The following is a 72089-nucleotide window of genomic DNA, read 5'->3' as shown; positions in this document are numbered from 1 at the left end:
TCTGACTTTCCTGTATACTGAGTCTGTCCTTCCGCCAATCCTATCTTTTTCGATCTCTTCACATTTTTCCTGCAGCCATTTCGTCTTAGCTTCCCTGCACTTCATATTTAATTCATTCCTCAGCGACTTCTATTTCTGTATTCCTGATTTTCCCGGAACATGTTTGTACTTCCCCCTTTCATCAATCAACTGAAGTATTTCTTCTGTTACGCATGGTTTCTTCGCAGCTACCTTCTTTGTATCTATGTTTTCCTTCCCAACTTCTGTGATGGCCCTTTTTAGAGATGTCCATTCCTCTTCAACTGTACTGCCTACTGCGCTATTCCTTATTGCTGCATCTATAGCGTTAGAGAACTTCAAACGTATCCCGTCATTCCTTAGTACTTCCGTATCCCACTTCTTTGCGTATTGATTCTTCCTGACTAATGTCTTTAACTTCAGTCTACTCCTCATGACTACTATATTGGGACCCGAGTCTATATCTGCTCCTGGGTACGCCTTACAATCCAGTATCTGATTTCGGAATCTCTGTCTGACCATGATGTAATCTAATTGAAATCTTCCCGTATCTCCCGGCCTTTTCCAAGTATACCTCCTCCTCTTGTGATTCTTGAACAGGGTGTTTGCTATTACTAGCTGAAACTTGTTACAGAACTCAATTAGTCTTTCTCCTCTTTCATTCCTCGTCCGAAGCCCATATTCTCCTGTAACCTTCTCTTCTTCTCCATCCCCTACAACTGCATTCCAGTCGCCCTTGATTATTAGATTTTCGTCCCCCTTTACATACTGCATTACTCTTTCAATATCCTCATACATTTTCTGTATCTGTTCACCTTCAGCTTGCGACGTCGGCATGTATACCTGAACTATCGTTGTCGGTGTTGGTCTGCTGTCGATTCTGATTAGAACAACCCAGTCACTGAACTGTTCACAGTAACACACCCTCTGCTCTACCTTCCTATTCATAACGAATCCTACACCTGTTATACCATTTTCTGCTGCTGTTGATATTACCCGATACTCATCTGACCAGAAATCCTTGTCTTCCTACCACTTCACTTCGCTGACCCCTACTATATCTAGATTGAGCCTTTGCATTTCCCTTTTCAGATTTTCTAGTTTCCCTACCACGTTCAAGCTTCTGACATCCACGCTCCGACTCGTAGAACGTTACCCTTTCAGTGATTATTCAATCTTTTTCTCATGGTAACCTCCCCCTTCGCAGTCCCCTCCCGGAGATCCGAATGGGGGACTATTCCGGAATCTTTTGCCAATGGAGAGATCATCATGACACTTCTTCAATTACAGGCCACATGTCCTGTGGATACACGTTACGTGTCTTTAATGCAGTGGTTTCCATTGCCTTCTGCATCCTCATGTCATTGATCATTGCCGATTTTTACGCCTTTAGGGGCAATTTCCCACCCCTAGGACAAGAGAGTGCCCTGAACCTCTATCCGCTCCTCCGCCCTCTTTGACAAGGCCGTTGGCAGAATGAGGGTGACTTCTTATGCCGGAAGTCTTCGGCCACCAATGCTGATTATTTATCAAAATTTAGGCAGTGGCGGGGATTGAACCCGGGACCGAAGACGTTTTGATTATGAATCAAAGACGCTACCCCTAGACCACGAGTCTTCCTGTAGCCACGATAATAATGGATCTTTTCGCTCCCAATATCCAGTGCGGTAGCCAGTCCGTTTTGGAGGATCGTCATGTACTCTCTTGGTTGTAGCTCCCTGACAACACACGGATCGCACTGCTGATACCTCCCTATTTATGCCAAGGAGTAGATGGCCATCCTATTGGGGCAACAAGATTCTCAGCAATGGCCATTGTGCCAGGTGACCTTTGCTCTGACTGGATGGCACTTGTGGGGAGAGCCTCTGGTCAGAGTGAGCATCAGGGCAGATGATCCACTATGAAGTGGACCAAGTCTTTATTTGCTAGTGGCCGAATGGCTCCAGCAGTCTCTGTGAAAGAAAGGCTAAATTTCATTGCTGAGAAGCATGACTCCAAATCGTATGACTCCAAACATGGTACAGGGGATTATTTTTCATTGAGATCTCCTATTTCAGTCCAACGACGAGCAGCACACCAATTTGGAAAACGGAGTGTTCGCTTTGTCTGTCGCGTCCATGGGGAACCAGACGATAATTGGTACTAGTGCCTTCATCTTGGCCTTTGGGGGTGATTCGTTACCTGGAAAGGTCAAAGCTATCCATAGCAATGTGACATCAAACCATATGCCCTCCCCCGGTGCAGTGTTTTAAGTACTGAAAATTGGGGCAGATGGTTCAAAATGGCTCTGAGCACTATGGGACTTAACATCTAAGGTCATCAGTCCCTGAACTTAGAACCACTTGGTCCTAACTAACCTAAGGACATCACACATATCCATGCCCGAGGCAGGATTCGAACCTGCGACCGTTGCGGTCGCGCGGTTCCAAACTGAAGAGCCTAGAGCCGCTTGGCCACACCGGCCGGCTTGGGGCACATGTCTTACCAGTGCACTTCTAGCGCCACGCATAGAGATTGTGAACGTCCATTGCATCCGATTATTCCATGTGCCCGTCCTCCGACCTGTATCACCTGTAGAGAGCACAGCTCCCCCTGCTCGACAGACTGCACAGTTCTTCAAAAAGAGAGGAAAATTATAGAATACATGTCCTGCACAGGCTCATTTACCAAGACACTGAAAAGAAATATGATCAGTTAAACCCCATTTGATAGATATCTTCTTGTGCTGAAGCTACAATAGCACCGCCCTCGCTGGTGATGGTAGAAATGGTAGAACCTTCGTCTACGCCTCCTATAGTTGGTCTTCTGGTCTACCGGACTATATCCTGGACCCCCCCCCCCCCACCCCCCAACCACCACCTGATGATTTGTGGCACTTCTTCTTCTGTTGCTCCCAAAGCAACTACTTTGGGAGCAATCCGCCCCAAACGCTAGTGCTTTGGTTCTACCCTGAATTGCCCTCTCTTTTTATTGATTGTATAGCCACTGAATTGCTATTTATTTATTAAATGGGATAATAACAATTACTAAAAGGTGGCAATTTTATTTAAGCACTGATTTTACTCTTTCGATTGTTGCGAGTCAACTATAGTGCAATGCTGCTCGCTTTGGAGAATACACATTTTATAAGAATTATTTGGTCCAGGAAACACTTTTGCGATCACGGTTGCGATTTAGACGGTTCGATTAAAGCTGTGTGCACTTTTGCGCGTATAATGAAAATATTCATAAGACGTGGCCTAATAAAAAGAAATATGCGAATCACAACCGTGATCAAATGAATAAAATATATGATAACATAAATGTTCTTCGCTGTTATTCAGGACAGGCTCAGATTAGACCTTGCAATTTTTAGTTATAGGAAATCACAAGACGTTACACTTTAGAGATATTTGTTTTGAATAACTTGTATTTACCTTCTCTCTCTCTCCTTTTTACAGCCTTTATACCTTCACATCGAGTAAGGAACTTTTCCTTCGCTACCGACCAGTACGAGAGCAAAATTCAGACTCCACAAAATGTCTTACATCAAATTATTACATGCTTAACCCTTAACAATCAAACATAGTTTCGTAGTACAAACAATGCTAATTTATTCCGTGCACTAGAAAGTCTTTGATACACTGAGCCCAAAAATGAAAATAATAAAATTATAATTACATTTTTAATATCATGAATACTTCTTTAAATCATGAAAATAAGGTTTGACGTCGTCGTAATATTAATTTTCATCGTTGTAGCACTACAAGCCCCCCCCCCCCCCCACAGCCACATAGCCTCCTGAGGCTCCTCTCACGTAGAATGCGTCCCTTGGGGCTCTACCTTCCAAGGTCTCCACCCATGCCAAAGAGAACACCAGCCAGTGGCTGAAGGAGCAACGAGCTGCTGATCAAAGGGCTTCATGCTCTTCATCTATCTCTGAAATTTATTCAGAGAAGCCCTCTCATCAAGTCCCTAAAGAGCAGCGAGAAGACAAACAGACAAAGATGGGAGACTCAGGTGACCCCCCCCCCCCCCCCCACATCACCTCTCTCTACGGGTTCTGTGGGTGAGGATGAGGTGGAAATTCTAATGTACCCCAAGGACCACAATCTGGTCGATGCCTCCAAAGCAATGGTAATGGATACACACACACACAACTGGGGGCCATATATAACGCTTAAGCGTAAACTGCCTCCTTGGTCCCTTTCTGACACAACCCTGAGCCAGACCGAATCCATCACCGAATGATTAAACATCTGTCAGCAGCTTACCAACGCCACTTCCTTGCCCTCTTCAACCGCATCCGGAGCGACGGCGAATTCCCATTGCAGTGACGAGAATGTATCATCGTTTTGCTCTAAAACCTGGTAAGATCCCTCTAGGTATAGATAGCTTTCCTCCTGCTAGCCTCACAAACGTTCTGTGCAAACTTCTCGAATGAATGGTGAGCTGGCAGGTTTTGGCTTTTTTAGTCTCGAGGCCATCTAGCTCCGCATTTGCATCATGTAACAAGAATATATATGGACATGACCTTTTGGACAAGATTCTGTGTGTTTTTAGCGGTGACGAACATTTATAATGTGGACTTCACGCACATCTTCTCATGAGGCCAGAGTAAAATGAACATGAGTTACTACAAAAAAAATTCAGACCCGAAGATCACAACTAAGACCGTTGAAACCGATATCTTGAATAAAAATTAAACAGATCCCCCTTCAATACTCTTATAATGAGAATATTTCCTTTTGCTCATCTACTATTGTTGTGGCTGAACGTTGACTGCAGGGAGCCATGTGAAATGAGCAGTCATGGACCCTCATCCACAGCTTTCAGTTCCCAGCCTCCAAGACTTACGTCATGCAAATCTCTCACAGTCGTACAGTTTACCTACATCCACAACTCTATCATAATTACAATCTTGTTAACGTAGTGGACTCTTATTGCTATTTAGGACCAGTTTTCGAGACCCACTTAACTTGGCTGCCTCGTCTTCATCAGTTTAAGCAACAGTACTTGCAGTGTCTCATTCTTTGTTGTCTGGGTCACACCGACTGGGGTGCAGATGACCCTACACTGATGCTGTTGTAAAAAGTCCTTGTACAGTTCCGTCGTGCATGTGGGAGCTTGGCATATAGTTCGGCATCGCCCTCAGCATTTCAGATGCTGGACGCTATACACGGCCGTGGAGATCGACTTGCAACGGGAGCTTTCCGAACAACTCCTTTGAACAGCTTTGGGGAATCTAGGGTTTCTCCTTTGCGGATCCGGCGACAACAACTGCTTGCCAATTATACCACACACATTCACAGCTCGCCTAAACATTCAAATCACCGTCTCCTTTTCCCTAACATGGTGATTTATCTCCCACAATGGAGACCCAGATCGGGGATTACAGTTGGTGTCCATGTCTTGTCCCTTCTCACTGAACTCGAGTATTTCTCTCTACATTGTGTTCACTGCAGAGCTGGTAACCATCTCTCTCACTCTTGGGCATATACGTTCCTGCACCAGGAAGTGCCTCATTTATAGCAACTCCTTCAGCGCCTTAGAAGATCCCGATCAGTAATGGTCATCAAAGAATCCGTTTATGTCCTCAGACAAGATGGACAGTCAGAGATATTCATATGGGCCCCAAAACATGACGGAGTCCCGGGAAATGAACTTGGCGACAAGCTATCCAAAGAGGCTACACAAAAACCGAGTCTGGATATGTGCGTCCGGAATCTGATCTGCGATCGGTAATGCTCCGTGAAGTTTTTGGGCTCTGGAATGCAGAATGGCCCTCCCTAACTTTACCGAATAAATCAGGTGATAGAGGTGACTAAGAACGTGTTGTCGTCCTCCATGTGAGCCTCTCGCAAGATCTTCATTGTTCTTTGTCGGCTTTGCATCAGCGATACTTCGCTATCTCACGGTCACCTTCTACGTGGCGAGGACCCACCTCAGTGTCACTGTGATTCACGTTTAACAGTGGTCCACAGCTTGTTGAGCTGTCCAAATCTAGCCGTCCTGAAGTGGGCTTTTAATCTCTGACGCGTCTCGTTCCATTTTAGATGACAATGCCTCAATGGCTAACATAGATTTAAGTTTTATCCGTGAAGGGGTTTTTATCATTCTGTTTAAGGGTACCTGGACGTGAAATGACTGAAATTTTCGAAAACATTTTTTGTCACCATCTGAAAGACAATTCCATCCCGTTCCAAAAATGTATTTCTTACCTACTTTTCTGTTCTCTATTTGGTCTTAAATGCTTTTTTAACACATGTCTGCAAACCTGCCACGCTCATGCGACAGGCAAGGAATATCATCATAAACATTTCTTGCCTGCCACAGTCATGGAAACAATAAAGCCAATATACAGGGACCTTGCAGACACAAAATTACTCAGTAAATGTCTACGTGGCCGTACACAAAACCCTAGTGAGAATTTCAACAGTTGCGTATGGGAACGAGTACCAAAAACAGTGTTTGTTGGACGGATACTAGTAAAATGGGTGTGATGGATGCTGTCGCATGTTTCAGTGATGATGTAATCAGCTGGACAAAAGTAATTGACAAATTAGGCATTCAGCCAGGAAATATTATGATAGCTGCTTTGACTGCCATAGATAGTCAACGATTAGTTGAAGCTGAAAGGGTTATGGAAGCCACCACTAAAGAGTCCAGATTAGGGAAAAGGCTCCTGAAGAAGTCTACAGAGGATAAAGAAGCAGCTGGCCAGCAAGATTATGCTGCTGGAATGTTCTAAAAATGGCATACGGTGAGTCAAAAACACTATTAACATTATTTTCGTATTTTCTCGAAACTACATTTTCAGAACATTAGGTACATATAACTTCACAATGTTTTTACCCATGTTCACCAAATTTCTCTCAAGTGACGAATGGGAGAGTATCTTTGTATTACAGGTAATACATCGCAGAAATGATCTATGTTTGTCATTCTGTATATAATTTTAGCGGTATTTTTTAGAGAAAATAATAATGTGGTATAGTAAGGTTTTTCTATTTCCTCAGATATACTCCAAACTACAAAACGAGAGGCATAATGTGTTCCTACGAATGTTGACAGCATTCTGCAACAGTCTGAATGCTACTAGACTGATGATGGACCAGAAAATTATACCAGAATGGGAACATGTATTATAAAAAAGCCTATTAGGCAAAATACTGTAATTCTTAATCTATAACAGGTATTTCAATAAATTTCCTTTTACAGGTTGAGTTATTGTCATTCATTGTTGGTATAAAACCACAATTTCCTCCTCATTACATATCAAGAGTAGTGTGGACTGAGATCGATGTGTAAAAATGCAACTCGTTTACCTCCAGGTCCGCTTAGCCTCACCTTTCAGACCCTCACCCTACCTGCATTTTACCTCGTCCTCTCTCCTCCTGGAGCTGTCGGTTCGACTTAGTGTTCATCTTTTCACCATATGTGTATCTTGCCTTGTGTTTTTAGGCTTAGATTTCAGTGTGTTTGAGAGTGGCTCGCTCATCTATTTTTATTCTAGTTGTCAGCCAACCAAGTCCGCCTACTATATTGCTTTAACTCCCACCATTTTTTCCCCTTTAGTTAATGTTCTGAATTTTACTTTCATGCCATCGTTTTTTACTTCAGTGTGGTTACATACATAGTTTTACGTATTTTGTTCCTTCCCCCATTTCAGACATTAGGATTCTTTTGGGGTATGGTTTTAATCCGTGATCTCTGTGGCTATGGAAAAAAGAGACTGATATTCTTACAGCTTAGTTCCTTCAATCCACAAATCAACCAACTATCCAGCACGTAACATCTATATGGGCAATGTGTAAAAACGATGGACCAGTCAGTGTGGCTCTCTCTCAGTCAGCATGGCTCGGGTCGTCTATTGGAGGTTCTGATGCCGGTCTCTAAGGTCCCTCCTGTGTCGGTGGCGTACATCGCGAGACAGCTCACGCACGTATCGACATTCTGTCTCGAATACAGCATCTGATATCGGGTCTCCATGCAACACCCGAGCTGAAGGCAAAAGATTTTTATACTACCCCTTCGTGGGTGGTTCCATGTAACATCGTAGAAACCAATAACCAAACTGTCCATTGGCCACGAATGTGGGAAATCATACACAACCACTTCGTGCCCACCACTGTGCGCGTGACATGGAATCAAGTCATCAACAAGAAATATATGACGAGACGCAGACTCCGCGGTATTCGATTAACGTACTCCCCCCTTACCCTGACTGTCGCCTCGTGGATACCTAAGTACGTCGCTACTCGTGTGTGTCTTTCTCCAGCATTTGGCGACTGACGCAAAAGATTTTGCTTGTTACCTTCATGTCACATCTCACGTGACTGAACCATAGAACCTCCTCTGTCCAGACGACTAATACTTACCCCACCAAAATACCATGCGGTTACATTGTTCAAGGGAACATCCATTGACTATATCTTCGGTGGATTGGACAAAGCGGAGCTTGGTTACTGGTGGTACCCACAAAACGATCACAACGCTCTCCAGTGCACACCAAGGTACAGTACGCTCTTCGCAAATTATTTAATCAGTGTTTCCGCTAACACCCGCTCTAGTTCGGGGGGGAGGGGGGGGGGCAGGCTCAGTCCGACGTTCTAAGCAGCATCACATTATCACATTTAATAGAGAATGTCATGATTTGGAAGCAGTGAGGAATAAGAGATTGCTTGTTTCATTCATTTACTGAGGCAGTAGCGAAGCAGACTGGTGTGTAGTAGCTATTTTTACATGGCATTGCTGAAGTGGGAAAATGCCAGCGGCAGTGCACAAGAAGAATCCAGTTGCACCATTTTCTTTTAGCTGAAGTAGTACAGATAATATACGCATTTTACTTTTGCTGATCCTTGAATAACTCTTTTGTAACGCTACAATTTATACGATTTTCACTTGTATACGTGCACTAATTATAATCATGTAAGCAAATCAGAGAACCTTGCATTCTATCACTTTGAGAGAATTCTTGGAAACAGTTAGGTGTAACGCGTGAAGAGGAATAGTTCATTTTTAATGGTAGAGTAGTTTCGATTTTTGATCAATTTTTTGAGTATTCAACGGACAAAAACAAAAACAAATAAAAATCATCAAAAGTGGTGACCGCAGGCTTTAGGCATAAGAAATCACCCTTCTTCTGCCAGCGGTCTCGTCAAAGATGGGGGGAGGAGCGGACAGAATTTTTTGACGATCTCTTGCCATTGGGGGTGGGATAATGAAGGTGGAAAAATCAACAATGTTCAAGGCATGAAAATGAAGAAGGGAATGGAAACCACTGCATTAAAACCAGAGGACATTTAACCTGTACTTGAAGAAGTGTTAAGACGATCTCTTCATTGGCAAAAGATTCTGGGCTAGTCACCAGTTCGGATCTCTGGAAGAGGTCTGCCAAGAACAGAGTAATCACAAGAAAAAAATAATCAATCAAAGGGTAACATTCTTCAAATGAGAGCTAGGAATGTTAGAAGTTTGAACATAATAGCAAAGCTAGAAAATCTGGAAAGGGCAATAAAAGGCGCTATCTCGATATATTGGAGGTCAGTAATGTGAAACGGAAAGATGAAAAGGATTTCTGATAATAAAAGTATAGGGTAATACCAAGAGCAGCAGGAAACATTTTAATGGGAGTATGACTCGTTGTGAATAGCAAGGTAGGTCAGAAAGGGTGACTGCAATGCGGTTGTAGGGGAAGGAGTAGAAAAATGTGGGACGGGAGAAGATAGGCTCCTTAGCATAACTGAGAGAAGAGAAAGGCTAATTGAGTGCTGCAATACGTTTCAGTGAATAATAGCGAATTCTCTGATCATAGATCACAAGAGAAGGTGGTATACTTGGAAAGGCCGGGAGATACCCGAAGATTCCAGTGAGATTGCATCATGGTCAGACAGACATTCTGAAAACAGATATTGGAATAAAAGTCGTAACCAGGAGCAGATATAGACACACATCACAATTTACTACTGATGAAGAGTGGACTAAAGTTTAACAGATTAGTCAGGAAGAATTATTGAGCAAAGAAGATGGATGTGGAAGTGCTAAGGAATGAAAAGATAAGCTTGAAGTTGAAGACATAAATAGGAAGTGCAGAGAAGCTAAGGTGAAGTGGCTAAATGAAAAACGTGAAGAAACCGAGCAAGAAGGGACTGTCAGAAGGACTAACTCGGCATACAGAAAAATCAGAATAATCTTCGGTGAAATTAAAGGCAAGGGTCGTAACATTAAGAGTGCAATGGGAATTCCCCATACAGAGGAGAGAGTGGATAGGTGGATAGAGTACTTGAAGGCCTCTGTGAGGGGGAAGAGTTGTCTGACAATGTCATAAAGAAGAAACAGGAGTCGACAGGAAACAGGTCGGGGGCCCAGCATCACAATTTGAAAAAGCTTTGGGCGACTTAAGATGAAGTCACTGAGGGAAGTGGCAACAAAACAGCTACACCTGGGTGTAAAGCTGCTGACAAGTGTAATAAGCAGAAGACGGGAAAAATGAACTGACGACTATGTTAGAGAATGCTAAATTTGGCTCTAGGAAACATAAAGGTAACATAGCGGCAGTTCTGGCGTTGTGGCTGATACTGCTAGCAAGTCCGAAGTAATACCAAGACGAAACTTCCTGGAAGATTAAAACTGTGTGCCCGACCGAGACTCAAACTCGGGACCTTTGCCTTTCGCGGGCAAGTGCTCTACCATCTGAACTACCGAAGCACGACTCACGCCCGGTACTCACAGCTTTACTTCCGCCAGTATCTCGTCTCCTACCTTCCTAACTTTACAGAAGCTCTCCTCCAAAACTTGCAGAACTAGCACTCCTGAAAGAAAGGATAATGCGGAGACATGGCTTAGCTGAGGTGGTTCTCCGCAGAATCGGCGAGAGAAGGAATACATGAAAACACCGAAAAGAGGAAGGGAAAGGATGACAGGACATTTGTTATGATAACAGGGAGCAACTTACTTGGTTCTAGAGGGAGCTGCAGAAGTAAAAGCTCTAGAGAAAGGCAGAGACTGGAACAAGTCCGACAAATAACGCAGGATGTAAGTTGTAGGTACTACTCTGAGATGAAAAGGTTGACACGGTGGCGGACCGCATCAAAAAGACTACGCACTTTTGTTTTTCTGGCTACCAAAATCTCGTCACACTGTGCCGTGACTTTATGTAGCTTCTGTTCTACAACAAGACATTAAATTTATTATACGACTGTATGTTACTTTCTGTAGAAAAGAAAGTTTACATTGCGTTACAAAACAAATATTAAAAAACATTTCGAATGGAATAAGCAAAGAGTGAATCCAGTTCTGTAAAGTAAGCAGCTAATTTAGAGGTTGATTCCTCAAGGAGACAAATAGTCAAAATGACAGAACTATATCGCATCAACAATGTTGCATGTTACTCTTGAAACTGGAAGATATGGTTGATCAGTGATACAATAAATTTCAGCAGGTAAATCTGGTGTTCCGCACACGTTATTTAAATGTTGATGACACACCACCTCGACTTCTAACTGATGACTGTAGTCGCTACTTCTGAACATGGCACTACTGATTTATGTACTTCGGCTACATTCCTATCAGATACCTCATAACTGCAAGTACATTTCTTTCCGAACCCGTCTAGCTATTGTCTTTTTCGATTAACTCCTGTTTTCATCTGATTCAGTCACTTGATGGTTGCTGCTTCAGAAATGAGCGAGGTGGCACTGTGGTTAAGGCACGGGTCACGTGTTCAGAAGGAGTATAGGCTATTGTTGGACTAGGTAACATTAACAAGTGGCATTGTGGCATTGTGAACTTTGGATATTCACTCCAGTACACAGACTGTCTAACACGGAACATTAAGTCCTAGTGTCCGCCTGAGGTAATAGTTATCGTAAGGTGCTACAGACGACGTCTAACAGAAAATTACATGGTGGAAACATAGCACTTCCTTAATCCAACCTTGTGTTCCGGCTTTAATAAGGTCGTTGTCGATGAGACGTTAAATACTAACCCCCTGCTACTTCGTCGAAAACTGAAATTGTGGGACCGTGGTTGTATAGAAAATAGAGGATCGCTCTCGCAAGGAAGTCAACAGAAAATAGCAATTATTGATAACGCTCTTTGTTTACACAGACCGTTACCGGTTTCGAACCGACACGTTCATCTTCAGACAGCTGTTCAGGATACACATTTTTTTAAAATTTAAGTCATTTTTCGCTCTTTATTCCGCGATACTGAGAAATATCCTTGGAATAGTGGTGTCCTGCAGTAAAACACAATATCACAAACGATCTGTTTAAGCATATCTATCTCCAACAACGATCGAACTCAGTGTAAACAAATATTAAATATTGAGATGTTTTAGTTATGTCTTACTTACATCGAAAATTCTCAGTCCCTTGGTTGCAATGTTGTTTTTCCGTGTTCATGAAAGTAGATGTAGAGTGTAAGTAAAGGTAATGAAACATTTATTTGATTTACATATAAACATGTCATAAAACACGAGGCACACTCTAAAAAGTTTTTGTCACATGGGAAAATATATACAAAGAGACCGATATCACTAATAGAACAGTGTCAAAGAAATTCGCTCTCAGAGTTATAGAATATGCACATTGACTTTATAGTAGAAAGTTACATTGTTTAAACTATACAGCACCACCATCCCAAGAATCTTTCAGCACATGGTGGAATAAAGAGTCAAAATCTTTTGTAAACTTCGGGACATGTATATTTATACGTGACCAAGTGTCTGAAAATGAATTTGTCGGTTAGAATCCTGTAACGGATCTTCTGTTGCAAACAAATAACATTATCAGTAGGGGCTGGCTGCAGTAGTCTTTTTTGCAAAATGAGCTTGTATTAAATAATCTTCCTTTCTATTTATAGATGTGCTTGCTACATAAACTACAAAATTGTGAAATACAATAACATTATCTTTGAGATATTAACATCAAAGATAGGAAAAGGTAAAATTACACAAATTAAATAGGCAATGAAGAAAATTTTAGTGCCCAAATTCTGTACAGTGTGAAAATAGCAAAATTAGTGGTGCCGTTAGGTGAGAGTAAGGTTTAGCGTGCTAGGGGATCCATAAGGTTTACCAATAAGTTTTTAGAAAGCGATGTTTTCTGACTGGAATGACTAACAAACCAACTAATTATTTTAGTAGAAGTTGTGACGCTGCTACAACAAATATTACCTGTGTTCATCTATGAAAAAGGACTCGATAAGCTACCTGAGCTATCAGTAAACGTAATCTGTCCGGCATAACACTGTGTGCGTGTTGTGTGAGTGTTAGTTTCACTGTCATTTACGCCCTCAACAAAGCGTTACATGAAAAACTTAAACCTCACATTTGGATAAGCTATCTGACTGTGTATTTGAATATAAAAAGCTACAGGAACAAACGAACATGTAACAATGTTAACCTAAATGACTGCGTTTTTGAACCATAATTTACAAGCGATACAGAATCTGACTTGTGCAACGGAATTTACTGGATTAGAGTACATGTCATGTTGTGGTGTGTCAGTGTCTCTGTTTTAGCCCTAATTCTTGCACTCATCTCTTTAGAGCACTACGTTCTTCCATGCGGTTTACAGCAATTCGCAGCAGCAAGCAGTAGCAGCAGCAGCAGCAGCGGCTAAAGCTTATTGTTTGCTTGGGTCCTGTTTACTACTAAATAACTTGTAAGAAGGGATTTTATAAATTAAGTCTATTTAAAAACTTCAGAAATCTTGAATGGCAATTACATTGGTATTAATAGTGGCTGAGTGCCAGATTAACAAATTATTTCAATTTCAAAGTTACATTAACATTTAATAACCACAGCATTTATTTATTAATTAGATATGGGGAATAATTATTATTACTTGGAGGATAAGGAGTCTTCTTGAGGTCATCAGTCCCCTAGACTCAGAACTACAAAAACCCAAACTAACCTACGGACATCACATACATCTATGCCCGAGGCAGGATTCGAACCTGCGACCGTAGCAGCAGCGCGGTTCCGGACTGAAGTGCCTAGAACCGCTCGGCGACAAATGCTGGCGTTCCAATTGATACCTATATTTGGTAAAGTTTCACACGCACAACTATGTGAAATTCATTATGTTCATATCGACAGTAAATTTTTCTATCCGAAATAGCACTATGAGCATTTCAGAGGCGACCTCTACGGTAAGTTCCTACCAAATTGTCTTTCAGTTTTTCTTAAAAAAGTGGATTCTGACCACAATTTTTATTTTATCATGTTGAGAACTCGCGCCAGTTATTTTGGATATACATTGGCACATTATGACCGATTTCTGGCCTTCTAGCTTTGTTATTCAGCACCACTTATTTTTTTCTTAAAACGATGTATTTACGAAAAATACTGATTTGATCACTCTAAGACTTGACGTTTAAAACATTATTGCATTAAAGTATATGCTGACAAAAGTTTGAAAAGGCAATTTTAAATTTTAATTTTATTCTTAGCTATCGCGCAATACTTGCGCGCTACGCGCAGACGCCTTGTTGTGACGTGGCGCTACTATCAGTGAACTGGGTTAAATCCCGGTACACTCGTTCGCCTCTGTTGGTACCCACGCTACAATCAATTCGTTGTCCAACGCACTTAATCGTTCAATTTTTATTCTCCAATTTCTCAGCACCTCCCTCGTTTCCTACCACACCGAGTTAGCTCTGCTGTTAATTCCCATAATAGTCTCCTATTCATCAACACCCCTTGATTTAAGTTCGAGAACGGAGTTGTGCGCCACTCCACGGCATTCTTTATACAACTTGCCATCTGCTGAACGAGAACAACTGTGCTATTTAACTTCTGCACTTTCTTCTCGTCTGCTTTTCTGAATATTATCTTTAACAACTTTTGCTCCCGAATTTACCCAGCATCTCTTCCACCGACTCCTAGCTTGAGGAACCACATCCACCAGCTGTGACAACTGTGCCCTTAATTTACTGTAAGTGAACAGCAACCCCTGGTAATCTCCCTAAATAAATTTTTCAGTTATTCCCCTATGCCTGCTTTTATAATTCCGAAAAGGCATGCTCCAAGCTATCCAGCTCATCCATAATCTTCCAGAACTCCACTTTTGTTTTCGGCGTCCATTTATGACTAGTAGGTTGTCTCAAGACAGTCACATCCGATTCTAGGAGCCGAACAAGTTACCCACCCTGCGTCGCACTTGCCGGCGTACAGCAACAGCAGGGCCATCCTAGTCGCCCTTGATGTCCTTTCGTATTCGCAAGCCGTAGAACAAAATTGTACTACCACCTGCTGAGAAGCCACAATCCACAAAAAAATAAAATCAGTAATAATGAGATGGAAAACTAACAGCTACGAAAAAACAACAAATATTCCTATGGAAATAAAAATAAATGCTCCCTGATACAGAAAATAAAAAAAAGACAGAAAATTACAATTATGCAACTTACTTACACGACCTTAACCTAAACGGCACATCGTGCACCTTACGTTGCTCATCGACTTTAGGTTCTTTCTTTTTACCCTTTGTAACTTTCACTTAATGGTTGGTTGCTGATACTGTGGTATCTCCTCTAACATTCCTTTAAACAGTTTAAGCGACTGACGTGTGTAACACAAGGTTTTTTGTGGAACTGTATCTTCACGTTGACCGGTGAGGCCATTTCCACAACCTGGACTCGCCCCTGGTATTCTGTTAAAAATTTCCTTGTTTTCCCCTTTGATGTAGAGGAACTAGTGACCATTATCCACTTCCCTATGCGGAGTTACGGCAATTTACCCATGTGTCTGTTTTGTTGTTCCTGATGTTCTGGAGCCTTCGTGTTTGCCTTTTGCACTCTACTGGCAAACTTCTCCATCCTGTCCCAATTTAGGAATCAAAACGTCTAATGGAAATGGCATTTTCCTGCCGTACAGCATATCAAATAGCGCCAAGCCCATTGCAGTATAAACCTTCGAATTATAGGCACACTGTACGTAAGGTAAATAGGCGTCCCAATCGTCGCGCGTGGAATCTACGTAATAGCTCAACGTCTTTGCAGTTGTCTTGCGTACGCATTCTGTTCTCCCATTGGTCTGAAGATGACATGAACTCGTCCGCAATTTCCGTATAAGCAGTATTTGAAATGACTGTTTCATTATATCCGAGACAAAATTCGTACCCTTGTTCGTAATTATAGTCTCAGGTACTCCAAGCCCGCATCTCGTGGTCGTGCGGTAGCGTTCTCGCTTCCCACGCCCGGGTTCCCGGGTTCGATTCCCGGCGGGGTCAGGGATTTTCTCTGCCTCGTGATGGCTGGGTGTTGTGTGATGTCCTTAGGTTAGTTAGGTTTAAGTAGTTCTAAGTTCTAGGGGACTGATGACCATAGACGTTAAGTCCCATAGTGCTCAGAGCCATATGAACCATATCAGGTACTCCAAACTTCAAAACGCAGTTGATTACTAGTGCCGGCGCTACAGTACTAGCGCGTTGTGTTTGTTCGGCATGGGTGCTGTCATAGAATTCCTGTGTTGTGAAAACGAGACAGGGGGGAACATCCACAAGAGGTTGAAAAAGGTGTATGGAGATGCTGCTGTCGATCAAAGTAGAGTTAGTCGGTGGGCAAACAGGTTACTTGATGAAAGCGGGCACGGCAATATTGAGGATTGTCCTCGCAGCAGCAGGCCTCGTACTGCACGCTCTCCAGACAATGTACAGAGAGTTAACGAATTGGTGACTGCTGACAGACGCATCACAGTGAGCGAATTGTCACTCTACGTTGGGATAGGGGAAGGAAGTGTTTGCAGAATACAGACAGTGTTGGCGTCAAAAAAGGGTTGTGCCAGGTCGGTTCCCAGGATGTTGACAGTGGCTCACAAAGCAACAAGAAAAACGGTATGCAGCGAACTTCTAAAACAGCACGAGAATGGTGGAGATGAATTTCTTGGAAGAATTGTGAGAGGTGATGAAACATGGCTCTACTATTTTTCACCAGAGACGAAGAGGCAATCAATGGATTGGCATCATGCAAATTCACCCAAGAAAAATAAATTCAAAACCACACCTTCTGCTGGAAAATTGATGGCTACCAAAACACCACGGAAGCGATCACAAAACTCGGATGGACGACACTGAGACACCCGTTTGTGCCAGGTGGGATCCCAGGATGTTCACAGTGGCTCACAAAGAAACAAGGAAAACGGTATGCAGCGAACTTCTGAAACAGTACGAGACTATCATCTCTTTGGAAAACTCAAAGACTCTCTTCGTGGAACAAGGTTTGAAGATGATGACTCCCTTGAGCACGCTGCCAAACAGTGGCTCCGATTTTAAGTATAATATAATCATTACTTCGGCGTTTTTAGAAGATAAATTTATAAAATCCCTTCTTACAAGTTATTTAGTAGTAAACAGGACCCAAGCAAACAATAAGCTTTACCCGCTGCTGCTGCTGCTGCTTGCTGCTGCGAATTGCTGTAAACCGAATGGAAGAAGGTATTGCTCCCTGGTTTGTGGCCACATCCACCTCCTCTGCATGCTCTGCGTTCCTAAGAGTTGACTCTAAGTTCTCCAGGCTCTCCATCCGTACCCTTCGTGACATTTCAGCGAATACACGACGCGAAAAACCATCCATCGCTCTATTTTCTGCCTCATGTAACAGTACCCTATTAGCTGCTGCTTTCTGGGTATATACGTATGTATTTGCGTTCAACGTATTGATTCTATCCGGGAATGCTTCCACGGTGTCGTTGCACTGCATCGACAACGTACCTAATTTCTTCCGAAAAAATTGTGCTTTTTCTGATTTTCGTACCGCTGGTACAATCCCGCGGCTCAGTCACCAAACATGTGTTCTTCAGTCAATGACTCGTGTTAACAACGTATGTTATGGCGCTCCTTGACAAATGCATACTAGCAACATGCAGGGTTACTTCATCCGACCAACCACGTGCTCCTGCAACGTCCCTTAATGACAATTGTCACGTCCTCCGTTGCCTTGAGCGAGAAGGAATTAATCAGTGCGACCACTGCCGGGTCATATTCAACAAAAGGCACTGCCAGTCGAGACTCCTCTCCCATGAATCGTAACTCTCTTTTCGAGCCTGTAAGTCACGACTGAGTTCCAAATTTCTCTGCTTCGTGCCTCCAAACTGCTCTGTTAACGCTTGAATTTATTGAGTTAATGCAGCAACAGAATATTGCGTGCTCTACTTCCACCTTCCTGATTAAAAAAAAAGGCAAAACAAGAACTCCCATTTAAACCTACACAAAAAAAGTGAGCACAAATTAATTCGTCCTGGGAAATCATCGACCATCTACACTCAGTACAGCTACTAGACAGATGACCAGTACTCCTATATACAGAACAAACAGCTGCTTCAGCATGCTACATGGCAACTGTGCCCACACGAACTGCAAAATGGACACCTCACCGACACTAAATTATCACATCCACCATTCACTCTAAACAAAGATAAGTCCACAAGTTCCTATAGCTTCACGAAAGTAACTCTAAACATCACGTACCCTTGCTCACACAAGTAACTCTAGCAACGACAGCAAACATAAATAATAGTATAATAAAACTTAGACTCACTGAAGCACATTATACTCAGCTGGTACCGCCAAACCTACGTCAAATGCCAGTGACTCATTCACCACTCGCTAAACCAACTCTCTCATTAAAACATACACTACTGGCCATTAAAATTTCTACACCAAGAAGAAATGCAGATGATAAACGGGTAAACATTGGACAGATATATTATACTAGGACTGTCATGTGATTAGAGAAATCAGTGCCCAGAACAACCACCTCTGGCCGTAATAACGGCCTTGATATTCCGGGGCATTCAGTCAAACAGAGCTTGGATGGCATGTACATGTACAGCTACCCATGCAGCTTCAACACGATACCACAGTTCATCAAGAGTAGTGACTGACGTATTGTGACGAGCCAGTTGCTCGGCCACCATTGACCAGACGTTTTCAGTTGGTGAGGGATCTTCAGAATGTGCTGGCCAGGGCAGCAGTCGAACATTTTCAGTATCCACAGAGGCCCCTACAGGACCTGCAACATGCGGTCGTGCATTATCCTGCTGGAATGTAGGGATTCACAGGGATCGAATGAAGGGTAGAGCCACGGGTCGTAACACATCTGAAATGTAACGTCCACTGTTCAAAGTGCAGTCAATGCGAACAAGAGCTGACCGAGACGTGTAACCAATGGCACCAAATACCATCACGCCGGGTGATACGGCAGTATGGCGACGACGAATACACGCTTCCAGTGTGCGTTCACCGCGGATGCGACCATCATGATGCTGTAAACAGAACCTGGATTCATCCGAAAAATGACGTTTTGCCATTCGTCCACCCAGGTTCGTCGTTGAGTACACCATGGCAGGCGCTCCTGTCTGTGATGTAGCGTCAAGAGTAACTGCAGCCATGGTCTCCGAGCTGATAGTCCAGGCTGCTGCAAATGTCGTCGAACTGTTCGTGCAGATGGTTGTTGTCTTGCAAACTTCCTCATCTGTTGACTCAGGGATCGAGATGTGGCTGCACAATCCGTTACAGCCATGCGGATAAGATGCCTGTTATCTCGACTGCTAGTGATACGAGGCCGTTGGGATCCAGCACGGCGTTCCGTATTATCCTCCTGAACCTACCGATTCCTTATTCTGCCAACAGTAATTGTATCTTGACCAACACGAGCCGCAATGTTGCGATACGATAAACCGCAATCGCGATAGGCTACAATCCGACCTTTATCAAAGTCGGAATCGTGATGGTACGCATTTCTCCTCCTTACACGAGGCATCACAACAACGTTTCACCAGGTAACGCCGGTCAATTGCTGTTTGTGTATGAGAAATCGGTTGGAAACTTTCCTCGTGTCAGCACGTTGTAGGTGTCACCACCGGCGCCAACCTTATGTGAATGCTCTGATAAGCTAATCATTTGAGTATCACAGCATCTTTTTCCTGTCGGTTAAATTTCGCGTCTGTAGCACGTCATCTTCGTGGTGTAGCAATTTTAATGGCCGGTAGTGTAGTACTGGACGTGGACGAATGCTTCCTGACAGTGTACTGTGTTGGAAAACGAATGAGCCACTTCCTAACAGCAAAGTTACAACCCTCGCGTACAGGGGTTGTAATATGTCAGAACAACGGTGAGGTATGGTTTGGGAGAGAGGGGTCACTCACGCCGAAGTGTGTCACTGACGTTATTGCAACGCAGGTACAAAGTGGACTTTCCACAGATATCGGTGATGGCAGGACATGGCCTGCGTGCGTGCGTCAGCGCCAGTGCCAATGCCGTAATCTGCTGCGTTGTCGTCCGGCTGCCGAGCCTAGCAGAGGTAGAATTCCTACTCACACCACGGTTAAGGTGCTACTGCGCTTGTAGGCTGAACTGGTAGCTCGGGACACGTATGGCTCCTCTCTCAAGCGTAACTCGTGGATCCCATGTAGAGTGCCGAAGGGTAACAGCCGACCGCCGTCGCTATGATGAGGCTTAGCAGCTCCAGCCGCCCTCCCAGGGCAGCTCAGTCCGTGACTGCTAACAGCTCTGACAATCGGGAGGACGGCAGCTTCCAGGTCGGTGTGGTTGGCCTGTAACTTAACCAATCGTCATTCTCTCCGCCTCTAGATGCCGACAGGATCGCGACACGACTTCTCTTTTGAGCCTCTCGAATCGCTTATTAATACGTCTTTTCCCTACGCCTCTGATATAGTTCCCCCAGAGGGGACAAGTGGAGTCCTCTTTAATAATTACGTCAGCTTTCCTTAGCCCAGTATGGCCGCTACATACAGGGCACTAGGAGCTGTTGTAACTGCAACGTATGGGTTCTTCACAGAATATGATGGCACTTGTCAGCGCGAATGACGCCTGCTGCTTGAATTCTGCGGGCATTCTCGATCCTTCGGCGGGCGGCTTATTTGGTGAAGGCAACTAGAATCGCAACTTGGGTACAGGCTAAGGTGTCTATTTGTAGTGTCAAAAATGGGTTCAAATGGCTCTGAGCACTTTGGGATTTAACATCTGAGGCCATCAGTAATCTAGACTTAGAACTACTTAAACCAAACTAACCTAAAGACGTCACACACATCCATGCCCGAGGCAGGATTCGAACCTGCGACTGTAGCAGCAGCGTGGTTCTGGACTGAAGCGCCTAGAACCGCTCGGCCACAACGGCCGGCATTTGTAGTGTCGTACCCAGGGTTGTTCGTGGTCCTCTGGTTAGGAGCGGAGTGGAAGGTCTAAACCTTATGCTCAGACGGCTCTGCTACGGTATCGGATGCGAATTTCGAGACCTCCACTATCGGATACAGAACTATAGGTTTTCCCCTTGATAGGTCAGGCGTGCACTACACGCTGGAAGCGGCTACTAAGATAGCGGAGTGATGTGGCGTGCACATAGGGCTTTTCTAGTTAGTAAAATCCTCCTTTGGGATCAAACAGGATTTTCCTGATAAATTAGCCCTGAGAGAACTTCTTCTCAGGCCAGGAATAGAAAAGGTTAATACGATTTTAGTAAACTGCAAGACCATCAAAAAATGTTCATCTGTCTGTGAAATCTTATAGGACTTAACTGCTAAGGTCATCAGCCCCTAAGCTTACACACTAATTAACTTAAAATGTCCTAAGGACAAACACACACACCCATGCCCGAGGGAGGACTCGAACCTCCGCTGGGACCAGCTGCCCAGTCCATGACTGCAGTGCCTTAGACCGCTCGACTAAATTCCGCGCGGCTGCAAGACCACCTAAGGCTATAATGCAAAGATAGTATTTCGAACAGAAAGTTGGTTGAAACTGGACGTTAATCACAACGAATTCCTAAGTTAAGACTGGATAACTTTTAGTCGCCAGTGATGGTGGCGTGTTTATTGCAGTAAAGAATTCGACAAAATATAGAGAGGTTATCACTGATTCCGATTGTTAATTAACCTGAGTGAAGTATTAAAGATCGGTCAAAAATAGTAAAGCTTATATAGACTGCCTAGGTCAGGAGTACTAGTTGCATAGCGCTCCAGACAGAACTTTAAGAGTATAGTTAATAATTTTGCTGATCATCCCATTACAATTGGGGATGACTTCCATCTGACAGGTATTCACATCTATCAGAACTAGTGGCAGAGACAGGGATTTGAGTGACATTGTTCTGAATGTCTTGTCCGAAAATTACTTTGAGCAGATAGAGAACCAACCAGTAAGGGTAACGTCTTAGACCTCTTGGAAACAAACAGACCTGAGCGTATCGAATCAGTTATCATAGAGGAAGATATCAGTAATCATAAGGCTGTGATAGCATCTGTGACAAATGGATCTGACAAAGAATGTTAAGAAAGCTAGGAAGATATTTTTGCTTAGCAATAGGATACAAATGTCAGAGTACCTGAGCAGTCAGATATTCGATGATGAGGACAAAGATGTGGAAAACAAATGGAAAAAATTCAAGGGGATCGTACAATATTCCCTATAAAAGTATGTGGAAGAGCTGATAAGAGCTCGCTCAGGCATCTCGCAGGCTATAAATAGCCTGGCTGCGGTTAGATGAGCGGGACTTTGGATCGGAGGACCGTGCTGTTAACTTCGCTCAATTAGCTCTGTGTTTTGCTGTGCATTGGCTTGCTACGTTTACTTAGTATTAACGTACCGCTGCAATGCCTCGCGTCTTCGGCGGTATGTTCCTGTATATAGGTCATTTCAAGCAATCATCGCTCACCTTATTGGGCAATTTAATAAGCAGCATCTTATTGGTGGCCCCAGTGGTTTTCGTGGACTTAAAATGCAGTTCACGTGTGATGTATCATCCGTGTTTGGAGGCAGTACATGTTTGACCTTGGCTGTTGTATGGGCAGTCGTGCAGACTATGGTGTTCTTGAAGCTTTTCTAGATGCAAACATTTTGGCTTGGAAGACATGGAGTATTAGCGAGAGTACTGGACTACTACAGAAGATTCCTTATTTTGCTTTGGTTCCAGACAAGCCGTTTTTCATCTCAACTAGAAGAAAAAAGCTGCTTAATTCTGACAGGTATTTGTTTATTTGGGCTAAAGTAGGAAATAGCAATTGTAAGATGAAGATTGTAGGAGACTGTATGTTGTATTATGGACAATAAATGATCTATAATCTATAAATTGCTTTCTTTATATGACCTTGACCCCAAAAATACTACACATTGAGCTTGCCAAAAGGAGTATTGGCTCAAAAAGGGCTCTGAGCACTATGGGATTTAACATCTATGGTCATCAGTCCAAGAAGGAGTATTAACGGATAGGAAAGACACACCATAGTTTAACAGCTGTATTGGAAATCTGCTACGTAAACAAAGAGAACTTCATCTCAGATTCAAGAGAAGTGATAACTTAGCTGACAAACAAAAGCTGAACGAAGCGAAAATGAGGTTACGAAGAACAATGGGAGAAGCGTTCAATGACTTTGAAAGTAAAATTTTATGAACAGATCTGAGTAAAAACCCTAAGAGGTTTTGGTCGTATGCAAAATCAGTAAGTGGGTCAAAATCATCTATTCATTTCCTCAGTGATCATACTGGACCGAAACGCAAAATTACCATTAGAACAGTATCTGAAATAAGTGACATTTCAACACGAAAAGTAGTATACTTCGCATATTTTCATACGCTTATGTCATATGGTATTATTTTTTGGGGTAATTCTTCTGATTCAAAAAGGGTATTTTTGGCTCAAAAACGGGCTGTTCGAGCTATGTATGGTGTAAGTTCGAAAACCTCTTGTCGACCCCTATTCAATAGTCTGGGAATTTTGACATTGCCCTCACAGTATGTATTTTCTTTAATGTCGTTTGTTGTTAGCAATATTAGCTTATTCCCAAGAGTTAGCAGCTTTCACTCAGTTAATACTAGGCAGAAATCAAATCTGCATGTGGAATGAACTTCCTTGACTCTTGTGCAGAAAGGAGTGCAGTATTCTGCTGCATCCATTTTCAATAAGCTACCACAAGAACTCAAAAATCTTAGCAGTAGCCCAAACACTTTTAAGTCTAAACTGAAGAGTTTCCTCATGGCTCACTCCTTCTATTCTGTCGAGGAGCTCCTGGAAGAGATAAAAAATTAAGCAAATTCCAGTGTTACATTCTTGATTTTCTTTATTTAAACTAACGACTTGTTTCATTTTATGTGTTTCTACAATCGTGTTATAATTTCATGTATTGACTCGTTCCATGACCATGGAGACTTCTCCTAAATGTGGTCCCACGGAACAATAAATAAATAAATAAATAAATAAATAAAAGGCCAAGATGATGAATTCGGTCCTCCGAAACTGTTTCATCATGGAAGAATGTAATACGGCCCCTTCTTTCAATCGTCGTACGAACGTTGGAATTACAGATATTGAGATAACCGATCGCAGAATAGAAAAACAGCTACAAGCACTTACTAGTGGAAAGACGTCAGGACCAGATGCGATACCTGCAATCTTTTCGTTTTTATGAAGGGGCATGCGACATATGCACACGATTGTAGACTAATCATACTTTTGACGTCAACCTGTTGCCGAATTATAGAAGAGCACCAGAATCTATTGCCAGACGTTACAAGAGAGGCGTTGCGCGTCACGGAGAGATTTACTATTGAAATGTCGAGAGAGTATTTTTCATGAAGAGTCGGGCAACATATCACTTCCCCGAACATATCTGTCACTTAATGACCTTGAGGAGAAAATTCGATAAATTAGAGCGAGTGGAACACGATTGGAGGGCTCAGTTTGTGCCACAAAAAGTATCTTCCGCCAAACACGATTAGGTGGCTTGCGATGTAAGATGTAGATGTAAATGCAGATGCCAATGTCTTTGCAGTCCTGATTACTTCACACTCGCGTACAGTGCCCACCGAACCGTGTTTTCTCGGCTGCGGGCAGTGTTGTAAACCTGTCTGACAGAGTCGTTTGCTAAATATCAACATTGTCCACGCCTGCCGTTCGATGTGACAATGGGTTGCGTAACTACTACCTTCCAGCCACAGCTGCGCGGAATCTACAGGAATTCCCCAAATCCACGACTGTACTTGTTGGTGGCGCAGCAGTATCTTAAATTATGATTCTTTTACATAAAATTTCTCCATACGAACTAAATATACTGTTGTCTTCAGCAATAGGTGAACTATACTGTGGATAACAAAATTCATTTAGATACACCATCAATAACAAATTAGTTATAGCTGCGCGGGATTAGCCGAGCGGTCTAAGGCGCTGCAGTCATGGACTGTGCAGCTGGTCCCGGTGGAGGTTCGAGTCCTCCCTCTGGCATGGATGCGTGTGTTTGTCCTTAGAATTATTTAGGTTAAGTAGTGTGTAATCTTAGGGACTGATGAACTTAGCTGTTACGTCCCGTAAGATTTCTCAGACATTTGAACAAATTATTTATGTTATATAAGTGTGGTAGATGCACGGCTATAGAATAGATGTCACAAACGGAAGCGAATAATATTGACATCAGTAGTGGAAAGAAGGGTAACACCAGCTCCCCATATTACACCTTCCTTGAGTATGTCTTATACGTGGCTGACAATTGTATTTCATGCTAAATATTCATCAAGCTTGCTCACGATCCAGTGTATGGACTCATGCGTAATGTGATCTTTGTAAGACTATGACTAAAGTACTCAGACATTTGTTGAGTTACTATTTCCATTGTTTAGATTTTAAGTCATTTCCGCATTCATTCGAAGTAACATCTCGATAACTTCTTCCTGTTACTGAATCATTCCTTTTCTTCGTAAAACAGTGTAACTAAATTGATCTCTAATTACTGCCACATTAAGACCATCTATATCACCCAGCTAGTTGGGACAATGGTTAAATGGTTACCACACTGGAATCGCAGTCAGAATGATGATGGCTAAATTCCGCATCCGGCCATCCATATTTATATATTGAGTGACTTCCCTAAGTCGCTCCAGGTAGATGTCGGGATAGCCCTTTTGAAAACGGCACGACCGATTTCCTTTCCCACGTTTTCATAACCCGAGATTGTGATCAGTCTCTAACGACAACTGTCAACGGAACGTTAAACTTTAATCTTCCTTGCTTCCATCTGTGTAGTCGCTAAATACTATTAAAAAGACACTTTTCGCAGTATAAGCCTTTATCGCTACTGCTTGCGCGATACTGAAAGTCATTCCGCATGCACAAGAACTGATTTTCAAACCGCTGTGCAAGCATCGCAAACGTTGAGCAACGCTGCTCCACGAGTTTCCGTGAGTTTGCATTGTGCCACTCTTTGCCTAGATGGCTTTGCGGGCACGTACCTCGTGCTCCTACAGCACGGTCTGGAAGTCTATGAGACGCCAGGCGTCTTCTGCGGACGTGCCCATATTGTGAACTTGGGGCCGAATTCGATATTGGCTCCGAATATAAGTTTCCACATAAATATGAAGGAACGGAAAATAAACGCGTTGCAAGAAAATAAATAAGAAATATCTTGCAGACCCTGTCTCCCAGTATAAATGGAATTCTCGTATCTGAAACGCAGCCATATGCATGGTCCTCACGCTAGACGTGCTGACAGAATTCGTAAACATCAGCTAAGCTGGGTACCGTGTGACTTGTTAGTTACTTGTCATTAACATTAAATTAAATCATGAAAGGTACCTGAAACAGTTGTCTAAATGATTTTGTGAATGCGATTGCCAACTATTCTTTCATAAATTGTAAATACGATGGTGCTAGAGTTTTTCGTAACTTCAATAGAAACGTATTATAATTACAGGAAAGACAATCTATAGATTGCAGACAACACAAGAATTACATGAAGCTCTCAGTTTCTTTTGAATTTTGAAGGAAATGGCTCCATGTACACAAAATTTTGTGCCACGCAACAACATTTTGGGATGTTCCTGCCATATTTTGTACCAAGAAGTGCATAAATAAGATGAAAAGGAAGAACAGATATGGAATGGAGACCGTAGTGACAGCAACTCGTGATATGGCTGAAATATTTGATTTGGAATATAGATGTGTATAAAATATATGTTGCATTTCTTTGAGATCAATTTATCCTTATGAAAATCGCTGATGATTGTGATATAACATGCACAATTTAGGGCAAGTTCTCATTCTAGGGACACCAGTTCTTAACGTAATAGGTAAAGGGAAAACGGTAGATACCATAACAACGTTGAAAGACTCTACGGCCTTACTCCTGGAGGTACAAATGAAACCAAAACTGTAACTAAAGCGAGAACAGAGAACTTCTGAAAAGTTTTGCGAAATAAGTAGGATGATACCTACCTGCATTTATAAAGTAAAATAAAAGAAAGATTCATTTGATCGATGAGGAAAATGTTGCCATAATTCCAAGGATATAATTTCAGACTGGAGCATTAACTATTATTACTACTACAGCGTGTGAAATATTTGTAGCAGACTGGTATATTAGGGAACAAAACCAATATACTAATAGGCTCAAACCATCAAATTTCATTAAAAATGGATTGCAAACAATCTCGACGGAAATAAAACATTTATTTCAATGGTTACCGGTCTGGGTTATCATGGTGTAAGGGTCTGAGGATGGTTACGTACAGACCGAAATCGGTTACCATTGAAATAAATGTTTTATTGCTGTCTAGGCTGTAACACATTTTCCAAATACTTTTAGCCAGACCGCTGTTTCTCGACGGGTAACTTTCTAAAAAATTATATCATATTTCAGTTACAGAGCAGAAAGATAACTGAGAAACACATGCAACATCCACCAGCATAGCATAAGAGTTCAAGAACTAAAGGCAAACTTTCAAAGCTGAATGATGAGAAAAATTTAGTCTCGCCGTTGATATGAAGATAATAGTGACATACGTAGAAAGTAATTCAGGTTATAGTTTTAGTATTTGTTCATTTAAATGTTGGAACAAATATTATTTTTTCTTGTGAAGTCCAACACAAAATTGTTTTGGGGAATGTAGTTCGCTTTTATAACGACATTTTAAGTTTTGTTGAGAGAACTGAGTTACAGAGAATTAGGTCTTCAAGTAACGTTAAGTGCTGAGGGAACAGTAAGTATTTTCATAGAAATGCTGCTTGTCTGCAATGCAGCACTATTATTTTTTCTGTTGTTCTCTTCCTATTAATAGGGACGCAGTACGTCTAACTACTTGCAACTCATAGTTAGTACGGATTATTTACGTCTTAATAGTTGAGGATATACCACGATGTAATTTAACAGTAAGATCAGAGTGTACTGGTATGTGCCTTCAGCCGAGTTTCAAATCAAAAGTTGAAAAATTTTATCTATGCCTCAAGAAATTTATTGTAGTTTGCATGTGGCCTTCAACCGAGTTTCCCAGCCTAAATTAAAAATTGGAAATTTCTTTGCCGGGCCTTAAGCCGTATGATTGTTTGGGTTTCGTATGAGGCCTTGAGCCGATTTTTATGTGAATCATTTTAGAATAAAGCATTTAGTCTATTTCAGTTGAAATTTGGAAGCCCTTCCCTTTAGGCCTTAACCCGTAAAATAGTTTTCTGCATGCTGTGTAGCCTTCAGCAGAGTTTTAATCTCTCTTGAAGTAAAAGTTCAAAGTCGTTGTCTTGCCCTTAAGTCATAAGATTGTTATTCTTTAGTATGAGGCCTTCAGACGAGTTTTACACGAAATATTTTAAGATACGGCCTTCAGTCTTTTCAAATTGAAGGCTCTTCTTCCTAGGCCTTAAGCGGTTAAATTGTTTTGTTGAAATGCGGCCTTCAGCCGAGTTTTCAGCTTATTTAGATTAAATATTGAAAATCTTTGTCTCGGCCTTAAGCAGTGACACTGTTCTCGATTAATGTGTGGCCTTCAGTCGAGCTCTATGGGAAAGATCTCCGCTAAGGCCTTCAACCTATTTATATTGAAGATACATGTTTTTTAAAGATGTGAAACCTTCAGAAGAACTCATGTACTCAATTCCTTGCCTAGGCCTTGTGCCTTGGATTTCCGATGTGGCCTTCAGCCGTTCTGAATTAAATCAAAGGAGGTCTTTCCTTTAAAAAACCTTGAGAGTTTTGATTCCTGCTAGTGTGCTTATATGTTTTAACAAATAAAGTTTATATGTTGGCCCCTTTCCAGAAATATAATCTCAACCGCTCTGTCCTGCTAGCCCAGGGATTTCTGAACCATTCAACGATACATGGGGTTTCGGAGCCGAAGGTCCACTAGTGTACTTTCCATGATGCCTGTCAAAACAGATTTACACCTCGCTTGGGCCCCTCAGCACGGATATTGGGCTGTTGATGACTGGAAACATGTTGTCTCATGTCTCGTTTGAAATCATATCGAGTGTATGGACGTGTACGGGTATGGAGAGAACCTCATGAATCTATGGACCTGCATGTTAGCAGGGAACCGTTTAAGCTGGTGGAGGCTCTGTAATGGTGTCGGCCATGTGCAATTGGAGTGATGTGGGACCCCTGCTACGTCTAGATTTGACCCTAGCAGGTGACGCACACGTAAGCATCCTGTCTGATCACCTGCATTCATTCATATACATTGTGCATTCGGACGGACTTGGGAAATTCCAGCAGGACAATGCGTCACCCCACACGTCCGGGATAGCTACAGAGTAGCTCCAGGAACACTCTTCTGAGTTTGAACACTTCCGCTGGCCACCAAATTCCCCCAAACATGAACATAATCGAGCATATCTGAGATGCCTTGCAACGTGCTATTCAGAAGAAATCTGCACCGACTCGTAGTCTTACGGACTTATGGACAGCTATGCAGGATTCATGGTGACAGTTCCCTCCAGCACTACTTCAGACGTTAGTCGAGTCCACGCCTCGTCGTGTTGCAGCACTTTGCGTGCTCGCGCAGGCCCTGAACGATATTTAGCAGGTTTCTTTGGCTCTTCGGTGTACTTACACTTCACTGTCATCCCTGGAACTTTCTAACACCAGCACGGAATCACCCTGTATGCCCCCAGACCGGCCGAACAGGCCATCAGCACGATTAGGCTGTACACCTTCACATAACGAATGTCGGCCTCTACCACAAGATCGCTGACACTCTTAGGACGCAGCTGACAATCGTCGCAGCCATTCTGTGAACCAACGACCGCTGACTGACACCCTGTCTCCTCCTCTTCAATCTGCCTTTGTCTCCAAGAGACCCTCTGCCGGGGATCATGCCACATTATGGGTAGCGCCCTCCAACCATCTCGGGATTCTGACGATCTAACGCGCCAACTGGACAGAATTTGAAACGACATTCCTCAGGAGGACTTCTAAGAACTCTATGAATCAATACCAAGCCGAAAACTGCTTCCATAAGAGCCAGAGGTATACCAACTGGACCAACGCGTTATTGTTTTCCTAAATCTGAGAAGCCCCTTCGCTTGAATAAATCATACAATTTTTCTGACTGTAATCATTTGTTAGTCTGTACATGTGCATCATATATACCTATTTCCGACTCGTTGTTTGTGACTTTTTTTATACCAACCTTTCCTTTGCATGGGTTAGGATTTAACCGCGTATCGCGGTTCCAACACTCTGCAATCTTGACTTTTCCACATGTACTTCGAACTGATTAAATTTAGAGGGGTTATGTTATTCCTCTTTCTTCCTCCACTATTCCTTCCCTTTCAGTTCTTTGCAGCCAGTTAGCAACAGGTAATTACAGTTTAATTGCTCGGTCATTATTTCCTGTTTGTTTTACTTAACAGAGATTTGTAGGTATAATTGCAATAAAAAGGAGCCTTGGACTTGAAGGTTTGTTTGAACTCTGCAGTACTTTAAGAAGCGCGGTCTAATGAAGTTAGCATGCACTTCTTTGCCTACAGTTTAACGGAGACCCTGAACACAATAACAAATCGGTAATTAAAGATGCAAAAATAGGTAGCAAATCCAAACTCAAGACCTGAGGATTGAACTATTGCCTGACATTACGTGTTATTATAAATTGTATCAAATTTTGAAAAAAATTCTAAATTCGGAAATGTATTACTAATGCAGAAAATAACAGGATAGGAGAAATAAGTAGTAAAAGTAACGTACTGCATTTATATCTGTTCTCTGTTATTCGTTGGTAGCGTACTTAATCTCTCGTTATACAGTCGTTATCTATTTAATATTCTATAGGGCCAGTTTTTTCGTTGAATTTATGTAATAGAATCGTGAATTAACCCCATTGTTGTGTATTAAATTGCCTGGACATAAAATATTCTGTAAGTGTGACTAGTTGCTACAGTGTCGCACCTTGGTGCACATTTTACATGTTTTCCTCTACTTGTCACAGTAATGGAAGTTTAATAGGTATCCTTAGTACATTTTTAAATAATGGCGTTCACTTCTTACGTGCTTCAGTTTTTTCTGAAATTACAAAAATTGCACCGGGAAGTTAAGGTTTCTTCCAAGTATTAAGATGTATTCCAAGGTACAACATGATCATGCACATAGGAACAAATCTTTTGAAACATAAAAGGATTGCAGTGGAGGAAATCTTCCCAATGTTGTATTTAACTGTCTATCTGTTACATCATTATTTTACTGCACATGAATAACCATTAAACGAAATAATCAGTAAATGAAATTAAGCAGAAGTATTATCAAAAATCGGTTAGAACTAAACGCATTTTGACATAAATCTATTAAGAGCTAAAACCAATTTCGATTTTCAAGATAGCTGAAATTATTAAGACATTAAAGAGAATCATTTTAGAAACACTACATATTCGGTCGTAAAACACATACTTTTTCAAGGAACAAGATGGTGCAGAACCGATGAAACATGGCTTACCTGTCCATGTGTTATATAAATGGTCCTGTAAATATATAGCGTTTTAATCACTCTGAAATTCTGTACCTAAAAATTGAAAAATATGTACCAAATAGGTTTAATATATTATACGATGCTTAACCCTCGAACATGCTCGCTGATTTTCATAACACGAGCGGGCGCGGCGTACTTCATACGCGTGTAAAGGATAGCTGTCTTTATGTTACCAGGGTATACATGTATGAGCAGAACCAGAGCTTCATCACAGCTCAGTTAAACAACGATAAATCACTGTTTAATTAAACAATAATGAAACAAAGTTCCATTGTATCACTCTGTTGCCGCATTCGAGTGTTAAGGCACAGTAATGACCCACTCGGAGCATTAAAGGGCACAGTTGCATCAGATCCCCACCAAACGCCTATTCGATTACTAATTATCTCGTTATGAGGTTGTGCTATAAGCGCGGAATTTGAGTTACTTTCTTGTAAGGATCGTAAATTTTTTCTCAGCTGGCTAGCTGTTTATTTTATATTATTTCTGCTCCCTTGGTTGTATAATAACACAGATTATCACTGTGTTAGCTAAAGCAGTAACAATTGTAAAACAACAATGGAACGATACAAAACAATGTTATTTGTCGTTGGCGCACTTTATACACAAGGGCGTCTGCTCGAAAGTTAATTGTGTAGAAGTCAAAAATTTTGCACATATTGTACAAAACATGTCATGTCAAACATCCACAGATCACGAATTAATTGGAGGAAACTGCTTAGGGTGGTCTTTAATGAGTATTCCTTTACATGATTCTAAAATCAGTCACTACAGTGAAGTACCGACGAAAAGACATCGTGTGTTTCTAGTTACCTGTCCTCTAGGTTCAAGTAAATTTAAGGTAAGTATTTTTCAAATGGGTTAATTTTGTAGTGCTCTGAATAATTTATGGGTAGGAGTAGGTATCTAATGTGCCTCGTTATGATTCCTAATACGGAGACAAAAGTGTTTCTTTCACATTTTACGGAAAGATTTACCGGCTGCTAAATGAATATGTCTTTCTATATGTCTTGTTATAGCAAGGTTTGAAAAAAATCGTGATCTTCACACTTTTCATGCAAATTTTAAAATGATTACGGTGTTGATAATTTTATTTTTAAATAATAATAAGGCACATCAGTATATTCTGTGACACTAAGTGTAACTAAGCCATTAGTGAAGTGACTAAGACAATTGCCGAACACGTGTGCTGCAAAATATTTTTGTTTCATCACTCTTCGGTGTTTCACTTCATGGCATTATTTCTCATACCTCATATTATCTTTCACTAAACATTTATGTGAAAAACGAGGTTGGTTGGAAGAACAGACACTTCGCACCTAGGTGTCAATAATAAATCATTTCTCTAAATTGAATAGAAGTGAAAACAGTTTTACGTCATCTGGCTCGCAGAATGCGAGTCGGATTCCATTTCATCTTATCAGTAGCTCCATTGGGCTCTCTTTTCGTAAACACATAAATCAAACATATACAACTCGAAAGCGTAGACGAACAGTTCCGCCTTTCTTTCTTCTTGGTGAAGTTCAAACATGATTCTCTCTCTTTATAAAAGGAATAACAAAATACAAGCAAACCGCTACCTTACTTTACAATGTTTCACAGACCTCAGAAAAAAGTAAACTGGCAGTATAAAGCTAAATTGTTACTGTCTTCAATTTCTTACCATTCATACGCTCAAGAATGTACTATGTCATTTTTGTCTCGTTGTACAATTGTCATGTTATATGATATGTTTCCGATTACACATCTCATATTTTGACTCTTAAGATTCCTCCGGACTTAATGATAAAAGGATTTTCCTCGGGCGCTCTATTCAATCAATGTATCAAACGGGCACAAAATTTTAGCTGTCGACAATGTTGGCATCATCAGATACGAGCTTGGCGTTGGCAACATGAGGAATTACTGAAATATTGCATCCACCGAACCGAGATATCATTCCCCTGCATCGAAACGTATTTTAAAACTTACTTCCTAATACGTTCTTAAAGTATATTGTTCAGTGAGTATTTTTCAGTAAAAATATTAATGTACACTGAAATATTTTAACAGTCCATTATAATTCCTCTATGTAATCTTAAGGGAAAGGCATCATGTACTAGCACTTACCCTCCGTTTGCATTTTTCACAAAAGACTTGCTTTTCAAAAAAAGAAAACATTTTTGTTAAAAGTAATTATTCTTTCCAAAGCACTCTGTTATATTGTAAATATATATCTTAATGCCTCAGTTCATAGCATTTCGGACTTTACATTTCGCGTTGGCATTTTTCGTCCTAAAGCGTAACTATACTTTCACGGGGTAAGCAATGGACGAAGACGAAAGTGGTAAAATAAAAGGTATTCAAATAAAAATGAATTGTCTACCGAAATGAGCAGCAACGCAACAATTGATATTGTCTACTTTCCCTAACGAATTGTACACTAGTGCCGCAGTTCATTGTCTTTATACATAACTATATTAGAATTTTTTTGTCTTCTCCTACAATAAAACATTACATATATGAACAACTTCTCTTTATGAGCAGTTGCCATTCTCGGAACACATTACAAAATCTTTGGAACTCCTACAACACTAAAGACACGCGAGAAATCCATACAAATAGTATCATACGTAATTAGCTAGCAATGAATTTCCTTTTCCTGTCTTCTGTAAGCAATAGTCACAAACATACTGTGGAAGCCATTTCTATCATGATCAATTTCTAAAAATCTATTTTTTGGCTGTTAGTACTTACTAAGGGGTTCATACATACTGGCTACATCTGAAATAAAAGTAATACATACTTTAAATGTAGTGTTTCGAATTTTGCAACTTCTGGGCAAGAAGACTCGTTGCAAGATTCCTGCAGGTTGTGGCATGAGTAATCCTCTACTTTGCATGTACTGAGTGGTCCAGAAAAAATGTAGACCCTCTTTGATACTTAATGTCTTTCGAAGTAAATGAAATACCGTTGCAATTTTGCGCGGTAAATTAGCACATTGTTTTCTCAACAGATTACGGCACCCGTTTACCAGTAGATGACACTGGATTACGGCGCCCGTTTCCCAGCAGATGCCAATGCAGCAATGGATGAAGTAAGATTGTCGTTTAAGCCACGAAAGGCCGTATTGAAGTGGTAATGCAAGCACGAAAACATGATGGAGGTACAATGGAAATGTCGCAATGTGTACGTAACTCAGTCACGAAGGAGTATAACAAATTAACGTATTCAGGATAAATTTGAAGCCGACGGTACTGTTCTGGATGTCCAGGTCTAGCAGTTGAAAAACGTCTACTGTGCTGTAACACTTTACTATATCACCTTAAATATCTGTAAAGCAGTGTGCACGTGAAGGTGGAGTAAGTTGCTTAAACGTACAACGAGTTCTGAAGGCTGTAAAATGGAAAGTGTACATTCGACGATCGCTGCAGTATATGAATGAGGACGACCCAGATCGAATGATGGAGTATGGCGAGTGGTTTGAAGGCATGCTTCGTGAGGATTAACAATTTTTCAGCGGTGGTTGTCTGGTCTGACCAGGGGCAGTTCAAACTCGACGGTACAGTAAATAGCTGTGTGATTGGACCGTTCTCCTTCGAAGATAGCGTAGCTGGAACTGCAAACATCGATTTTGCCTACAAGAAGATGTCTTTCTGCCTCATTACCACAGACATGTCAGACATACTTGGATGAAAATCTACCTGGACGACGGATGGGTCGAACAGGAGCTGTTGGGTACCCACCAGGGTCTCCAGACCTTACACCTCTTGAGTTCTACCTATGGGGGACCTTGAAAGCGATTGCCAACAGAAGCCAGCTACACTGACAGCCGTAGTTCGGCGAACAGTACAGCGCCATCGACGTTGTTTGGCTGCTGTTGGTTGTCACTTTCAAGTCGTATAATAATCTTCCCCAGCGTGCAGGAATTATAGCGGTATGTCATTTTGTTCCGTTAATAAGGACTCTCAAAGGGTGTGAACATTTTTCTGACCCCTCTGCACACTTATATCTTCATGACTGTTCTGCAATACAGACTTAAATATTTGGCAGAGATCAAACAGAACCATTTTCATACTATTTCTTCGTAGTTCGACTCTTGAATGGCACGTAGAAAATTGAGCACTTAAATCTCTCCGTGCGAACTCTGACCTAGGTAGGCAACAATCAACAAAATACCTTTCCAATTAGTGTGATCAAGTTCTGACTGAAGTTTCGTGTCTCACCTTTTATTGTTTAGGCTCAATTTCCACACTATGCAGAGACATCTTTTTTCAACAATTTGTTAACAGTGAACTAGCAATTGTATTAAATTTCATAAAGCGCTTATTAACGAATCTGCCTACAGTTGCAGTACCTATTTTGACAAACAGTTTCAAACCTAACAGGCTCATTTTCACGCCAAGACTACTGAGGCTGCACTGACCGTGCCTTATCTTAATAATAAACATCAATGTGGCAACAAATGCTTTGTAAAATGTTTGCGGAACGAATGTCACAGTTTTGCTTAACTATTTTGATTTTGACTTGTTAAGAGGCCAGTATGGAATGCGACATTTATTCTGCAAACATTTTATAAAACATCTGTTGCCACTTTGATGTTTATTATTAAGATAAGGCACTGTCAGTACAGCCTCTGTAGACTGGGCGTGAAAATGAACCTGTTAGGTTTGAAACTGTTTGCCAAAATAAGTACTGCAACTGTTGGCAGAGTCATTAATGAACGCTCTATGAAATAGAGATATCTTGTCTAAATCATTCTGCAATTCGTTTTTATCTCTTGATAACTTCACGAGACGGTGAACGACATCATATGCAGACAATCTGAGATGTCTGCTCATATTGTTTCCTAATGCTTTTATGTAGATCAGGAACACCAGAAAGCAAATAACAACTCCTTGGGGGAACTCCAGATGCCACTTCTATTTTACTAGATGACTTCTCGACAATTACTAAAAACTGTGAAATTTCTTAGAGGAAATCGCGAATCTAGTAGCTTAAATGAGATGATAGTCTATAGTCACATAAACTGCTGTGGCTGTGAGGAACTCTGTCAAAAACTTGTTGAAAATCTAGAAATAAGGAATCGACTTGAGGTTACCTGACATTACCACTTATTACTTCGTGTGCATAAAGAGCCAATAGTGTATCTCAAAAACAATATTTTCAGAATGCGCGCTAATTACGTGTCAGCACATGGTGTTCTGTTACTGCTTATGCCATTATAAGACCGCTGTTGCGTTGTCAACGACTTTAAGCACATAAATTACACTAGGCTTTAGTCACACAGACCCATCTAACTTCGAATGCAACATATGCGGTGCCTAACAGCATCAACTCACTCTCTGTCACTCTCCCACGAAAAAGTGAGTTAGTAATCAGAGCGGTATTTAGTTTTCTGCCGGCTTCAACAAACACATCATGCACGTGATCAGCATGCGACAGCAACTTCGTGGCTTCTGCAGGAGTAGTCTGTATGTTTATACCCTCCACCCAAATTCTTTTTACGATCTTGGTTTTAAGCCTCACGCACGTAGTCGCCAGAACAGAATCTAATTTAGGGAACTTCCATATTTATGCCGCAAAGTTTCTTGCAAAGCGGATATCGAATTCCCGACCGCGTTTAAATAACGCCTCTATCTACGGCTCCCAGCATTTCCCTCGTCTGTTCTCAGAAACACTGCTTCGCGCTTTCACCTTATAAGATTGTGCAGATGGCATGCATATGTTCCAATTCGAAATAAAGCGAAATATATTGCTTGTTTTGGGCATGAACTTACACAGCAAAACCTTAAATATTTTCAGTAGCCGGGCTTCATAAGCGAACGAATGACAAAGAATGTGGAAATTGCAGCTCGTTTACTTATTTGTAGATTTATTGGTACTTTTAGAAATATATTATAATACAATTAATGCCTCATTAAAAGTTAAAGTTAAATGACAAAACAAATACCGCCATGTAAAACTAATTGTATTCATTTTAGCAACAGTATAATGGTAGCAGACGCCGAATACAAAAATAGAAGCAGAAATTAAGAATGAATTTAAAATCCGTTTGAGAATATCACCTATACTAATCGTTCTTCTATTTACAATATTAAAATAGCAGCTCTGCAAATTTATTCCCACCACACTGAAATGATGAAATTTAATGTTCCATGAAGATATTTGAGCCTGGATTTGTATTCTGAATAGCGCTTAAAATTGTAAATGTCCTGAATTAAAATTGTACAATCCGAAAAGAATATTTGTAAAATATAGATACTGTATTTAATTATGTTCACTAGAACAAACTTCTTTGAAATGATTTAGACGTTCAAAATTATTGCATAACAAAATGGCTCTGAGCACTATGGGACTTAACATCTGAGGTCATCAGACCCCCAGAACTTAGAACTACTTAGACCTAACTAACCTAAGGACATCACACACATCCATGCCCGAGGGAGGATTCGAACCTGCGACCTTAGCGGTCGCGCGGTTCCAGACTGAATCGCCTAGAACCGCTCGGCCACACTGGCCGGCTATTGCATAACACATATATTCACTCGATACATATAGAAACATTGCGACGATCACGATGGATTCATAAAAGGTATTAGTTTCGAGTGCTTCTTTTAATCTATCTCATACGTTCCAGTAGAGCACTCAGGAAATGTGAGTTATTATTTCATCTCTACTGACCTTTACAGCGTCTGATAACTGAACCATTAACTTTTCTCATCCTTCGTATTGAAGAAATAACTGTTGAGATACGTCACAGTGTTTTATAATACAGTATTCAAATAGGTTTTGGAAGGGTGTTAGATCTACTCTGGTTTCATATACTTTCATGCTCACGAGGGTGCAGTGTGCCAGTGAAGCTACACGCACCAACATACGTGTAAGGTATTCAACAAATTGCCTGCTATCAGTCATTTAGTAAGAAAGTTTTTAGTGTGGGCTACTAGCTTCATGTTTTCTGTTATCTCAGATAAAATTATGCACAGTAGTTAAAATGTAGTTAAAATTAGTAAACAGAAGAAGCTATAAAATAGTACAAAATTTTGGGATGTGAAGCAAATCCACGTTTCCGTACAATTATGTGTTCAAAAAAGCCATTGAAGTCCAGCCTGACTATGTTCCTGAGTTGCTTGGGTACCTAAAATATAGCTGAAATTGGAAGTCGAGCATTTTAATCCCAGTAATTGTCACACAACTTAATAAAACGAATGTTTTGCACACATTTTCACATTTTCAAGATTTCAGTGTTTATCTTGTTGTAATTATCAACTCAGTATATAAATATATCATAGATTTTACATGTCTTTCTCCTCTATGCATGAATGATAGACGCTGGAATATTCTGTCCGCCTGGAAATCTTCAAGGTACACGAATACAATTCCATAAAACTATTTATTGGTCAAAGTATGACTATTTATTATACTCGTATTTATTATCATCAGAAATTCACCATTTATGATACTCGTACTTATCAACATCAGAAGTCATCGCGTAAATTTGTGACGTTTATGCCATACGTCGCTCCGCATTTCATTACATTTGTTGTTACACTTTACGTGAGGTATAGAATGACTAATTGAGCCCTGTAATAAATTTCAACTAGTACTAGCGAATGCTTTGGTCTAGAATCACAAGTGGAGGTGGTATACTTGCAAAAGGCCGAGTGATACCAGAAGATTTCAATTAGATTACATAATGGTCAAACAGCGATTCCGAAATCAGACACTGGATTGTAAGGGATAACCAGGAGCAGATATAGACTCAGATCGCAATATAATAGTGATGAAGAGTAGGCTGCAGTTTCAGAAATGAAATGAAATGAAATGAAATGAAATGCTTGTGTGGCATTGATGGCATGGAGACCACATCCGGGGAAGTTCGACCGCCGAGTTGCAAATTTTATTTCCGGTGTCCCCACATTGGGCGACTTGCGTGACGGTGGTGATGAAATGACTATGACTAGGACGAAATGGTTACAAGAAAAATGTGAAGAAATCGAAAAAGAAAGGACAGTCGGGAAGACTGACTCAGCATATAGGAACGTCAAAACAATCCTCGGTGAAGTTAAAACCAAGGGTGGTAACATTAAGAGTGCAACAGGAATTACACTGATAAATGTAAGGGGAGAGCGGATAGATTGAAAGAGTACACTGAAGGACTCAATGAGGCAGAAGATATGCCTAATGGGGAAGAAGAAGAAACAGGAGTCGATTTACATCTACATCTACATGGATACTCAGCAAATCAAATTTAAGTTCCTGGCAGAGGGTTCATCGAACCACCTACACTATTGCCTGTTATCCCAATCTCGTGTAGAGCGCTGAAAGAACGAACACCTATATGTTTCCGTACGACGTCTGATTTTCCTTATTTTATCATGACGAACGTTTCTCCCTATATAGGTCGGTGCCACAAAATATTGTCGCATGCAGAGGAGAAAGTTGGTGATTGGAATTTCGTTAGAAGATTCCGTCGCAACGAAAACGCCTTTGTTTTAATTATGTCGGCTCCAGCTCCTGTATCATTTCGGTGACACCCTCTCCCCTATTTCGCGATAATATGAAACGTACTGTCCTTCTTTGAACTTTTTCGATGTACTCCGTCAATCCTATCTGGTAATGATCCCACACCACGCAGATGTATTCAGAAAGAGAACGAACAAGGGTAGTGTAGGCAGTCTCCTTATCAGATCTTTTACATTTTCTAAATGTCTTGCCAATAAAACACAGTCTTTGGTTAGCCTTCGCCACAACATTTTCTATGTGTTCCTTCCAGCTCTGTAGCAAAGGGCCTTTAAACACTACCTTGGGGAACGCCAGAAATCTCTTCTTTTTACTACGAACTGTGACTTCTCTGACAGGAAATCACGAATCCAGTCGTATAACTGAGACGACATTCCATAAGCACGCAAATTCGCTACAAGCTGCTTGTGTGGTACATTGTTAAAAGCTTTCCGGATCCCAGAAATACGGAATCAATCTGAAATCCCTTCTAAATAGCACTCAACAGTTCATGCGAATAAAGAGCTAGTTGTGTTTCAAAAGAACGATGTTTCCTAAATCTATGTTGACCGTTTGTCAATAGACCGTTTTCTTCGAGGTGAACCATAATCTTCGAACACAATACACCTTCCAAAATCCTGCTACGTATCGACGTTAATTGTATGGGCCTGTAATTTAGTGGATTCCTCCTACTACCTTTCTTGAACATTTGTGTGGCCTGGGCAACATTCCAATTTTTGGGTATGGATTTTTCGTCGAGTGAACGGTTGTATATGATTGTTAAGTGTGGAGCTATTGCACCAGCATACTCTGAAATGAACCTCATTGGTATATAATCTGAACCAGAAGGATTGCTTTCATTAAATGATTTAAGGTGCTTCACTACTCCGAGGATATTTACTTCTGTGTTACTCATGTTGGCACCTGTTCTGGATTCTAATTCTGGAATATTTACTTCATCTTCTGTTGTGAAGGCATTTCGGAAGGCTGTGTTTAGTAGCCTCGCTTTGGCAGAACTGTCTTCGATAGTATCTCTATTGCTATGCGCAGAGAAGGCATTGATGGTTTCTTGCCGCTAACATACTTCACATACGACCAGACTCTCTTTGGATTATCTGCAAGGTTTCGAGATAAAGTTTCGTTGTGGAAACTGTTATAGGCACCTCGCATTGATGTCCGCGCTAAATTTCGAGTTTAAGAATTTTGCGTCTGTTTAAATTTGGCATGTTTGTTTCGTTGTTTCTGCAACAGTGTTCTAACCAGTTTCGTGTACCAAGGAGATTCAGATCCGTCGTTTGTTAATTTATTTTGTATAAATCTCTCAATTGCTGCACATACTGTTTCTTTGAATTCAAGCCACATCTGGTCTACACTTACATTGTTAATTTGGAAGGAGCGGAGCTTAACTCTCGGGAAGGCACCAAGTGAATTTTTATCTGCTTTCTTGAATAGGTATATTTTTCGATTATTTTTGGAGGATTTGGGGGGTTACAATATTCGATCTCGCTACGACACCCTGTGTTCGCTAATCCCTGTACTCGTTTTGATGCTCGTTATTAAATCAGGATTATTAGTTGCTAAGAGATCAGCTGTGTTTTGACAACCGTTTACTATTCACGTAGGCTCATGAAATTACTCTAAATAACTTTCAGAGAATGCGTTTAGCACAATTTCCAATGATAATTTATGGGTACCACCGGAATTAAACACGTATTTTAACCAACATATCGTGGGTAAATTAAAGTGACCACCAACTATAATCGTATGAGTCGGGTAAGTGTTTGAAATCAGACTCAAATTTTCTTTGAACCTTTTAGCAATTGTACCGTCTGAATTGGGAGGTCGGCGAAAGGATTCAATTATTTTATTCCTGTTGTCAAGAATGACCTCTGCCCATACTAGCTCACAGGAAGTATCTGCTTCAATTTCGGGACAAGATAAACTACTTTTAACAGCAAAAAACACGCCTACCTTTTCGAAACACCATTAGGTTGTTCGTAAAAGAGATAGGAGACAGAGCTGTGGAGGTCTCAAGATCAAAGCAGGCAGAGGGGATAGACCACATTCCATCAGAATTTCTAAAATCAGTGGGGGAAGTGGTAACGAAATTACTAATCACTTTGGCGTATAGAATACATGAGTCTGGCGACGTACCATCTGACTTTCGGAAAAATACCAACCACACAATTCCGATGACTGCTAGAGCTGACAAGTGCGAGAATGAGTGCAGAAGCAGCTTACCAGCTCTTGTACCTAAGCTGTTAACAAGGATAATTTACGGAAGAATGGACAAATAAAATTAAGGATCTGTTAAATGGAGAGTAGTTTGACTCTAGGAAAGGTAATGGCACCAGAGAGTCAGTTCTGACATTGAAGTTGACAACGGAAGAGAGAGTCAGTTCTGACACTGCGGTGGACAACGGAAGAGAGACTGAAAAAAACGCTTTCACAGCATTCGTCGACATGAGAAAGGCGTTCGAAAATGTGAAACGTGCAAGATGTTCGAAATTCTGAGAAAACAGCGGTAGGCAATAAGGAAAGACGGGTAATATTCAACGTGTACAACATCCAAGAAGGAACAGTAAGACAAAGAACGAATTACTCGGATTAAAAGTGATTTAAAGCAGTGATGTAGTCTTTCTCCCCTACTGTTCAGTCTGCTCATCGAAGAAGAAATGGCGAAAATAAAAGATTGGTTCGGGAAAGGGAATCGAATTGAAGGTGAAATGACAAAAATGATAAGATTCACAGATTGCATTGGTACCATCTGTAAAAGTGAAGAATAATCACAAGACCGAGTGAATAGAATGAACAGTCTAATGAGTACAGAATATGGACTGAGAGTAAATCGAAGAAAGACGAAAGTAATGAGAAGTAACAGAAATGAGAACAGCGAGAAATGACGGACGGAGGAAAGAGCACATCAAAAGCAGACTGGTACTGCCAAAAAGGGTATTGCTGTCGAAGAGAACTCCACTAGTACCAAACATAGGCCTTAACTTGAGGAAGAGATTTCTGCGAACGTACGTTTGGAGCACAGTATTGTTTGGTAGTGAATCATGGACTGAGGGAAAACCGGAGCGGAAGAGAATCGAAGTATCTGAGATGTGGTGCTTCAGACGAATGTTGAAAATTAGGTAAACTGATAAGGTAGAGAATGGGGAGTTCGGCGCAGAATCTGAGAGGAAAGGAAAATTTGGGTAACACTGACAAGGGGAAGGGGCAGGATCACAGGAAATTCGTTAAGACATGAGGGAATAACTTCCATGGTAGTAGAGAAACCTGTGGAGGGCAAAAACTGTAGACGAAGACAGATACTGGAATACATCCATCAAAAAATAGGTTGCAAGTGCTGCTCTGAGATGAAGAATTTGGCACAGGAGAGGAATTCGTGGTTGGCCACATAAAACCACTCAGAAGACAGAAGAAATATTCACTTCGCTGTAAGCTAGCAAATTGCGTATCCAGTGCGAGTCGCGACACGGTCTCAGAGCGTAAGGTCGAATGGCTCTAAGCACTATGGGTCTTTACATCTGAGGTCATCAGTCCCCTAGACTTAGAACTACTTAAACTTAACTAACCTAAGGACATCACACACATCCATGCCCGAGGCAGGATTCGAACCTGAGACCGTAGCAGCCGCGTGGTTCCGGACTGAAGCGCCTAGAACCGCTCGACCATAGCGGCCGGCCAGAGCTTAAGAACGGGGAGATGTAGTGGCTGTAAGTTGCCGTAAACTATTGAGACATAGGGGATTCACCTACGAGGCTTGGCGCCGAGAAGTATATCTTTTATTATTTTGATTTACTGTTTTAATATAAAGATAAACTTACAACTGTACTGCTGACGTTACCTGCACTGATAATTTGTTAACCGTGGTTTCAGTAGCTCTCGGCCGACCGAATTGGCGTGCGGTTAAAGGCGCTGCAGTCTGGAACCGCAAGACAGCTACGGTCGCAGGATCGAATCCTGCTTCGGGCATGGATGTTTGTGATGTCCTTAGGTTAGTTAGGTTTAACTAGTTCTAAGTTCTAGGGGACTAATGACCTCAGCAGTTGAGTCCCATAGTCTCAGATCCATTTGAACCATTTTTTTTAGTAGCTCTCGTTTCACACTCAGAAAGTAACTGCTAGTATCTGTTACCTTTGAAAATCACTGGTGGTCAATATAAACCAATCGCAAGCACGTTCTGGGTGGACAGGCGCCAAAATGTAAAAATAGCGCAGTAGAAATTTACCATCAGTTTCGGAAGAAACAGCACGCGAATCCGGGTACGAAGTGCAATCTCGTGTAAATGGAAACAATTTGTTGCTAATTGTCTTGAATGTCGAACACGGGCAATCTTAAGTTAATTCTAAAGTCAAGCGCAGAAGTCAAGCATCGGTTTCTGAAGAAGCAACACTTAATTCAGGGCGTGAAGTGCGATTTCCCGTAAAGGCGGAACAATATTTTTAAATGGCCTCGGGAAAGGTACAAGTGTGATCTCGTTCTGATCCTAATAATCGTGTGCAGTATTATCTATGCCTTTTTACGGTACTCGGAAAATAATAATTGGCACGTAGAAGCTCTACTGCGAACATTGAGAGTAGACAGGTCGGTGAAATCGTTCACTCCATTTCATCATTAAAAGAAAATAAAAGGCATCCCACCAATATTTCGTAATTCTCACTTTAGCAGCGCTGACATTTTTCTATTTGTCACTTTGTTATACATTCTATATAGAATGAGCGCTAGAAACTGCGATCGGTGGAGAAGTAGCCAATCGGGACGACGACCACGTGTCATTTTTACAAGAGGCCTCTAGCTGTCCAGGAGATGTGGTCCCGGATGTCACTTTCAGAAACCCGCCTTGTGTAGTGGACCTGGCGTATCTTTTTGCTGTAACATCCAGGAATCCACTGTGTTGTACACGAGCCGTGCAGCACTGAGGGCGTGACGAGATAGCCCGCGCCAAGGACACGTGCACACAGGGAACGTAAAATCGGACCAGTTAAAAAATTCTGTGAATTCTACTATCCCTAGAGATGCTATCTTCTTCCTAGGATAAAAATTTCTGTCTACGAGAAGAGTTTCATTTCGTGAAACTGAAAAAAAAAGAGTGATTATACAGTTAAGTCCTTTTTGAAGGTTGTATATTCCTTAACACTTAAAATTTAAACTAACTTCTCCTTCTACTTAATCCTTTATGACTCTCTACCTTCTAAAAATTAAGTGACTTCTTCTTTATAAATTGACAGAATTCTGCTACTTTGCCTAAATCCAATCGCTTGCTGTCTATGGATACGGAGATCATTGGTCATTTTCAGTAAAATTAAGCCACACGTAAAGATATTTCTTCTTTCCCGTCGTTTACCTTGTCCCAAGTGATATGTCTAAGACAATAAATACAGGTGAAATACGATCTTGCTTAAAACTGCACTCACTTTCAGCCAGTCTCGCTCATGGGACTAGTAAGATACTATACGTCTGGTCAGATCTTCAGACACAATTTTTTAAAAGCGAATGATACAAGATGAAAGCTGAAACAGCGACACATGTACAGTATACGCTCGCTAAATATGTACAAAGGAAAAAACGGTGAGTCAACTTGTTAAGACATTAAAGGCATTGCCTTTTTATATTAGAGAATAAGTTAAATATTGTATAGAATCTTAAAAGTCGTACTAAATTCGCCACATTACTTTTTATTTTATTTATTTATTTATTTTTTGATGCAGCATTTCATGTATTTCTCTACTGTGCCAATCTCTGATACCAGAGTAGCGTAACCACTTTTCGGCCAGTTTCAAAAATCTTACAGCGTTTTACGTTTTCGACTGATTTTTCTAAGTACACAAATTGTATGTCTTGAGTTTTCTGAAGTCTTACCTCCTTCATCAAAATTGTATTTCTGGCTTCTTTACGTTCAGTTGAACCAAGAAGATAGTTGTCTAACAGTTCTTCAGTTTTCTTTCCGTTTCTTCCCTGCTTTATTCTTGTCATCGACTTGGATGCTTGAGATTTTAAGCTAACTGTTCGATTTTTTCTCAATTATTTGGCTTTTATACCTACCGATAAGCAGTTAATATGTCTCTGGTCTCACAGAATGATAATGATTGTTTGCCACCGTTCCCAATCACTTAATAAGTTTCGCAGGACGTAATGTGCTCCTCCTGCTTGTTTGTTCTTAAGACTCCTACACTCTCCGTAACGGTAATGATGGATCCCCCATAGCTCCCAAATCAGCACTCATTCCTTCTTCTATCTTATCTCCAGAAGTTTCTCCCTAGTAGAATTCTCCACTCTTTCCGTTTACCTTCACATGTCCATTTTGCAGTGGAATTCTTATTCTAGGCCAGTAGTGGCAACCTTGCTTTTAATAATCCCTACGAGTTACTTGGACTTTCTTATTTGCTAAGTGTGTCGTTATGACAGTCGTTTCGTTTTTTATTTCTTCACATTTTCATTAAGCTTTTTCGTTTTAACTTCTCTGTACTTCTTTCTTTCTTCAATCCTGAGTGAATTACGTTTTTGTATTCCTTTCATTTCTTAAATATGTTTATATTTCTCTCTTCTGACCCTGTGAGGTAGCGCAGGGTTTAACACACTGGACTCGCATTCGGGATGACGACGGCTCTAGCCCGCATCCGGCTATCCTGATTTAGGTTTTCCGTCATTTTATTTAATCGCTTCAGGGAAATGCTGGAACGATTAGGGCATCGCCGACGTCCTTCTCCATACTTCCCTAATCCGATGGGACCGATTATCTCCCTATTTGGTCTCCTCCTGCAAATCAACCAACCATCTCTCTTCCGTTGATGATTTCTTCTATTAACCACGGATTTTTTGCTCTTGGCTTCCTCATATCTATATTTACGTGTCCTACTTTTGTGGCTACCTATCTGGCCTCTTAAACTGAACTTCCTACTGTGATATTTACTACCGCGTTACCAACAATCTTAGAGAGCTTCAAACGCAAATAATATCCTTCTATACTTTGAGACCCAATCTCTTTTGACACTAATTATTCCTGACCATTTTCTTAAACTTCTTCCAGATTTTCATTGTTACTTAAATATTTATATGCTTGTGAACACGTCCTACAAACCGATATCTGATTTTGGAATCACTATCTCCCCGTGGTGCAATACAACTGCTATCCAGTTGTATCGCACCACGAAGAACATTGTTTCCCTTCCCCTACCATAAGGTTCCAACAGCTTATGATTGTGATTTTCATATGTCTTTATATAATGAGTAACCTGTTCAGTGCCCTCATTCTTCTTCTACCTCTTCAACTTCTATTTTTTGTCGACATATATTCCTGAACTACTAGAGCTGTCATTGGTTTGCACTGAACATTTCACAGTAACTTACTGTTTTCTCCACCTCCCTACACACCAAAGTCACCTGACCAAATATCCTTATCTTCTGTCTGTGTTTCACCCACTCCTACTATATCTAGAATGAGCTTTCAGTTTTCCATCTTGCGATTTGTATTGTATTGTATTGAACTGGGGACCTAAAAACGACGGAGAGGCTTCGTCCCCGCCGTAGACTTCACTCATTCACAACCCCACAACAGCTACAGCAGTCCACTCACCCCACCGCTGCCCCACATCGAACCCAGGGTTATTGTGCTGCTCAGCACCACAAGATTAGCCCAGGAAAACATAATATGTATCTCTTTAGTATTGTATCTTGTGGGTATATGTAGAGTGAGCATACTGTGATTCTTTTCCCCCTATAAATTTAAAGTACAGCTGCTTCCAGAGCAATAACCAGGGGTATAACTGAAAAGTTGTGTAAGTTATTTACAAACTAAGCACACGCTTCCTTGGTCCTTCCTCCAAAAGGTTCATCCTGGCGAGGGAGAGTTTACCTGCTTATCAATAGGACCTCAGCAAATGATAAAAAATGTGTATTTTGCTTTCACAAGGTGGGCGTTTCACTACCTCTAGATGTGCTGTTAACATGTTAGTATACAAACTTTAAGGCTGATTAAATCTGTGTCCCGAACCGAGTCTGGAATTCGTTACTTTCGCCTTTGAGGGGTAAATACTCTTACGACTGAGCTACCCACGACTCACGATCCGTCGTCACAGCTTTACTTCTGCCACTACCTTATGACCCACCTTCCAAATTTCACAGGAGTTCTCCTGCAAACCTTGCAGGAGATTCTGGAAGTTTATACTCCACGGAAAACTGTGAACCACCTCATAGCGAGTCTAGTTTTTGTCTTTCCCTTAGTCTTTCCGCAACATTCTAGAAATTAAATGTGATGATCGATCGGATGAGGGGCTCGATGGTTACGTCAGGGGGATTTCTTTGACTGCAGCGTCTGTATGGATCAACATATATGTTAGATAAAACTGTGTTGAGTTACCTAAAAGCTTTGAACACAGTCTCTTAGATTTCCAGTTGCTTATTCCCTGCTTATGTTACAGCGACTTAGCTATCGTACAAACGGCATTGGTTTATCTTTATCGGTTCTTTGTGTAGACGTTGTTTTCTGCGGACTATTATTAATCAGAGGCTTCATTAATGAACTGAAGAAGATAATATATTTTGTAGCTACCGAACTTCAACAAGTCATTGTCAAGTACGGGTATATTCATCTCCAGTATTGTCTCCGGCCGGCCGCGGTGGCCATGCGGTTCTAGGCCCTGTAGTCCGGAACCGCGCGACTGCTACGGTCGCAGGTTCGAATCCTGCCTCGGGAATGGATGTGTGTGATGTCCTTACAATACAACCAGTAGGTTAAAGTAGTACTAAGTTCTAGGGGACTGATGACCTCAGATGTTAAGTCCCATAGTGCTCAGAGCCATTTGAACCATTTTTACTGTCTCAGTCCGGTTCGATATGTTCTGTTCAATCTGTGCGAGAGTTTTGTCGTTGTCGTTGTAAATGACAATAGAAAAGCTTGTACTTCTCTTGCCCTTCCCTGTAAGGTGTACGTTTCCTCACTGTGTGAGGTAACGGGCAAATTGTGGCGCCCTGGAAATATTCTGCGTTGAGGTGGCCGCACGGGCCGCTCGGACAGCCAGGGCCCGCCAACAAACACTTGGTGGCGAAAGTTAGCCGGAAGAGAGGGGTAGCCACAGCGCATGGTCCAGCCGCGTGGCTGGGAATTCCAGGATGACGCTGTGTCAATGAAAGAGACTTGTATGCCAAGAGTGCCAAAGATGGCGGACTTTGTGAAACCATCATGGCAGACATTTCACAGTTCGTGTAAAAATTAATAGATCCAGAAGAATTATAATACCTCAAAAAGAAACCTGTACATTGGTATTATTCGCACGACGATTCTGATGGTGTAATCAGATTTATTAGTTTAAAGTTTAGTATCTGACGAGAAATTATACAAGTAACACCTGGCAACGAATTTCCAAAATATAAACGGTTCATTCGATTTCCTCAATCAATGTACTTAAATAGTACATGAGTTATTGGAGGTCAATGTGGCCGCTAACTATCAATCGCTTCAGGCCATAAGTACTCCACACTTACATGAAAAAACGGTAGCAGCATGCTTACAAATATATTTATTCATCTATGTCTTTGTTAATATCCGATATATACTATTCATGAAGAAATTAGTTAAATATTTACTGTGTTATAGAAAGGACAGAGACATTAGACTACTGGCCTACCGTTTGGTCTATTCCTTTGATATATGTTTATTTAATTTCTTTATATGTCTAGTAATGCGTGTGGGAGCGTGTTTATGGTCCAGCCGTAGGAATATTTACATAATTTCAAGTTATTTAAGTGTAAATCCTGTATTTCGAAAGTATTTCATGTTTGTGAGTGTGCGTTAGCTTGGAGACGTGGAGGGAGCGCTCTAGCCATCACATCGCTCGTTACTAATGGACGCGACTACCGAAGTGAATGGAAGGGAGCCCGGTAGTACGGGACAGTACGGCGACGGACGCAGAGTCGCGGGAGAGGGACTTGGAGAGTGAGGAGAGGTTTGCGGGTGGTCGCGGCAGATAGAAATATTTCGTAGTGCTGACTTGTACACTTGTAAGATTTCCGTAGCTTCTACAGTGAAGACGCAGTGTGTGTTTAGAACTGAATATCTCGCGAGCTATGTTGTTGTTAGTAACTAATTACGTGAAGTAGGAATCTATTGTTTCGCTGTTATTCAACTTATGTTTTATTTAATTTCTGGACCATCGACACCAATAAATGTTTTGCAGAAATATACCGCATACTTAAAAGTACTTCGACTACGGTATTCATCATTTAAAGTCGTTAAGATAGTACCTGCAGATTTTATTTAATTGCAATCTTTCAATTATAAATTTATATGTTACATTCATAATTCGCAATTGCCGAGTGATAGAAACCTTCGACCATTCGATTCATGTGTGTATTCTTATTGCGTACTGTAGACTCAACAGTATTTGGCCTGTAATGCGACAACTACGTATCCCAGCCCCTAGACAATTAAAACCAGCCAAAACTTTTAATATTGCAACGTTGAGTCGGAGGGTGCGTAGTTATTTGAAAGCCAGCAACTGTAGTTTTCTTTATGTTTTCCTCCTGCAAGTAAACTCGAAAATCTTGGTTGCAGACAGCTTGGCTTCCACCACTGTTAACACACGAGGGCAGACATGTACGTGTGGCGCCAATTTTATGGGCATCTTTGCCTCTATTTGGGTAAAGTGAATTGAAACATGTGTGCCACCCACCTTCAACCATGGGTAGGAGTTACATTCGTAAAGTCTTTAATTAAATGTTTATAATTAAGCGATTAACATCGACATGAGACAATGATAAGCCACAGGTAACAACGTATATTTCTCTCTCTCGCGTTTCGTATGTTTCTCCCTTCCATAGTGGAGGACGAAGATTATTAATTTACAGTCTTCTTAGCATTAGGTATGAAACTAACGTTTTAAAAGAGATTTCCGTTCCACCTTTAAGTAAAAAGATATCGGAAGCCGTCATTATACTAAATCAGTGAAGAAGTGGTCCTAAAGGATAAACATGATAAAGGACTGTTTTTATAGACGGCTGAGTCTTACAGACCACAAGGTCGATATTTTGTGCGAGTCAACAAAAGGAAAAGGAAAATGAAGGCACATTTTATAGTTTATTTTTATTTCATGAAGAATATCAACTGATTTTGAAGCTAGGTTCGCTGATCCTCTGTCAACTCCATAATAAAATTATTTCTTACAAGGTCTACTCCATGCTTAATAGCCTTTCCATTCCGGATAATGGACACTATTTTACTATTAAGCAAGGGCAGGTCTTATAGTCTGACGCCTACGTGCCAGAGTTTAGTGTTGACATTGGCTGTCATGTGAATGACTTTCAAAGTTTTGGTTTATAGCGCTGCACTTTTAGTGGATGAAATCTGCTGTCATACACATGGTGTATGAGTATAAGTGCAGGATGAAACGTCCCCTTAGAAAATTATGTAATTACTGTGCTGCTAAACATCTACGTTATTTGATTTTGAAACAGCTGAGCAGAACTGAACGCACTCAGACATTTCTCTCTTTACTTATTCTCATCAACACTAAACTGACGCACAATATTTTTAGCGCGACGCAATCTGACTTTCAATAATCCCTACAAAATGATGGCCCTGACTAACAATAACCTATACTTTTCATGAATCACTTACCTCACAAAAATTTTCGTTACTCAGACTAGTGCAATACAGCGAGTGCCAATACTGGCAGCTAAATAAAAGATTCTAACTATTGAAGGCACTAACTACTGATAGGCATAGTTAGCAAATGATAGATTTTGATGGAGAACAAACAATGTATTTACCTTAATAATGTTCAAAAGTCATTATATATATATATATATATATATATATATATATATATATATATATATATATATATATACAGTATTACAAAATTACTCTTTCTGATGGACACACGTGCAGATCGTCCGTTCTCAAAATTCTTCCATCTCTCTCCCCACATCCACCACTGCTGGCGGCTCACCTCCAACTGCGCAACGCTACGTGCTGTTCACATCCAACTGCCCAACACTACAATGGCAAATATTCCAACAATGCAAAAAACCACAGAATGCACACAGCACAGTCAGTGATTTTCACACAGAGCGCTACGTGGCGTTACCAACGTAAAAACCTAAACAAGGTATTTATGTTGATGACTGAGGACTGTGGACTGAGGACTGACTATAGACTTCGCGGGATCTTTTGGGAACACTCGTTGGTTGATTGTGGTTGACTGTTACGGCAAGTTTCCTTTCACTCTTCCAATGTACTCGACAATGTTTCGTAGCACAGTTCAGTGTTGTCACCGACATTTTGCCTCGAACGTTTACCTGAAGTACTAGTGTCAGACAACATTTCTCATTTCACGTCAAATGAATCTGAAACATTCTGTGAACGCAATGGCATACAGCAACTAACTAGTATTCCGTTCCATCGACAGTCAAACGGCGAAGCGGAACGTTTTGTCAGAACATTCAAGCGGCAGATGTCCAAACTTCGCACACTCTAGGGATCAAGCATTGCAACTGTTTCTCGCCTCATATCGTTCGCACCCACGAGATGGACCATCGCAAGCGGAAATGCTTCACGGCCGCCGCCATCGGACACTGCTCCTCCTGCTCCACCTCCTCAGCATCTGGCGCCATAGGAAGGCCGCAAGTGCCGATTCGCGCTGCATGATGTTTTTTACAGGGTTTTTAGCGGCATCAGACGGTGGGCGCGAGGCAAGATCGTCCATCGATTTGGCGCTTGCATGTATCTTCTTTCAGGTCCAGATGGCTTGCAGCGCCGCCTTCAAAATCAACTTCGCCTCTGTCATGTATACGATGATCTTTCAGCCGCTCTTCCCCCAGATTCACGGATCCAGAGGACAGAGCGGCCACACCAGTCGCCAGAGGGTGTCCTCACGACACCACGGAACGACCCCTTGCAGACGGAGTCTTCGCCTCCTCCGCCTCCTCTCGTCCTACCGATGCAGATGGATTCGCGAACGCCGCAGCAGTCACCACATCCTTCATCTGGTTCATGGTATCAGGAGGTGGATGAGTACCCTTCTTGTCGTTTTCCGGGGGACGTTTCGGCCAGAGCGTAGGCTGGATGGCGGGGTACGGCCGGAAGCTTGACGTCCCCTGCAGCCACAGGTTCCGGCCCGGCGATGCGCCCACACTCCTGCCTCCCCGCCGTTGTCACACTCTGGTGCAACCACAAACGCTGGAACGAAGATGAAGAACGCAAGAGAAAAGAAGGCGGCGAAATGACGTGGGCCAATGATGCTCTGATCAGGACTGTACCACGACAGGAGCGGCCTCTACAAGAGGAGAATGTAAGCACCGCTCCTCCAAAACTTGGCAAATCAGTATTCGTACGGTATTAGCACCGCCTAGCAGAGAGTGCTGCGATTTCAGTTAGTATTGAGCCATATCAATTGCCTACATGAACCTTGTATACAGCAAAGGACTCTGACTTGTTTGCATGTCACCCATAGCTCGCGACACCATTGTTAATTCAAAGTTAAGTATTGTCAATCTGCTTTATTGAAATAAAACTACTAATGTTATTTGGCTGAATTATTGTATAGCATTCTGAGAACGCGGCATCCCTTAGGCACCCTATACGCAACGAGTAGGCAGGACCCCACACGGTACCAAACCCCCGGACTACATTCCTTACATCTTGTCCTTCTTCCAGTTTCCCCATGGTTTTACCCCGCTTGCAGCCATCCAACTGTTTTCTTCAGACCATGTTGTAACGAAGAACACCAGCACAGTGTCCCATAACTGTTCGCTGATTGATACACAATGTCGTTTCCATTTCTCTCATGGGTTTCCTGTAGTGGGCAAGGTCGATTTGGCTCTGTAGTCACATTGACCTCACGCCATGTGACGTCCACCTTTCTGTGCACAACTGAGAGACTTCTGGTATCATGCACCAGCAGTTTGTTGATTTTCACCGAAATGTTAATATCTTCTCTTACGCTATATATGTGTCGTCCTTAATTTCTGCAGAGCAGTGTAGCTAAAGCACAAACAAATAAAACATATTGTGTAGTGACTTATACTAAGGAGGAAATTGTTATCGAACCTATGAAAGAAACTGATAATCGAAAAAAGTTGTTACGTACCTCTTCCACAATCTTAGTAACGCGTACGTCACTTCTCATTTTCTTCGCACTACAGTGCAGTGCTGACGTCCCTCTAGTATTTGCTTTGCATCGCATGCTCGCATAAGAGGTCAACAGCTCTCCAGGGATGTATTGGCTCTCGTGAGTCAACTCTGTATACACTCTATTTCGGTTAGTCTGCGGACAGAAAATACACCCAGGGGATGACACGGGGATCTTCTGTATTGTATATGGCTACGCGGCTCCACTGTCGGCCATGTAACACTGAAAATCACTCGCGATTATAAGAGAAAACCGCCAAATGCACTCAACATTGCCATGAAGGTGAAGTGAAAACTATGAGAGCACCGATGACAACCAAACATATAGTGCCTACTGGCGCACGTACGGCCTAATTTTGTGACTGCTGAGAAACAAATAATGAACGCGCTTTACGTAAAAACAAATTATTTCCGCGTTGAAGAATCATATACGTACAACATAATCCTCTTAATAATAAATAGAACCAGCTATGTAAGTGGATATTGGAATCTTCCTGACTGTTTAAAACTGCGTCCTTGACCAATACTCCATATCAAGGTTCTTACTGACTGAACGATCCTGACAAAACAAGTTTTTACCTTTAATTTTCTTCGCTCTGTGTAGTTACTAAATGAAACTACCAAGCTATCTTTAACCTCGTCCATATTTCACACAGAATCACATTGACGAAAGGTTAGAACGACTAATGCATTAGCAAATGGAAAATATTGAAATAAGAAACTGAATCTCACACTTTTAAGTTGATAGTCTAATGCGCAATCAGTTATTCAATATCGCATTAAAGGAAAGTCCCTGTTAGAAATTTATTATTTTAGTATACTTCTATTTAATATTTGACCTTCTGTGCACAATTTGATCCATATAATGTTCAGTAAGCACTTTACACATTATTGTAATTCTATTAAGTTCACTTGGATTTGGTTCATATGCATTCACCTTTTCTGCTATAGTTTAGAATATGCTTCACTAGAAAGGATACTATGGTTATCATGTGATACTTTTCAGTGTTTCTTCTCGTCATTCCTTGAATCTTCTCTCTTACCTTGCTTGTTTTTTAAGCAATTTCAAAGACTTTGTGGATACTGTGGGCCCGTTAGTCTCTAAGCCAACAGTAGTGATCATTCTTATGTAGAAAGTGACCCATATACGATATGTAAATGGTGCACCTTCCGTCTTGTATGTAGCATTAACTCAGATGCTGGTAGCAGTTGCAATGTTTTAAATACCAAATGCTACGAACAAAAAGTAAATATGTTCAGTCGCCTATCCCATATGTCAATATTTCTCTGAGATTTGTCGTTAAGTTGCCTCGTGAAATATACTTTGATAATTCTAATTATGTAAGGTGTCTGTTCCTAATAGTATTTGGCGTTGATTAGTTCTATTTCGTGAATATTTCATATTAGTAGTACATCTAAGCGTAATATGGTACATAGTTCAAGATTCCGTCATTAGTCACCACTGCTGCCGTGGTAGTGCAGTCGCTGGCAGTGACGGGAAATTAAAAAATCCGAGATGGTGGATGGTAGTGAAAGTTTCCTTTAAAAATTCTTGTCATTCGATTTGATTTTTAAATAATACTGGCTTGGTTGGTTGTAACTTGGCTGTTGTTTAGATTTGGGTGACTTTGTAGAATGTGAACTGCGAGAGAAACCAAATATATCTGCCTGCGCGAATACAACATGAACTTGGCCCTGTTGTGTAATCTTTATAAAAAAAATGTGCAAACTGATTAAATCCTGAACTTTACTATTAATTTTTTCAAGTCGTCCCTGTACATTAATGATCTGTCTAGTAATGCTGTTCATGAAATGGCCCCTGTGCATTGATAATTTTCTTAGCAAACTGATCCTGAAATGAAAGTACCTTACCTTTCTACTCTCTGTGCGCCAGCTGCAAATTTCTAACTACAGTTGCTGAAAGCTTAGTTCAATGTTCCAGACAACAAGTAAACTGTTCTATATACATCAGAGAGTGAGGCACTCCTCTGAATAAAAATTACTTTGATCGAGGATGTGGACAATGGTCTTGGGAGAAATATTTCTTCAACAAACAGTTTTTAAACTCCCAATACATCTGTTTCACTATTCCACGACCTCTCCAGCCACAAATTTGCAGGATGATGATTTGCATACGACAAAAATTGTACAGAAAGATTCCCCTGTAGTTGTTGTTGTTGTTGTGGTCTTCAGTCCTGAGACTGGTTTGATGCAGCTCTCCATGCTAATCTATCCTGTGCAAGCTTCTTCATCTCTCAGTACCTACTGCAACCTACATCCTTCTGAATCTGCTTATTGTATATATCTCTTGGTCTCCCTCTACGATTTTTACCCTCCACGCTGCCCTCCAATACTAAATTGGTGATCCCTTGATGCCTCATGACATGTCTTATCAACTGATCCCTTCTTCTAGTCAAGTTGTGCCACAAACTTCTCTTCTCCCAAATACTATTCAATACCTCCTCATTAGTTGCGTGATCTACCAATGAAAACTCAGATCAAATATGCCTCCATATTTCTTGTACTACGTTGCTTGTCAGGTGTTACAATGTTTGAAATATATAAAGTGTGTTGCTATTTCCATCTTAATCTACGTTAATGGCGGTTCATAAGGAGAACTGGAGCCAAAAGTTTACAATTTTTTCGGTAATGCTTCACCTTAGGAATCACCAGTAGTAGTAGTAGTAACAGCAATTTCGAAAATCCAAGGTGGTACGGTCGGAAATTTGAATACACAAGCTGGAAATGTAGAAGTTGAAAATGATGAGAAATTTACAAATGCAAGATGCCTGTAGTGGGGAATTAAAAATGCAAGACGTCAGTAAACTAAAAAAGAAATTCTAAACAAAGAAATTTCCTAAGAATTCAGAAATATCGAAGATGGTGGAAATAACGAAGTAACGCTTTGTAATCCCTTGGCTTTCCCCTGCCTCTCCCATCCCCACACTGTTGTAAATTTCAAATCACAGCCCAGTTCCTTACAGTTCATTAAATATCTAATGATCTAATCCCAGAACTGCCACCTGTGCTGTGCTCAAAGGTACCCTAAAGATCTGATTTTTTATGTCATCTTTGGAAGGAATTATCCAAAAAGTTATATAATAGGTGAAACTTGCTGTATTTCCACAACTAAAATGTCTCGTCAAACACACACTCATACACACACACACACACACACACACACACACACACACACACACGGCCATGTACAAAAGCAATGTTTATGCTATGACCTTATAGGTTAAGTTGCCCAAGTGAAAGTGCAAAGTCGATCTCTGTACCGTATATGGTGTCACGCAGAAATTATTTTCTACACATCTGAATTGTTCTATGATACTTTGGAAGTCTCACAATGTTCTTTGGACATCAAATATGTAGGCAAAAATACGTCAACAATTTAAAAATTCAGTGTTTACGTCAGATGTCGCCAAGTTATTTACCACAAGCAAACACACACAAATACCCATCAGAATTGGTCCCTAAAACATGATTGTGGACTCTCAGATTAATTGTTCCATTGCTATTTTCATGCGTAAATAGTTCTAAAACACATGTGGATGAAGACATAAACGTTACGAACAGGCAATTTTTGGTTCAGTTGTTGTAAGAAACAATGAAAACTCAGATCAAATATGCCTCCATATTACTTGTACTACGTTGCTTGTCAGGTGTTACAATGTTTGAAATATATAAAGTATGTTGCTATTTCCATCTGAAGCTACGTTAATGGCGGTTCATATGGAGAACTGGAGCCAAAAGTTTACAATTTTTTCTGTAATGCTTCACCTTAGGAAGCACCATTTTAGTGTGCATGAAGGTAATGATTCATCTTCCAGACTAGTAAAATATAATTGACACTATTAATAGCATCATCGTCTAGACTTATAAAATGAAATTGACACGATTAATAGCATAATATTTTCTTCTTTGTATTTAGACTAGATTTACTAGAGATTATGTACAAAGACATTTCGAGGATTGTTGTACTTTTTGTGGACATGAACGGTTGTAGCAATTCTCTTTGAAATGTTTACAAGCTATATTCCCTACAGTCAGTCACAAAATAACATCAAAATCTAATCAACGTGTGTGCCAAAAAACAAACGGACTGTATCAACACGTTTTTGGGAAAAAGGTAAGATGGTATTCTGACGAGATATTTATACCAAAGCAATACTTTAGCAGCATATTTTCGTAATACATAAGGTACTACAGAGCGTTCAGCGCAGTAGAGGTTCACCAACTATATTTCTAACTGAGTCAATACACTGGTTAATTCTAAGTTGCATTTCAAAATTACTTGCGGTGTAGAATAGTAGAATCAAACATAAATACCTCAGCTGTTCATCAAGTGGTCATTGTGAGAGCAGTTATGTTTTAGGTTGTATTCCGTGAAAATGCTGCTATATATCGTAAGACCTATGCTTTCTACAGGGATGTAGCAGCTGTTCGTGAAAATGAGCTATTTGTGATGGGCAATGTGAATCACAAATGGTTCAAATCATCATTTTGACTTACAGTTCTTTGAGATATCATAATCAGAGCCATAATAGTTAATCAACATAGCTTAAAAATTCATGTCTTCAATGTTGATTCGTAAGCTTCAAGATGGCACATAGCTTGCTTCCACTACATTCCAATACTGTTTTATCTTACACGTTAAAACGTGACTGGTCTTGCTGTAGTTTGTCATCTCCCTTCCCCACCCCTGAGTCCAGTAGCGCATTCTACATTATTGAACTCTTTATGCACTGATTAAGTACAGATCCTCGGAGATAGCTGCAGTTCGTTTCAACTATTCAACCACTAAACATGTGTGTTCGACAAGTTGTTGTAGAAGATGTATTGCTTTCTTTATTGGATGTCAGCAGTTACTGTCGCATTACTAACGATCCTGTGCCATGTGCAGTCTGTATGCGTGACTTACTTTGCTATCGATGGAGTCCGCTAAGGGGGGAACCGCTCTGATCGGTCTACTGCCAACTCGTAAAGACACTCCCGCTAGGTTGCAGCAGAGCAACTCGACATGCCGATATAGACGAGGAACAAGCTGTGTGGAAGGGGAGCTGTGGTTCTTCTCCAAGTGGAGCATGCTGACTGATGTCCACAACTACGGTGGATGGGTTCAATTTGGACCACAGCTGAACATACCGACGTCAGTACTTGTTGTGGCAGCTAATATTTGAAAGTGGATGAGCACACCATTTTTGGAAGAAAAGCGCCATAGCTGTCATTGCTCAAAATTAAAGTTGAGCACCTTGCTATGTGAACTGCAAGTGTTTATGTGGACTGTAACTCATCATCCTGATTACCTAGTGCCAGCTGTGGGACAGTGGCTAGATTGTTAACTGAACCGAGCGCCTTGGTGTCCGTAATTATAATTAACTGTTTTAATCAAGATTGATTGGCAAGTGCCTACAAATTTAGTTGCATTAATATTATATCATCTGCTCGCTTTAGTTATATGAAATGCCTTCTTTTGAGTGGACTTCTGCATTGATTCATTAAGCTATTTCTCGCCAACTGTCATGCGTTACTTTACGTAAGGACTATGTAATGACAGTTTGTAGCTCTTAGGCCACTACCTAGTTCATTGTTGTTGTGTAAAGAAACGTCCAATTAAATGCAGCCTTTGGTTTGTAGCACACAACAGACAGTCGTCCTATAGTAGTTGAAAACAAAGCTTTAAAATTCTTGTCTTCAGTGTTGATTGGTAAGCCTGAAGGTGGTACATAGCGTACTTCCACTACATTCTAATACTGTTTGATCTTACAGGTTAAAACGTGACTGCTTCTGCTGTAATTTTATTTTCATATCTATTTCTTGTTGAAATTAAGAAAATTTGTTCTGTATTCTACATGTCTGTATCACCACTTGTTTGCCGAGTTTCCGTCTACTCGTTAATGAGTTTAGTGAATAAGAGTTATTTTATTTAATGATGCATTTGCACTATTGATGCTGGCCGATGTTGATTCAGATTGAGGCACCTTTACAGATCTGTCTTTGAGTTATCTGCTTTTGGTAAAACTGAGTTAGGATTGTCTGTATCTGTGGGTCCTGAATGAAGAGTATTATTTTCCTCTTCCACTCCTTTGTAAGGTTTCTGATATGTGTGACAGTTCATTTTGGCGCTGTAGTACTGGTACATGCAGTCTTTGAGGTGAGGGTTAAGGCCTCTCCTTTCGTCACTGGCGTTTGAGGGCAGTTTTATCACGTAAGAGTTCTTGTTAATAGATGAATAATATAGTGAAACAGTTAAGTTTAATAGCATCGTTTGCCATTTTGTCTGCTTAAATAAGTTTTTGTGTGTGACTACTTCCACTATTAGCTATATCTCAGACTTAATTTTTTTGTGTCACTGTTTATTCTAAAGGAATAGTTTCATCTTTTGCTAATTTCTGCTTATTTTTTTTGTGCTTAGTTATTTAAAGAGATGCTCTGCCATTAATTGTTTCCAGTCTACTTTTAAATTTAATGTGGAGGATTATTTAAGGAAAAAGTGATTTCATTCACTTAAAAATTTTATGTGATCAGTTAGGAAGGTATTGTTTTTAATGGGCTCCCATTCCTTGTCATTATCACTTGTCTAAATTTATGCATTCACTCTAGCAATCGCTTGAAACTGCCTGTGTGTTAGGCGGTTGACGAGGATAACAAATTCTGAATTGATTCACACAGTTGTGTGTATCTTGTAACGTCTGTCGTCATGGTTTTGGTTCATCAAATTGTAGTGTCATTTTGGTAAAAGATTATGCAAATTTCTGATATATATGCTTTGTGTGAAATTACTTTTTGGGTTTCTGTAAATAAAGTTTGTTCAAATTAATCAAGGTTTTATTGGCCCAGCGCCTTACCACTTCCACTAGCACTTAAGTGGTAGCAGAGTATGATTACCTTTGAGTGGAAGGTTTCTGGTCCTGTGTAGTGGGTGGAAAGGTTATGCTTCCTGTATACTATGTATAATTTTGTGTTATTTTCAGGTATGTCACGAATTTTGGAAAGTTTATGGATCACCGAATATTTCTAATGATTTTATATTTAAATAAGAATGAACCACATCGTGTGCTAGGCACACGTCTCGAAGCAGTTGAGGGAAGTTAGACCGAGCTGAGAGAGAATCTGAGGGGAGCACTGGTGTGCTAACTGGTTTTTACCGAAGAAAACATCAGAGAGTTATGTGACGCCTATGAAATGCAATAATCTTGTCAAAACTGATTGCTCCAAGGTAGCTTTCCCTCCGATTGGTAAACATTTAGGATTCAAGAGCAGTTACATCATTTGGCATATCGGATTTAAGATCTTAGGATAATACGTAGGATGATCAGAAGCATTAGATAACTGTTCGTGAATTTTGCACAAGTGTTAATAACTTACAAAGCGAAGCGAGGACGTTACGCTGGAAGGAACGGGCTGGGATGGATACAGGTTTACTTATCAAGCCTGAAAGCTGAGAGCAAGTATCTGAGTCTGGAGAATGGGAAAGTGTTTAACCAGTTGCCCTGCCATTTGTAGTGCGTAGTGCAAGCATTTCAAATTTGTTTATCGATACTAACTATCACATTCTGTGCTATAGCTCACAGTCCGATTGCAGAACCAGCCGCCATTTTGTGGGTGTTAAACGTAGTCATCTTTCAGGCCACGTTTCCATTATCCCAGGGAAACTTGGGTAGGTGGTTAACTGAAGCACTTAACAGTGGTGAGTTGTTGACTGACTGCTATAACAGGCTGATGAAGAGGCAGCTGTCCAACCAATTTTGCAGTGATCTTGGGAGGTGTACTTCTATCGCCCTCAGAGGCATGCCGAAAAACTAGTTCAGTTTATGGTTGAGCTTCAGATCGCCATGATGTCTTTGTGTGTCAGTGTTATACAGGAGTAATATTCTACAGATATGAGGCAGATGGAACAATCCCATGTACTCTTCCTGTATAAGCCTCAAATTTTTATGAGACTATACAATCTGGTGGGAAGCACAGAGAATCTACCCTTTAATGACAAGAAGCCTGGGACCACTACATCTAGTGAGAGTGTGAGAGAGTTTCAGGACACAGTCCAAGTGAGTAGAGCTGATCCTAAACTCATAAGTCATATTATGTCCTTCTGTTGTGACCAGAGAGGACACTTGGTGTGAAACTACCCAATACCCTAAGAGAGGGGAGCAGGGGCGGAGACGGTGACGGAATCGATGGCAGGCTGGCGCTATTGTTAAGAGTTCATTAAACAGTACAGTAAAGCCAAGGCTGGATCCCGCTCGGAGTTACCTTAAACCATGAACTTGTATGCACTCTGTTCGGCTCTAGGAGTATTACCATAAATGACTGGGTGGTATGAGATGTTTCTTATGCTACAAAGTTCACTCATGGCATGCAGAGCCGTTTACGGAAGTCGACTGCCAGTAACAGAGATGAAAGTACTGGTCGTGGCCAAATGAATTTAATGTTGTCACAGGATTAATCACCGATGTACTATTAGTGTGTGATTTCCTTGAAACCACTCGAAGTACACAAATTTATGTTGTCGGAGTGATTTACTTTAAAATTAAACCAGTAGAAACATTTTTTGATCTGTGACTATATCAGCGCCGTCGTGCATGGGGTCTATGAAAGCTAAGGAGCTAGATTTCGACGATTCTCGCTTAGACCTAATACAAGGTTGGGTGCTATCGGAGGTTTTAGCTCAGTAATCTGAGTTATTAATCGATCGATTGGGTAAACAAAGATAAATGAGTACAAGAACCAGTTAGCAAAAAATGTGTGTGAAATCTTATGGGACTTAACTGCTAAGGTCATCAGTCCCGAAGCTTACACACTACTTAACCTAAATTATCCTAAGGACAAACACATACACCCATGCCCGAGGGAGAACTCGAACCTCCGCCGGGATCAGCCGCACAGTCCATGACTGCAGCATCTAGACCGTTCGGCTAATCCCACGCGATGCAGTTAGCAGATAAGGTTCCTGCTTCCAGTCACCATACCGTCTGCCACCTCCCAAGATAATAGAGGTGCATAAGATCCTTGGTCAGTTGTTAGCCGAAGATATGATTAGGCCAAAAGTTCCGCCCTACACATCTTTGATGTTCGGGTGCCGAAATCCAGAGGTGACAGGAAACAGCCGTTGGTCGATCATTGAATTCTCAGTCAGAAGGCGGTTCAGGAGTTTGTACCTTTGCAAGACTTACACAGTTGCTTCACATGATTCTCAGGTGACTAATAATTCATTGTCCTGCAACTCAGTGAGGCCTTTCTTCAGGTGCCTTACGCAGAAAATTCAAAAACTCTCACAGGGTTGTATAGAGACTTGAACTTGTTTCAGTGTAACTTATCAAACTTGGCCTGACTACCAGCAGTTTTTTAGAGGACATTACATGTAAGTCTATCTACGAGTCTAATCGATACTTTGATGTACAGTAGGGATTCTGAGGGGCAATTAATGCTCATAGGTCAGGTGCTGCATCACCTTACGGAAGCTGAGCTGAACGTCAACCTGTCTAAGGTTAATTAAGCATGCTGGGAAATTTTTTTCCTGGGACACACAGAGCCAAAAGGTGGAATCAGGGTTGTCCATGAGTACATGAAAGACATTCACGTTTTCCCACAGCCTACGAGCAATAAGGACATCCACACATTCATCGGTATAGTAAATTTTTGTAGAAAATTGACTGCCAGGTTCGCCCACCTTCCAGATCACATTACCGAATACATCAAAAAAGCAAGAAATTCCATTAGGGTGTGAGCCAGCAGGCATCTACTGTTTCTTTAATACTGGCGCTGGTCAGTACACCTCGTCTAGCCATGCCAGATATCGACTAAGAGTTTATTCTTCAGATCAATGCCACCAGTTTAGTCAATGCCATGGTGCTCCTACAGGTAAGTGAGAAATATCAGACACCAGTTGGTTACGTATCTAGGTCTTTGTCGACTACAGAAAATAAATGTTCAATAAATGAACTCGAGGCATTGCCATCCAGTTTGGGTAAATGTGGTTTATATTCTAATCAGAACATAAACCTGCTGTGTTAGACAATCAGGTTTTAACCTGGGTACTGGCATGGCCTGAGAAGACCGGAAGAATAGCCAGATGGTCGATGAGAATTTCAGCTTTCCCGTTTCAGGTATGTCACCTTACAGGCAGCAATAGCTGGGTAGCTGATGACTTAACTAGAATGTTCCAACATAAGGGCGAGGATGGGAAGGAAAAGATCACACAGGGTACGGAGGAACATGTTTGCATTGAAGCTGTCCTCGCTCAAAACCCTGATCTACTCTAAAATTTAGACAAGAAACAGGCTAAGGAAACATCGTTTTGTGGGTTACTCGCTGAAGAAGGAGTTGCTGTGTTATTACACCAATTAAGATGATAAGAATACAGTTGTGTACTCAAAGGTTTAGTCGTGCCTGTCTAAGTATTTTCATCATTCTCTCTGTGGGAGACATCTGGGATTGTACAAAACAATATTAAAGATGAAGAGACACCTAACCTGGTCAACCTTAAAACGCGATATGAGAAAATTAGTCAGGCAGTGTGAAGGATGTGCCAAGGCTAAAGCAAATCCCAAAACTCAGGTACGAGAACTGTAGTAGGGCAGAATTTTCACTGATTGAAATTCTTCCAATCCATATGCGGCATACAGCAAACCAGTGCTTAACAGCATAGGTCATCTGGATGCAGATCTTGGTGCCTCTCGCGTCCATCTAGAAAAGATAACCTGAAGATGCCTAAATAAGGCGAAACGCGTAGTTGAAAAATTAAAAAAAACTAAAATTACAACCAAGACTGTTTTTAACCTATACTTTCACTGATTGCTTGGATCTTCTGCCTTGTACTAAGGCATGTAATTATTATTTTTTGGTAGCAAAGGATACCTTTTCACAGTTTGTGTGGTAGGCACCATGTAGGTCAGGTATCACTAGTGTAACTGTTGGCCATTGAAGGCATATATTTTCTCTATTAGGGGCTCTGAATGCTCTGGTTAGTAATAACGAACAAGCCTTCTTATCCTGCGAATTCAGAACATACTACTACAGCAGTGTGGTTTTACACATTATGACGACTCGTTATTTTCAACAATCTTCGTTTACTGGGCGGATTAACTGTAGCCTTATTTCCGCCCTGATCGTCTTTCACGAGCAAACTCAAATCAAGTGTAGTCAATCGACTGTGCAGCTGAACCTTCCTTTGGGGACTGCCATACTAGAATCATAAAAACCCGCCCCACTTAAATTGATGTTCAGCTTCCAAATAAACTCGCCACTATCCACTTCGTGGATAATCAATGATCTACTTGCAGAGAGTAGTGACCCCAGAATCATCAGGAGAAACTGGGAAGCAGTGCGGAGTAATATCCGGCTTGCCTGCTGCAAGGAGTATGTCCACTATAACATAGGCAGACACTCTGCCATACTGTAATTACGGTAAGCGGTTTTCCTAAAAATCTTCTGGGCGCGGGGTAAAGGGTCACGAAAGGTGAGGTCTGAGATGTTTCCCATTTCATGGAACTCTACATGGTTGTCAGGGTGACGTCTCCAAACAGTGTCTTCACACAAGACCAGTCCACAGGGAAGTGCATTACGACGCACGTTACTCGTAACCAGAATTACGTATTTCTGCTAACCCACTCCCACCTCTTGCACATTAAGGAGGGGTGGGGAGAACTGTGCTGTATGCAGACTACGTCGCTCACTTGCTTTGCTATCAATAAAATCTGCTCGGCGGGAATCTCTCTAATGGCTCTCCTGGCAACTCTTGGAGATTTTCCCACCAAACGGCGCGGGTGCAGCTCGGCTAGCCAATATAGGCAAGGCTTGAGCCGTATGAAGGGGATGTTGTGCTTCTTCGCCGAATCAAGTGTGCTACGTTACATAAGGACACGATGCTTGGTGTCCACGACTGTGGTGGACGTGTTTACCGGCCGGTGTGGCCGTGCGGTTCTAGGCGCTTCAGTCTGGAACCGCGTGAGCGCTACGGTCGCAGGTTCGAATCCTGCCTCGGGCATGGATGTGTGTGATGTCCTTAGGTTAGTTAGGTTTAAGTAGTTCTAAGTTCTAGGGGACTGATGAGCTCAGATGTTAAGTCCCATAGTGCTCAGAGCCACTTTTTGGACGTGTTTAGTTTGATGTGTAGTTGAAGTTATAAATATTATGGGAGCTGTGGCTGAGACCAGTACAAGTCGTTACGACAGTTAATAAATAAAAGCGGTTGAACACTGAACCACTGGAAGGACTGCTCCTCAGCTAACTGTAATTGTTTGAAATTAATGGTGAGAGTTTTTCTAGGAGAACTTCAAGCGTTTTATGGTCTGTAGATCACCACCCTGGTAATCTAGTTGGAAATGTGGAACGCCGATTAGATTGCAAGCTGTAGCAAGCGCCTTTCCGTGTTAGAGGTGCCAGTACGTTCATCATTCTATTCAAGGTTGACCAGCGAATGGCTGGATATTTAATTGTGTTGTTATCTGATTCACCTGTTGGCTAGGGTCGCGTGACCAGGTTTCTTTCATTGATACATTGAGTCATCTGTTGTCAATTGTTACATGTTGTTTGATGTATAAATTACGTAATTACAAACTGTGAATATCAGGCTGTCCCTAAGCATATCGCTGTTGTGTAAAGGAACGTGTAATTAAACGCAGTCTTTGACTGGTAACATGCATACAGACAATTGTATCTGGACGTTGAAACTAATCTTTTAAATTCAAGTGTTCAAGGGTGATTGGTTAGCTTGATCGTGGCACGTACTGTGCATCCAATACATTCTAATACTGGTTTATCTTACATGTTTAAATGTGAGTGTTCTTTCTGTGAGTTAACTGTTGAATGTATTAGTTGTTTAAATTAAGAAACTCTGTTATAATTTTTTTTGTTTGTCTGATCCCTTGCTTATCGAGTTTCGCTCTAGTTGTTAATGAGTTCAGTGAGTAAAAGCTATTTTATTTAATGATGGGTTCGTGTCATTCATGGCGGCCCTTCTTGATTCAAAGTGAGGCTTCTTTACGGACCTGTCTTTCATTTATCTGCTTCTGCTAAACTTGAGATAGGCTCGTCTATATCTTCAGATCACGAAGCGTAAGTGTTACTTTGGCACCATTATATTAGTATGTGCTGTCTTCAAGACGACGTTTAAGAGCCTCACTGCTTGTCATTGCCACCTGGAGCACTTATCTTTTGTAAAAGTTCTTTCTAAAGGTCGAGTAATTTGTTTTAAGTGTCACTCTGAAGTTAAATGTTTCCGATCTGCTTTTAAATTTAATGTGGTAGATTATTTGAAAAAACACACAAAAAAAGATTTCATTCATTTAGAAATTTTATGCGATCAGTTGAGAATTTTTTTGAGGGTCCCCTGTCCGTTGTGATAATCACTTGTCCAAACTTATGCGTCCATTTTATTAATAGCTTGAAATTGCCTGTGTGTTGGGCAGTTGACAGTTTTAACATATTCTGAATTGATTTAGACAGTTGTGTGTGTCTTGCTAGATTAAATTGTATTGTAGATTTGGTAAAAGCTTACACATTACGAAATTGATAATGCTTTGATGCCTCGGAATGTGTCCGGCCAACTGTTCCTTTCTCTTAGTTGTGCCCATTATTTTCCATAATTCTATTCAGTAACTCACAATTTCTCATTCGATCTACCAATCCCGTTTTTAACTACCACCACATCTCAAAAGTTTCTATTTTCTTCCTGTCTGAACTGCTCATATTCCGTGTTTTTCTTCCATGCAAGGCTACAGCCCAGACAAATAAATTCAGAAAAGACTTGCTAAAGTTTAAATTGATCTTATATTTTAACAGATTGCTCTTCTTTAGAAATGATTTCCTTGCTGTTGTCAATCTACATTTCGTGTTGTCTCTAGTGCGGCCGTCATCTGTTATTTTGCTGACCAAATAGTAAAACCTATCTACTATCTTAGTCTCTTATTTGCTCCTCAGATTTCCTTAGCATCACCTGATTTAAATCGACGTATTCGTCACATGTGGTTTTAATTTACCGTTTTCCAGTTCTATACTTGTATTTCAGTTAACATCTTTAATGTTTACAGTCTCTATACCTTCAACCAGCAGTGTTTTGGATTTCTGTCCACAGTTCCCTATTGTTTTTGACTACCCTAGTTCTCTGAAACATTGAAACATTTAACATTCCGGACTTGGAAGTGCGTTGCCAAACAGAAGCTTATTTTTACGGCTGAAATTGAAAACAATCAGTCAAATTGATTGTTCTGAACTAATTATAAGCCAGGCAATAGAATAGTAATGAAATATGAAATGCCACATTAAAAAAAAGAGAGGTTATGTTTGAGGAGAGAACGCTACAGCTCACGAACTGTTCTTTGTGGTATATCACACTAGAATGTTGCTGGGACGAGGTATTCTTCAGTTGTCTCAGTCTCACACAGCTTTTACCAGGCGAGCAGACGGCTGTCGGAAGCTGAATGCGGGAGACGTGACAACGTCACTTCCGGCTGCTCTAGTGGTAGAGGAAGCCGGCGACGACGAGATGACAGCACGGCCGACAGAGCGACTGCTTTAGCGACACAGCTGTAGACATCCCGCCGTGAGCGTGGCTGAAAAGCTGAAACGATCTGTCCACGACACGAACAGCCAACTGGGTCGGTGTCTTAGGCCGCCTAGTATTTTAGGCCCGCTAGCATTTCTACATTTCGCTGTCAGGATTACACATTCCTTGGAAGTAATCATAGTACCTGTATGTCATCTACTCTAGAAATTTTGGTAATCTATTGTAATATTCGCCCCGAATAATTCTAACAATTTTTGAATTCACAGAGAGTTGAGGGCCTACAGTTACCAAAAAACTGAGTCAGCTTACTTGAATAAACCTCCAGCAATAAAATGCAACACGACGTTCTTTAGGAAATATTTTTCCTGTGTCACTTGATGCTAGAGGAATACTATAAACAGACAAGAATTCAACTATTCACCGTTAAGACTACTCTAATCAAAGAGGCAACAACAAGACGACAGAGAAGAAAGCCGAACAACCCTCTCCCATGTTTTATCGAATCAAAAAATTTCAAAGAAAGGCAGCACGTTTTGTATTATCGCGAAATATGGGAGAGAGTGTCACAGAAATGATACAGAATTTGGGTTGGAAATCATTACAAGAAAGGCGTTTTTCGTTGCGACGGAATCTTCTCACAAAATTCCAGTCACCAACTTTCTCCTCCGTATGCGAAAATATTTTGTTGACACCGACCTACATAGGGAGGAACGATCTCCATGATAAAATAAGGGAAATCAGAGCTCGTACGGAAAGATATAGGTGTTCATTCTTCCCGCGCGCTGTACGAGATTGGAATAATAGAGAATTGTGAAGGTGGTTCGATCAACCCTCTGCCAGGCATTTGAATGCCATTTGCAGAGTATCCATGTAGATGTACATGTAGATGTAGAAGCGCGGTATGCGACAGTGGTAGACAATATGTCAAGTAACTAAGAAATACAGTTGTTACTCTTTACCAGTTACAGCCAGAAGCGAAATTACCGCTGATTGAGACAGACGGACGCTTGTTCGTCTTTCAGCAGTCCTCGGAACGCGTGCATACAAATACTCTAGCCACAGACAATCTATTGCATGACACTGAGAATAAGGAGATAGCTTGGAAAATTCGATTTACGAACAGCCTGCATGTGGTTTAATACCAATATAGAAAAATTGCAAAATAATTTCGAGGTATGCGTAAACCACAAGTTTTTGAAAACGTAGTTAAACGATAAACATTATAGAGAAAGTTTACTTTATGTAGCACATAGATAATTTTGTTCTTGAATTTGAAATAAGTGTAGAAACTGTGTTTTGCGTTCGTCAAATACAGGAAATCCGACTCACGGTTACAGTACATTTCGACGTAACCCACTCAGCCAGTAGAAAATACAACTAAGTTATTTGATAGTAGTCAGTTTATGAAATTAATACTTAAGACACGACATAGCTAAACTACCTTCCTCCAGAATTAACTTAGATCTGCCCATTATGTAGCTCCAAACTTTTCCAAATTACTGCCCATGTACGAAAGAATAGCAAGATTCCTTCACAAAGTAAAACTGCTCCCGAACAGGCCATGAAGGCCCAACGGTACTGACAGGCCGCCCGGTAATCCTCAGCTCATAGGCGTCACTGGATGCGGATATGGAGGAGCATGTGGTCAGCACACCGTTCTCGCGGCCGTATCTCGGTTTCCGAGACCCGCTACTTCTCAATCAGGTAGCTCCTCAGTTTGCCTCACAAGAACTGAGTGCATCCCGCTTGCCAGCAGCGCTCGGCAGACTGGATGGTCACCCATCCAAGGGCTATCGCAGCCCGACAGCGCTTAAGTTCGGTGATCTGACGGGAACCGGTGTTATCACTGTGGAAAGGCCGTTGGCTTCAAAGAGTAATTTTGCTATTTTCTTTGCTTATAAGCTGCTGCTGTTACAATTTGAAGCTATAATTCAAGACTAAGAAACTGATCACAGTAAATTACAGGCCTTGCAGTCCGTAACAACATCATTTACAATTTGAATAAAGCAAGAAAAACAGTCGTTGTATTATTGCCTACAGCTGCTAATGTATCAGAATGGCTTGCCCTTGTCAAGATTCCCCATCGTCACAAAATTCACGGAATATTACATCCCTTATGGTAACAGCGAGGAGAATTTCGATAAAACATGCTATACTACATAGGCAAACATCGAAGTACTGAAATACAGCTGAGTAACACAACATATGTAAAGAAATGAACACCAGTCTGCAATGTTTTATTGACATATGGTCATGATTTTATAACCTGTGCAGATGACAGACACAAGCATCGGCTTGTAGGCAAGGGATTAGTGTGGCATTCATGTCTTCCCAACGTCCATGTGGAAAATGTGGATACGTGAACTATGGCGACGTTATTATCAAATGCATCAAAACAGGACAAACATGATTTCTTTTCTTGGCTGCCGATGGCCAATCGCGGGTAGACATCCAGCGGTGAATTAAGAATGTACATAGCCCAGCATATCTGTCGAAAACAGTGAGCCAAAGTCCGTACTGGTCGTTATTCGACACAAGACGACGGTCGATCTGGGTGTACCTTTTATGGAATGTATCTAACGGAAAATTTTTGATCGCTACTTACAATACTGATGTCTTGTCGCTTCAAGCTCTGCCTTACTTCTCAAATTACGTCATATTTAGGAATATCTTTCCACTAATAACACATTTAACTACATATTTTGCCTCCATAGCCAAAAGGCATCAATTTACTTAATTATTACTGCTAATAATACTAATATTCTAATTATTTGTAGCGTACTGATACGTATTAACGACCACATCATAATAATTTAGAGCACCATTAACTTAGAAAATGGAAGATACACATCGTAGAGGAAGAACAGAGTAAAGGTTAGGCTCCGAAATACGCATAATTTTACACGAAGGTACGGCCATGAACTTCTATTCGAAATGTAACACACAAAATGACAATATTGAACGTTCCAGACAGGCATTTGAAGCCATTGCAAGATGTGATATACTACACTATTTGATACCTACCCCATTACAACGGTGGTGACAAAAATGTCTCCTGTACCTTTTTTTTCGCATGCAGCCAAACTTTCAGATATCCTCCTAAATGGAAACTGCAGATTAATAAATACGGCCGTTTGAAGTTTAAACAATTTCGCATTTAGCGAAATACATTACCATAGCAAGTCAAACGATTTATTAGTTTGGGATCGATCATCGCATTAACGTT

This window comes from Schistocerca serialis, chromosome 2 (genome assembly GCF_023864345.2).
Source record: "Schistocerca serialis cubense isolate TAMUIC-IGC-003099 chromosome 2, iqSchSeri2.2, whole genome shotgun sequence".
NCBI classification, from domain to species: Eukaryota; Metazoa; Arthropoda; class Insecta; order Orthoptera; family Acrididae; genus Schistocerca; species Schistocerca serialis.
This window is presented reverse-complemented; position numbering follows the sequence as displayed.